A 72089-nucleotide genomic window follows, 5' to 3' on the forward strand; every position below is an offset into this window, starting at 1 on the left:
AAAGAATCAATAAATCCAGAAGTTGGTTCTTTGAAAAGATTAAAAAATTGATAAACCTTTAACCAAACTCATCAGGAAAAAAAATAAGACCCAAGTAAATAAAATCAGAAAAATAAAAGAGGAGAAGTTACAACTTATATACCACAGAAATACAGAGGATTGTAAGAAATTACTATGAACAACTATATGCCAAGAAATTGAACACCTGGGAGAAATGGACAAATTTCTAGAAACATATAATCTTCCAAAGCTGAATTGAGAAGAAGCTAAAGCCTGGACAAACAGTTAACCACTAGTGAAGTTGAAGCAGTAAATCAAAAACTCCTGGCACACAAAAGCCCTGGACTGAGTGGCTTCACTGGTAAATTTTACCAAACATTTAAGGAAGGACTAACACCTATCCTTCTCAAACTATTCCAAAAAGTCCGAGAATAGGGAAGACTTCCAAACTCTATTTACAAGGCCAATATCATACTAAATCCAAAACCAGACAAAGAAAGAAAAGTACAGGCCAACAACATCTCTGATGAACATAGATACTAAAATCCTCAACCTAATATTGGTGATCTGGATCCAGCAATACATTAAAAAGATCATATACTCTGATCAAGCAGGATTCATCTCAGGGATGCAAGCATGGTACCATATTCACAAATCAATAAAAATAATATACTACATAAAAATGAAGGACAAAAATCACATGATCATATTAATAGATGATAAAAAAAATTTTGATAAAATCCAGCACCCATTTATGGTAAAAAAAAAAACCCAGAAAAGTAGGACTAGAGGAAGTATACCTCAACATGATAAAGGCCATACACAGGAAACCTACAGCTAACATTATAATCAATGGACAAAAACTAAAATTTTTCCCGTTAAGATAAAGACTGTCTTTTCAATAAACGGTGTTTGCAAACTGCGGAGATACATGTAAGAAATTTAAACTAGACCACTTTTTTATACCATATACAAAAGTAAACCCAAAATAAATTAAAGACTTAAATGTAAAACCTTAGATCATAAAATTCACTGAAGAAAACACAAGTAATAAACTCTGATTCATTTTAGCAATTTTTTGGATATGTCTCCTAGAGCAAAAACAAAAAAGAAAAAAATAAAGAAATGGGACTACTGCAAACTAAATATATTTTTTTCAACATAGAGGAAGACATCAGAAGAACAGAAAGGCAACGTACAGAATAGGACAAGATATTTTCAAATTGTATACCCAGTATTGGGTTAATACTCAAAATACATAAAAACTTACAAAAATAACCAACAATCCCATTAAAAATAGGCAAAAGTCATGAATAGACATTTTTCCAAGATCGACATAGAGATGATAAACAGACATATGAAAAGATGTTAAGTATCACCAATCAAAAGGAAAGTGTAAATGTAAACCATAATAAAATATCACCTAACACCTGTCAAATAGCTATTATCAACAAATCAACAAACAACGAGTGTTGGTGAGGATGTGGAGCAAAGAAAACCCTGTGCATTCTTGGTGGGACTGTAAACTGTTTCAGGAACTCTGGAAAACAGTATGGAGGTTTCTTAGGAGATAAAAAATATAGAACTACCACATGACTCAACAATTCCACTTTTGGGTATTTATCCAAAAAAATCCAAAACATTAATTTGAAAAGATATATACACTTCTGTGTTTAGTGTAGCATTATTTGTAATAGCTAAGATATAGAAGCAACCAAAGTATGTTTCAGTAGATGAGTGGTATGTATATACAACGGAATATTGCTCAGTTATAAAAACAAATGGAAGATGGCCATTTGCAACAGAGCAGATGGACCTGGATGGTACGCTAAGTGAAACAAGTAAGACAGAAAAAGACAAATAGTGTATGATTTCACTTATACGTGGAATAGAAAAAATCATAATAAACAAAACATAGATACACAGAACAAAGTGATGGTCACTACGTGGAGGGGCATTAGGGTGTTGGTAAAAAACATGAAAAGGATCTAGAAGTTCATATGGGAAAATAGTCATGAGGATATAAATGACAGAATAGGGAATATAGTCAATAATATAATAACAACTATGTAGGGTGCTAGATTGGTACTAGACTTAACAGGGTAAAGTTAAGGTATATAAATGTGTAATTACTATGTAGTATACCTGAAACTAATATAATATTGTATGCCAATTAAAACAAAAAAAGTTTTAAATTCTGAATTTTGAATGTCTAACATCTAGAGTCTTATCTCTAAATATTATTTCTTAATAAAACAGACTAGAGAATTGGCTAATTCCAGGTCTGGAGCAGACCAGAATATTTTGTCATTAGGAAATCAAGAAAACTTTCAAAGTCTACTGGAATTGTGTCCAAAGGACTCAGGAACCAAAGTAAAGAGGCCACAGATGAAATAATTTGTAGATATTAAGGATAATAATCATAATATATTGAAACATATCAAATATTACCCAGTCACCTTCCCTGGTACCCTGGACTTCTTGTAAGTTCTTCCTGTTTGCTTAGCAACCGGAAATTCTTTCACAGCGTCTCTTGCCCCCTGCATCTTAAAATTAGCTCAGAGAACCCTAAAGCCCAGGAATACACCAGGCTTATCTATCACTGTATTCTACATCTTAACTCAATAAATATTGGTAAATAATAAATAAATAAATGTGAGACAGGCTGAGCCTCTTCTAGGTGCATGGGAATGCCCTTTAGTTACTTCTTCAGCCTCTCCATACATCAATTGGAGTGAATCAGTGCCAACCCATGGTGCGGATCTGAAGAGCAAAGAAATCCACTCTGCACCTGCAATGAAGAAACCAGCGCTATATAAGCCAGACCCCAGCAGCAGTTCGGGGAGCTATACTCTCTGTCAGTTTGTACTTCCCTTGATGCATCAAGCTCCCTCCCTCTCCCTTTTCCTCTCACCCTGTTTTTAGTAAACCTCTTTTCTTATGAGTCTGTTTCACCTTCTCTCTTGATTTTTATCCTGGGGGTGGGGAGCAAGAATCCCTTTGCAAGTGAGAAATGATCAAAATAAAAATACTCCCTGAAATGGCTACACTGAAAAGAAAGGGTTGAAGGGCTCTTACTCTTTTTTAAGGTCAGGTAACCACTGGATTTTATAAAGGATAAACAGTCTTTTCTCTGCAAAAAAATCACTGTATGCACATTTAAAACATAAACACAGTTTTCCCTAAAATAATGTAAGGTTTGGAGTTCACTGTTATCTGTCTATATCGTGGTTCCATGAACTCTGTTTTTGTAAAACATAATTTAATCTGTGGCAGGAACAAAGGGGTCTGAATAATTTATGGTATGATTAGAAATCATATCATAAACTGTTACACTTTATGTAGTCTATAACATTTATTGTACTTCAACGGATGGTTTAAAACTTGGACTCTATATAGGTACAAAACACCCAATTATCTAGTGTCTTTATTTTTTCAATAATATTTATGGTAATTAAGACTAAATTTAAAATCCGAATGATTGTCCAGGAAATTTTAGCAAGTTTCATAGAGATTTTTAGCTACAAAATAATCATATCTTATGTATATTTATAATCAACTTTTCAATAAACACTTAGAAAAAAAGTGTGGAATGATCCAATAAACAAAACCTACTCATTGATCAAAACACACCTCATTCCTATTATTTCCCTTACATCTTGCTCAGCTTATTTTTTCTTATCTTTTGCATTCTATGGTTTATTGCTTAATTTTGATTTTGAAATTTTAGCTATATCTGATAGCTGACTCTTTTCATATGCAAAACTGAAAGTGTGTCTCATTGCCAGGTTTGTACTCACATAATTTTATCTACATACTAGTGGCTGTTAACTGCTATGGAAATGACTTCAGAGAGAATGCACTTTTATTCACATCCCAAAGACTTAAAATAAGATGATTATATAAAGCTGGATGACCCTTTGGGTGTCTATACAATACCCCAGCAGCTGGCGCCCCTTGGGTTTACATTTCATTTACATCAAAGGAACATCAGAACACATAATAATGTTCTCTGGAGTAGACAGTTACCCTTTGATAAGTGCATGTGTGATGTGTCCTGAAGCTCCCTGGTCTAATGTCCCTGGCCATTATAAATATAACTTAGGATGACAATGTGGTTTTCTGTAAGGAAAATTATATTGGAACAGTATAGAAGTAATTCAAAATTACATTAGGATATAATGTTTTCCATGAAAACTGTTAAGTGCTTCAGAGTGGCCTTTCTCCAAGTAGAAGTGCTATTTCCGTAACTCTGATTTACTATGTAACAACATACCTTGATCTACTCATTGTTCAGTTTACTTTTGCTTATTTCTCTGTTACAGCATCAACTTACAAATACTCCCAGAAAGATACACACTTCAGACTTTCGATATGTTGAAGGAAATTTAGGAGCGAGTTGTATCAGGATAATAACTTTCAGTTGCTCTTCTTTTTTCTTCAGGAAGGGACTATTTAATTAGCAAAACAGACAACTGACTTATATGGTTGATTTTGGCTGTTAAGGATAAGGACAAAAGCCTATATGAGATATCTACATAATAGGGCATTTATTTAAATAACTGTTTTTTTGTTCCCTTGTCTAACAATGGGTCAGTTTCTGGGAAGGGTTTGAGCTGGCAGTTACACTGTTGATAAAGCTAACAATACCCATGAGTTGGTGATGAACTCTTGCCCTGTGATAGCCTCAGCATACACATCTTATTGCCTCATCAAACGTATAGTGACCCAGCTGGCTTTCATCACTTGAATAGTGCTCCTTTACAATCAACAAGACAGTTTTCAGCCAGAAAGCAATCAGTGGTTTTTCTAACAACAGCAAAAGGCAAAAGGAGAACATTCTATTGTTTCACTAATTGCTATAAATCAGGAACATTCCTGTGTCCTAGCAGGATATACAAAAAAAAAATACACACTGATGCCCAGCCTCGCTCCCCAAGGGATGGTCTCTGCATTGTGGAACATGGCCCTGTGCAATCCAGTGACCTCACACTTACTAGATTTCTTTGAAACAGAACATTTCATCTATAAATATGAAAATGATGATGCAGTTATTTCTGATCTTAAGTTATGAAAAAGAGAAAGGAAATAATTACAAATTTCAGAGCAGACACTAAAGGGTTTTTGTTAATGTTTTTCTCCTCAGCTGTGGGAGATGTTCCTCCTTCCATTTCTGATTTTGATGTGGTAAGAGAAGCAATGAGAAGCTGGAATAGGGATATTAGTTGGCTTCTGCTCTTTGTGTGTCCTCCTCTTTTCCTCACGCTTACATCCATGGACGCTATATTCACATCTATCTTTTTATTCTTAGAGAGAGAGGAAGGAAGGGAGAAAGAGAGGGACAGAAACATCAATGTTGGTTGCCTCTCATATGCCCCATACTGGGGACCTTGCCTGCAACCCAAGCATGTGCCCTGACTGGGAAATGAACCAGCAACCCTTTGGTTCGAAGGCTGGAGCTCAATCCACTGAGCCACACTAGCTAGGGCTTATATTCACATCTCTTTAGATATGGTCTTGGTCAACCATATTTGTGATTCAAGTTTTTCTCTTTTTACTTTTTCTTAAATAAAAGTCATAAATACATTGACGAAGTACTTTCAGACCCCTTTTTTGGGTTTTCTACTGAAATCCAGATGATACTTATTTGAAATAATATTCAGTGTTAGGCTCTTAAGCTGTTTTCTAACTCATAGTTTGGTTTCTATTATATCCGCCCCATAGTATCCATATTGCCCAATCTCTAACAAGCTTCCTGAAGTCCTTTTTGGCAAAGGAGGTAGGTTCTCATCTTCAATGCATCTCACAAATCTAACTGGACTTAGGAGTTTATTTTCTTTCCTTTCCCTCCACCTCCCACTAGTTCACTCAGGCTCTTAAAGACAAACTTTGAATGTGATTAATGATGGCAGAGATTAGGAACATAAAGTTCAAGCGCTGAATTGTTTATTTGTTTAAGAGAGTTGTTTTCTGGCCGTTTCTTGCTGCAGCCACATGCTCACTTAAGAGCCTTATTCTGTTGTCGGCTGGAAGGATACTTTCCAAGAGAGTGCTTATTCTAAAGAGAGGCAGGGGAGAAATTCACTTTTCTAAGTAATTCTTTTCCATCTTTCAGATAATTCTCCTTTCATCCTTCAGGGATGGGAAGTGCATATTTTGTGAGGTTTATATCAATTTCAGTAAGTCTTCCAGAGGCTGAAATCTGACTGCTAGGTGAAAACATGTAATTGGATCAGTGGGGGTTCTTTCAATGAAGCTAAAAGTGAATGCTTATCACACCACAAGATGTATTTGAAAAGGAAAGCCCTTAGAGCACTAAGGGTTTACATTCAAATTTCGTGTCTTAGTGGACACCTCATCCCCCAGATCAGAATTATGTAGTTCCCCCCAAAAGACCTGTTGCAATTCTCAAGAAAGAGATTTCAGGTTAGTAGGTCGAAGCTGTAATTTTCTCACAAAAGAAAAACATGACTTTCTCTAGGAGTGACTCACCAAATGCCACTTGTTTTTTGACATAAACCATGCAGCCACATTTCTAAGGCCCCAAGTTAAAGTTGGGAAAGACTGCACAGTGGGAAAGGCCAAACAGGTATACTAGCATTTCTTTCTGGATGTGGGACCTTTGTGCTAGGGTAACACACATTTCATTGTGGTCCTAGAAGGCAGAGAAGTTCCATTGTTTCAGCTAGATTTCCAGGCTGGAGTGGGCTCAGGTCACTACCTAAATTATGTACTTAGCTTCTGTATAAATAGACCTCATGTAATATGTGTTTGGAGTGAATATATCAAAATTTGAAATGAAAAGGATTTCATTTGAAGTTTCTTTCAGTTCACTACTATCATTTGCCTCATTCTCAGCTATGTCTTAGTTGACAATGTAGAATGGAATATTACCTATAGGGTGCTAAGTGGCTGACCTGGGGAACAAGCATAACTGTCTAATTCAGAAGTCTCCTTGATTACGAGGGGCAGTTCCTATAAAGAGCACCTCTGCACTTTATTACTTCCCTGTCATATTACGGCAACAGTTTCAGGGGGAAGGGAATAACATTCTCTACATTATTTTAATTTTTTCTTTTACGTTCAACATGAAACATATATTAGCTTTTGTTTTGCCTTTGCAAAGTGATCCTTTCTGTTTGTTTTCATTGAAAATGTGTTTCAGCTGGGTATAAAGTGATTCCTCTTCATGTCACCTTTCCCTTGAGAAGAGGGACTATGGAATTATACAATTATTTATTTACTCAGGCAACTGTAAATCTTTATTCTTCTCCTATGTCTTCCATAATTCATGCTGACAACTGCAGGAGAAAAAATGCAACTTTTAACATTAAATTTCTGAGTTTTTGTCCTAAACTTAAAAGTTGTAGGATTGTTATTTCTCATGGGTCGATTGCCAAGTAGTTATTTTAAATGATAGCATTTGCTTCCTGTTTTCAAGTGTTATCTGAAATCAACTACTCAAATATAGACTGGTTCAAAACATAGTGCTTAAATTAGACTTCACATGGGTCACAGTGACAGTTCTGTCCCAGGAAAGGTGTCATGGATCATTCAGGCAATGCAGCTGCCCTGACTGCAGTAGGTCCCAAGCACATACAAACATCCCTGCCGACAACCACAGATCCCAGCTGTACTTCAAGTTTGTGTCACTACTCCATGGCTCTGAAACCTGCAGGCTGCTTCCATCTGGTGAGGTCTGGGGTATTTCTGGAAGGTGGGTGATTTCCATACTTCCTTTATACTGTTGTCTTGCCCTGGTACAAAAAAAAGAAGGGAAATGGATATTTCTCCTGCATGTTTCTTTTGGTATAATCTGTTTGGACTGCAGGTATCTATGAGAATTTCCTTCATGCTGGATTTTCTGTAGAGCCACCCAATTGTATTACTGTATTTCATTTGCAGTGGCCAGGGCACATTTTGTTTTCATTAAGAGTGTCCTCACATACCAGTCTCAGTAATTGCTTCAAATATAATAGCAGAATGTATTTGTTGTGCTGAAAATGCCAGAGATTTGGGGTAAAAAGAAGCAGTGATACAAAGTGGATACTTGAGTGTATGGTTCTGTGAGCAATAATGAGTAGATGAAATTGTTGTATATTAAGTTCTCAATAGCCAAATAATGAAATACCATCCAGGTAGCTTTCCTTTGTTCAACAACGAGACATTAATGTGATAGTGACATTAATGATGTGCTCATTACTACAGGCAGTTAGTTTCCTTTTACTTGATCACAGAGCTGTGGGTCTTATGCTTGCCACAGTGTCAGCATACAGACCTCACTGATGATCGACTAGCATTACTAAAGTCTGTGAGCAGATGGAAATTCATGTACCATGGGTGAATCTGGCTGCTTCTTGTTGAATCAGTCCGGAAGCTCTGATGCTTTACTTCAAGGATGCTGCATGCTGTAGACTCTTCATATAAGATACCACCTTCCCTCCCATCACTGAAGTTAGGTGCTCAGCAGACGAATGTGCTTACTGATACCTTTTATGTTTTATAGTGATGGCATGTTCGCTGAGTCATTTTGCTTGAGTTAGCTACATGTTATCCAATTGGATGCCTTACTCTAGAAGAATGTTTGCGGAATAAGTCAGCCAGTATTCCTACGTACATTCCATGTGACTGCGTGTTGTAATGATGAGCCATCAACACTGGGGGATCTCATCTGACTTTGAGAGATGATATTTGGTTGAATGTTAGTGTGGTCATGTCTGGCAGCCCACCAGTCATGCCCCTTGGCTGTGAAAGGATTTGATGAGTCAGCTCAATGGTGCAAACTTCACTTGTTACCATGATCTTGAAATCTAGCAATGATATTTTTGGGTACAAAATTTTGATTCAAATTCCAGATTTATTTCTGGCTGAAGGTCTTAAGTCATGAGGCTACCACCAATACACTTGCACCAATATTCTGAGGGCTGGGCCCCAAAGCTGCCTGCAGGCTTTATGAGTTACAGAAGCACTGCTCTGTATTCCCGCCTATAGATGTGAATGTCCAGTGACCCAAGTCGTGATGAGGAGCTGCCTTCTACCACATATCTTTCCAGAAGGAAGATGCATTTCCTGTTTTTTGTGTTCCTACCTGCAGGCCATACGTGCTGTTACACAGATCAATATAGCTCAGCATGACTTTGTGCCCAGACATACAATTGCTGGGAGGTTTGCATAGAAGAGTTAGGAAATCCTTGTCATTACTCATCATTATTAAGCAATCAATTTCCCTGGAAACCTACTTATGTTGGAACAGATAAGCTGACAGCACTCTGAGTAGCTTTTCACTGATGTGCACTGTCCAGGCCCTTGTTTACTTAGGACCTGCCTAACGGTCAATAACTGTCAGACCCAGTGGATCCATAGGTTGTCTCCAACACAGCAGTTAGTTCTCCCTCAGGTAAATCACTGAAAAAAAATAGTTAAAAGAAAAAAACTAAAGGATGACCAACTCTGAGAGCCAAAAGTGGGAAAAGAAGTTTGTGCATTGTAGAGCACTGTAGTTGTGCAAAGCTTAGTGGGAGAGGCTTTGTGGCTTGGCCCCGGGGGCTGGCTTTCTTCTAACAGATAGAGGTGGAGAGCAATTAGAGTCTGAAAGTATAAGCAAGCCAATCTATTGTGTTTATACAGAGAGGTTCCCCTGAAGTGAGGCAAAAACAGAGACACAAGTAATGAGTACATGTGTTTGGAAGAAGTATAAGTTACTTATAAATATTATAGCGGCGTCGCTATAGTTAAAGGTCTGGCAGCATTTCCATTATAAACTCTCATTGTCAGGGGTTTAAAACTCTGCTGTAAAAATTCCAGGCTGCAACTTGGCATCCCAGGATATGCCTGGGAACAAAGCATTTATCCTTTGTTAGACCTCCTGCAGGTTTCTCATGGCCTTTCCCTTTAACCCTGCTTATGTCTCTGCCCCTGTAATTCTGTTTGCATCTACAAGTGGAGCAAAATGGCAGCTCTAGAACCCATCCGGCCCAGTGAATTCCCTTGATGGGAAGAGGGAGCTTCTGCTGGGAAGCACTCACGTAATTTCATTGATCTCTTTATAGGACATGAAGTTTTATTTGTATAACATGCTTTCTCAATTGTAAGTGGCTCCTGTGATCACAATGACTAAGGGCCAGATGGCACTGGACATGCAAATAAAGTTGTGAAAACACAATGAAATTAAAAATGCTAATATCTGAGAGTTAAACATTTTGTGTAGCTAGCTTCTTTAGGGTCCATCAGTGATTTGTAAGGAAATCTCTGCAAGGCTGCTGTCCTAAGAGACTATGCTCACCAAGGAAAGCCCTATGCTTTATATTTGATTCATAAAGTGAACAGTTTAAACGAAACTGTCCAGCCAATTTGACACAGGGTTACATGAACATAATTAATATACTGTTAAAGAGTTTTCTGGAGTTAATCTGCAAACAATCTTAGGCTAACAAAATAACTTTTGAGAGAAAAATTTTGTTTTCTCTCATTACATGTTAGCAGCATGTAGGGAATTTAACCAATAAATGCTCTGTCTCTGGTGAGCATTAGCTTAAACTGAATACAAATCTGACAAAAAGGATCACATTCGTCTGTCTCCAGTGACCAGCAGTTAGATGCTGTGCTCGTGTCTCGCCGCAGGTGATGTGGGTGGACTGCTGCACTTAGGGGCAGTGCATCTGGACTTGGCCAATGGTGAGCTTTCCATTCCAGTCTCATCTGGTCCTAGCAATTTCTGCTCTTTTATCGTTGCATTATCCCCATTTGTTATATTCCTGAAGCAGCTACAAATAAATACCTTTTTCTGCAGTACCAGACTGACAGGAGCTGTGTCACCAGAGACATCTTGAATAGTTAGAGGAAAAATGGTTTTTAAAACAATATGTCAGGAGGCTTAACTGAATATGTGCCAAGAAGTTTGTAGATTCCAGAACTTGCAAATTGAAAAAGAGAAGGAAAAGACCACAATAAGTTGAGGGCCATGGCAAGTCTGGATAGATGCTTTGTTGGGGAGCTGAGCATTTCTTCCAATAATTTATTGACCATCGAAGGTAGTCAAAAGCAAGTATGAAACTTAAGAAAAAACATTTTTTTCAGTTTTTGTTCATGAGCTTGTATTTGATCTTATTTTCATCTTTATCCCAGGACATAGCCATTGATTTGATATTTTTTATTAGAGAGAGAAAGGAGAAGAGTGGGAGAGTGAGGGAGAGAAGCATGAAAGCATGGACTGGCTACCTCCTTCACATGACCTGACTGGGAACTGAACCCATAAGCCAGGTGTGTGTGCCAGCTGGAATCAAACCTACAGCACTCTGCTTCACAGGTCAGTGCTCCAACCAACCAAGCCACACCAGTCAGGGGTGTATTTAATCCTAAACTCATGTTACTCTCTGAATCACCATATCATTTCTAAACTGGTAAAATCAATCTTTATCAAAAGGAGCATTACTAGCAATTGCCATTTGCTGTTTACTCCATTTTGTCAAAACGAGAGCTTAACTGATATATATTAGACTGACTTAACTACATTAAAAAAGTCACTGTTAAAACAGACACATCAATCTTAGTTGAGCCCATGGTATAAAAAAGTAAGAACAAAAAGTAAAACTACTTGAGTTACAGTGACACAGCTTGGATTTTCAAGCTTATTCTCAAATGCCTTGGCTTTAGGTTAGATCCTAGGATATAGAGACTGAGGACTGGAGATTCTGATTTAACTTCAGATTTATCTTTCTCTGATTGGCATGGGTGCGGGGCATATAAACTGGGCTGAATCCAAAACATCAGTATTAAACATCAAAGTTGCTCTGGAATAGTGTGGAATAGTCATATAAAGTAGAATATTTTAAAAGGAAATTAATGATTGAAACATGCTTCTAATCTAATCAGCACAATACTTTCTTGAACTATGAGTCACTGATTAATTGTATATTTTGCTTTGTTTTGGAGAAAAAGTGAAAAATCCATGGAGGTCTCAAGAGGCTTGCTGAGCTTCTTTTCCTTTTTTTCCTCTCTATTCTTTATTCCTTGTCTCATCAGTTCAAGGACCCCTAGGTGACAAGATGCATAAAAACATTTTAACTATTACTTACAAGTGAGAACAACAAGCACATAAAGGAGATGACAACCCCTTGCCAGGCTACATGGAGGGCTTTGGGTCTTGACAGTTTACACGTTGCCCTCTTCCACAGTGCTGTGGCCTTGGGACTTGAAGAGACCAAATAGTGTACGAAACCTAGACAAACCGCATTGATTTGAAGCACACAAATGGAAATATATGATTACTATGTTTATTTTACAATTAATAATTGGTTGAGACATTTGTTTCCCATTCTTAATGGCTTTTTTCAAGAGGGACATTTGAAATCTATTATTTCAACTTTAAGCTTTGCAAATTTATATCAGCTCCTTCCTGGCTGCCAGTAATAACTTTTCTCTCACGTTAAACAAACACACACATACACATTACTCAGCAGAGCAGCCATAAACCATATATAGTTCTTTTTATAATCCAAACTATTAACATAACTTTTCAAAACTACCTGCACTGTTTTTTTTCTTTCATTGAAGTTGCTAATTAAAACTGTTTTACTTCAGTCATTTTTTCTTCCTAGCTGAACTTAGTCCTGAAGTGCCCCAGGACCTCAGGCCATCAATAGTGGGGACGATCCACTTAGGGACATTTTAAAATAATTTTCATACTTCTTTTTTCATGGTAGTCAAGTTGGGGATAGGTGAGGGAGTTTTATCACAGTGTAGTTTTAGTTGTTCCATATGTGTTGATAGTCACCACTAATAATTTCACTCTTGCTGGGATTACATATGCTGAAGGAGAAAGTCTTCTTTCGTTCAAGTAGAACTGACTGCCTTCAGGACTACACAAGATTTTGTGCTTTCCATATAAGAGCTGAGAGGGTGAGGAGAGGGTGGGGCAGGACTTCAACACTTGACCTGAGGGGATTAGCCAGTGTCCAATTCCCACAGCGTTTTAAATTTAAACAGTCCTTACTTCTGCTATATATGTTAGCATTTTACTTTAATAAGAAATTGATCTATAATTCTGTAGTAAATCGGTGCTCTTGTTTCGGGAAGGTATGCCTTGCTTATCCTGAATCTTCACAAAGTTCCCAAGGGATGTATCGCCTGCTTGGGATGATGAAGGGCGAGCCTGGCTTGATAGGCACAGCTCCAGTGCAGTTCCTAGCTCCTTTTCATGAAACTGCTGTTACTGTTTCAGTGCAGTGTTGCCTGCCAGTGGCCCCTTAGCACCAAATGCAGTGCACAAGCCCTTGTACTAAGAAGCAGGACCTAGGAGAGCTAAGTTGATGGTTCCCTGTCCTGCATGTCCTGGAGGTAACTGTCTACCTATCTGCCCACATAATATGGTCACTCCCAGGTACTCAACTTTCCTCTGTCCTAGCAGTTACGCATGTCCTGGTGTTAACTGTACATCTGTCTCTCCACCTGACACAGGTACTCCTAGGTACTTGGCTATGTCTCCAGTAGTTATAAATCTCCTTGAGGTAAATTTTTTGCTGTTTGGCTTTATCATTGCAACATATAATACTTATTGGCAGTAATCCTGTTGCCCTTAATACCTTGTAGTCACTGTCATTTACATTATGCAATGCATATCTGTCACATAGGCAAGGAGAGAGACCTCTGGGCTGGAAATGATGGGAAGGGCTTCAGATGTTGTCAGTATTTGGGTCCGGGTACAGACCTGCCAGCAAAGGTTCAGGCATTCTTGCCCTGAGAAATCCTCATTCCCTTAGCTTCAGGCCCTGGCCACCAACCTGGACACGTGCTACAAGAAATGAAGGGGCACCTGGGCTGTGTTGTATACCTAGATGTTGTTTTTAAGTTTGTTAGGAGATTTAGAAATGGATCATGAACTTCATTTTGTTCTTTCTATGAACCCAGTGTTGGTGTTCATGGACCCAGGCCTAAAAAATGTAGGGGCTTGGTGGGTCCAGCTGCATCTCTGGAAAGAAATAATCCACACACTGCTGCATATAATTATAAAATAAATGCTGTATATTTCAGATATAAAATTTAAATAGCTTCTCTGTGAATGACAGATTGAATATTGCTAAAATACTGTGTTATAACATGAATATTTTTTTCTTTTTTTTAAATTTTTTTATTGATTATGCTGTTACAGTTGTTCTATTCCCCCTTTCATTCCCCTCCACCCTACCCCCCCATCCCCACCATTACCCGCCCTTTAGTTTATGTCCATGTGTCTCAAGTCCTTTAGATTCTATATTTCCCATGCTATTCTTGCCCCCCCCCTTCTATTTTCTATCTACTGTCTATGCTACTTATTTTCTATACCTTCTCCCCTCTTCTCCTCCTCCCACTCCCCTGTTGCTAACCCTCCTTGAGATCTTCATTTCTATGTTTCCACTCCTGATCTAGCTGTCCTTTTAGTTTGCTTTCGTTTTAGGTGTGGTTGTATATTTAATGAAGTAGTTATTTAATTCTCCCTTTATTTGTGAGGGGGGGGCAAATAATTTTTACAGGAGAAAACTGAGCTTTTTCTGTGTGAGAACAGTCTAATTGATCTCTTTACCAAGAATGGTACATGACATATAGTGGGTGCCCAATAAATTTTGTTAACCAAATAACACAATTTTTAAATCACGTTTTCATCCCTATGTACTATAAGAATTGAAATTTCTTTCCCTGGAAGTCTGCCTCTTTGTAATACTATAACTAAATATATTTCTCCAAATAAAATACTTATTTGTAAACTTCTTAGGCCCTGCCTAAAATAGAAATAAAGTATTAACTTTTAAGTATTATGAATAATATGTAAAAAGTAGAGACAATTACAGAAGAAAATCATAAAGTAATTTGAATATTGTAATTGGACATATATTAAACTAATTAGTTGTTTTAACCTAAAGAAGAAAAGACTAAGGTTACTTCCAGATGTATGGATGGCTGAATAATTTATAATTTTGCAGAACACAGACTAAAAGAAATAGAATAATTGATTAAAAATTTAAAAGATTGTTTAAAAATCTTGTAGATTTTTCAACATTGGAAATTAAAAACAATAAGATGTGCAATAGTTTTTCTTTACAGTGAAGTCTGCTGCAATGCTAGAATTTTAAGGTAGTTTTGCTTAAATATTTTTTCCAAGAGAAAAAAATATACAGTTTTCTTATGCTGGGGTCATGTGGGAGATCATAACTATTTGATGGTGTGAAGACATAATCATTGTTACATTACTTATGAAAAAGTACACTTTTCTTACAAAAATTATAAGAGATGGAAAATTGCCAAGTATCTTTTAACTGAGAAGGGAAGCTAATCCGCAAGGCTCACTTCCTTCCATTGCTGTTGTTTTCTATGGAAATAGAGAAAATCCTTCCCATACTGCCAATCCATTCTTGTCAGGGCAGGAGATGTTAATAGTCCAGGACAGAAAAAAGATGATGCACTATTTGTTGATTTCTCTTCCATCACCAGGGGCCAGAAGGAGGCCTTTGGCAACTAACAAGGAAATAGGAAATGGTCTGTGGTAAATATTCCCCTTCAATGACCTGTTCTGACAACAACACTATTGAGGTTTAAAATGAAGGAACTCAAATGAATAATGGGTGTGCTCTAAAATACTTTTAGTTTTTACAGGGAATGACATCAAGTAAATTTTTGTTTTCCTCACATTTAAGCAATTATAAAAATTAAAAACAAAATAACTATATTAACATAAACAAAAATCACCCACAATTTCAATATCCCATAAAATTTTCTGTTTAAAATTTTTCTTTAATATCAGATGTTAAATTTTGAAGACAAAAAATATGAAATAACTCAATATTGGGGAAAGATTGCATAAACAAGTGCTATTCAATATACGATGGATATGGAAGGTTTAGAATAAGATACAGCATCTTAGAAGTTAACATTAGCTTATGTGATTGTAATTTTAGGGTGCATATTATTTGGAGTCTGTGAGGAAGGTCAGCACAAAAGTAATAAAAAATAAAACAAATGTACAATATCTATCCTAATTTTTCTTTCATTGCAGTGTTCATGATCAGTAAATTACTAATTTACTTACTCAGGGTACAAAACCTTCCTAAGAGTCTTCACATTCCTATACTTATATTTAATATCCTTGTGTATTGGTATGCTTTTTTCTCTGTAACATATTATATCTTAAAGTAGTATTTATTGGCCATGGTACTTCTTTTCTGTATAATTTATATTTTTCACATGAAAAAAGCTCTTTGCCTTTTAAACATATCAGAAATATTAAAATATATTTATTATTTTATTGAATTTATTGGGGTGACATTGGTTTGCAAAACCATACCTGTTTCAAGTGCATAACTCGATAAAACATCCTCCGCACACTGCATCAGGCACCCATTACCCAAAGCAAAGTTTCTTTTCATTCCAATTTTCCCCTCTTTGACCACTTTCACCTACCCATCATTCCCCTCTGGCTATCACCACACTGTTGTCAGTGTCTATGTATTATATATATACATGTAAATGGTTTTTTCCTTACTTTTCACCTTCTTTGTTCTGGTCTCCAAACCGCCTTCACTGTCAACAAACAGCTGTCAGCCTGTTCCATGCGTCCATGCTTCAATTCTATTTTGTTTATCAGTTTAGTTTGTTCATTAGATTCCAATAAGAGTCTATGTGAGATTATATAATATTTGTCTTTCTCTGACTGGCAAATAGTAAGATTTCTTCTTCCATTTCTTTTCTTTTTTCTTTTCTTTCTTTCTGGCTGAGTAGCATTCCATTGTGTAAATGCACCACAGCTTTTTTATCCTCGTATTACTGTTGGGCCCTTGGGCTGTTTCCACATCTTAACTCTTGTAAATAATGCAGCAATGGACATAGGGGTGCATATATTCTTTTAAACTAGCATTTTGGATTTCTGAATATATTCTAAGAAATGGGATTGCTGGGTCGTAAGGCAGTCCCACTTTTAATTTTTTGAGGGAACTACACTCTTTTCCACAGTGGCTGTACCAATCTGCATTCTCACTAACAGTGTGTTGGGAACCACCCTGCCTGATTTCAGGAGCTATAAAACCCCATGGCAAGGCTGAGTGAATGACCTTCAGACTGTGAACCACTAAGGAGACAAAGCTTATCTCCCTGGCAGGAGTGCTGCTTCTGCTTCATCCATCTCTGGCCCCAGTGCTTGGCCGGTTAGTCAATAACAGGTAAGACCCCTCAGAGGGCAGGCAACCTAAGCCAGACATAATCACTTGGGAGGCCCTCAAGGAAGGACTTGAGGAGCTGCAGCAAAGAGGGGGTGATGAACCCTCACTCCCCAGATATTCTGACATAGCCTGAGTCCCCATTTCTGTCTGGGAGAAGCGCTTTCTGGCTCTAATCCACGTAAGCCTAAAAACCTATAATGGGGGAGACAGTGCAGCCCTTTGCTGGCTAGAGTAGGTTCTGGGGTGATCAGGCATAAGAAAGAGTTCCTAAAGTCCTGAGAAGCCTGCTCTGCTAAGAGTGCTTCCATTCATATGATAAGGGTCCAAGCAGGAAATGAGTATGTCTGCCAAAGTTTTTGCAACCCCCTTACCTGACAGACACTGACTCAGATTAAGCCCTCAGATTTCTTTGAAATGATATCTATTGTTTGATTCTTGCCACCTGATACTGACTGAGGAGCTTTACCTGTATTCCTGTGTGTTACAAACCTAATAAAAGCCATTGAGGAAGGGGCTCTTGGTCCTTCTCCTTTGAGAGATTGACCACCTCTCCTCCCCAGGCAGATCATGTCTTGGTAGTTTTATTTCCATCTGTGGCGGACTGGGGGACTTGCATGCAAAGTTTCCCCCACAACAGTGCACTAAGGTTCCCTTTTTTCCACAACCTCTCTAGCACTTGTTGTTTGTTGATTTATTGATGATGGTCATTCTGACAGTTGTGAGGTCCTTTCTCAATGTGGTTTTAAGTTGCATCTCTCTGATAATAAGGATGTTGAACATTTTTTATATGCTTATTGGTTATCTCTATGACTTCTTTTGAAAAGTGTCTGTTAAAGTCCTTTGCTCATTTTTTAATTGGGTCATCTGTCTTCCTGGCATTGAGTTGTATAAGTTCTTTATATATTTTGGAAATTGGCCTCTATCAGATGTATCATTGTCAAATATGTTCTCCCATACCATGGAGCCCCTTTTCATTTTGTTGATGGTTTCTGTTGCTATGCAAAAGCCTTGTATGTTGATGTAGTCCTCTGTGATTATTTTTCCTCTTGCCCCTTGCCTAAGAGATATATTGGCAAAAATATCACTACAAATGATATCTGACATTTTACTGTCTATATTTTTCTAAGATTTTTATGTAACTTATATGTAAGTCTCTTAACCATTTTGAGTTTATTCTTTGGTATGCTGTAAATTTGTGGTCTAATTTCATTTTTTTCATGTACCTGTCCAATTTTTCCAACACCATCTCAAAAGAGATTGTCTTTACTCAGTTGTATGCTTTTAATCTCCTTTGTCAAATATTAATTGACCATGTAGGCTTGGGCTGAATCTGGGCTCTCTGTTCTGTTCCATATCTATTCTAGTGCCAATACCTGGCTCTCATTGCAATGGCCTTGTAGTATTGTTTGTTATCAGGTAGCATGATACTTCCAATTTTGTTCTTCTTTGTCAAGATTACTGAGGAAACCTGGGGCCTTTTCTGGTTCTATATAAATTCTTGGATATTTGTTCTAGATATGTGAAATTTGCCATTGGTATTTTAATTTGAATTTCATTGAATCTATAGTTTCTGAATATTATTTTTATATCCTACTACTTCGATGAATTCATTTACTAGATCTAGTAGTTTTTTGGTGGAGTTGTTATGGCTTTCCATGTACAATATCATGTCATCTGTAAATAATGGCAGTTTACTTCCTCCTTTCTAATTTGGATGTACTTTATTTCTTTTTTTTTAAGCCCTTCTCCTCTTTATTTTAGCAATGGATTGTGGAAAATGAGAGAGTTTATCTTGACATGAAAATATTTCAACGCACAGCGATCTTGCCGGACGGGCTCATCAGCGTTTTCTGTACAACTGTTCCAGGAACTCGTATGCAACTGATCACCTCTTCCATCTGTTGAAAAGGTCAGAAAACAGCAGCAAACTGGGAGGGAAATGGCTTATCGCCAGAGCAATCATGTCTGAAGGTTTTCCAAGCGTATGGGTGTTTCCATCCTTCTGTCTCCATCTTCTTCCAGCAAAATGCAGGGTGTGTTGTACTTTATTTCTTAGTCTTGTCTGATGGCTGTGACTAGGATTTCTAGTACTACACTGAATAAGAGTGGTAAAAGCAAACATTCCTGTCTTGTTCCCAATCCTAAGGGAAATAATTTTTGTTTTTGTCCATCTAGTATGATGTTGGCTGTAGGCTTTTAATATATGACCATTACTATGTTGACATATGTTTCCTCTATTCCCACTTTGCTGAGAGTATTTGTCATAAATGGGTGCTGGATATTAACAAATGATTTTCTGCATCATTGATATGATCATGTAATTTGTATCCTTCATTTTGTTTCTGAAATGTATCATGTTTATTGATTGGCAAATATTGTATCAACCTTGTATGCCTTAAGTAAATCCCACTTGATCAATGTGTATGCCCTTTTTAATGTATTACTGGATCCGTTTTTGCTAATATTTTGTTTAGGATTTTAGCAGCCATGTTCACCAGGAATATTGTCCTATGATTTTCTTTTTTGTAATGTTTTTTATCTGGTTTTGGAATTAGGAAAATGCTGGCCTTGTAAAATGAGCTCTAAATCTTCCCTCCACTTGAATTTTTTGGAATAGTTTGAGAAGAATGGGTGTTATTTCTTTTTTGAATGTTTGGTAAAATTTGCCTCTGAAGTAATTTGGTCTAGGATTTTTGTTTGCTGAGAGTTTTCTGACTTCTGCTTCAATTTTATTACTTGTAATCAGTCTATTCAAGTTTATTGATTCTTCCTAATCCACTTTTGGAAAATCGTACATTTCTAGGACTTTATCTATTTTGCCCACATTGTCCAATGTGTTGGCATATTATTATTCATCATATTTTCTTACAATTCTTTGTGTTTCTGTGATGTCAGCTGTTACTTTTCATCTTTCATTTTTTTATTTCTTTATTTGGGTTTTCTCTCCTTTTAGATGGGTGCATTAATCTTTTGTTTGTTGTTGGTTTTTTGTCTCTATGTTATTTATTTCTTCTTCGATCTTTATTATTTCCTTCCTTCTACTCCCTCTGATCTTTTTTTTTTTTGCTGTTCTTTTTCTGTGTCTTTTATGTGTAGAATTGGATTGTTTACTAGAGATTTTTTTCTTCTTGACATAGGCCTGTAATGCTACAAACTTCCCTCTCAGGACTGCTTTTGCTGTGTCCTGTTGATTTTAGGTTGTTTTGTGCTTATTTTCATTTTTTCCTAGTAAATTTTTATTTCTTCTTTGATCTTATTGTTAATCTATTGGTTATTCAATAAAATGCTATTTAACTTCTATGTGTTTGAATGTTTTCCAGTTTTTTTTAAATTTGCAGTTAACTTCCAGTCATACCATTGTGTTCAAAGAATATTCTCATATAAATCAATCTTCTTAAATTTAATAAGACTTATTTTGTGTTCTAAAATGGGGTCTATCTTTGGGAATGTTCCATGTGCACTTAAGAGGAATGTATGTTCTGCTGCTTTCTGGGATTAAATATTTCATAAATATCAGTTAAATCCATCTGATCCAGGGTGTTGCTATTATCTTGTTGACTTTTTGTTTGGAAGATCTATCTATTGATGTCAATAGGGTGTTAAAATCCCCCACTATGACTATATTGCTGACAATCTCTCTTAATGTCCAAGACTTTGTATATTTATATGCTCCTGTATTGGTTTCATATAATTGGATTGATATTTTTAGTATTATGTCATGATCTGTGTCCTTTGTTTTGAACTCTATTTTTGTCTGATATATATTTTGATACCCAATTTTTTTGTTCCATGTGCATGGAATAGTTATTTTTCTATGCCTTCATTTCAGCCTGTGTCTACCTTTTGTTCTGGGGTGGATCTCTTGTAAACAGCCTATATATGGGTCATGTTTTCTTACCCATTCATCTACTCTATGTCTTTTGATTGGAGCATTTAATCTATTTACATTTAAGGTTATTATTGATAGATTTTAATTGTCATTTTATTGTTTATACCTGTGTTCCTCTCCATATATTTCTTTTTCTTTTTCTTTTCAAATGTTTCTTTAATATTTCTTGCAAGGCTGGTTTGGTAGTCATGAGCTCCTTTAACAGTTTTTGTTATTTTTATTTTGTTTGAGAAGCACTTTATTTCACCTTCCATCTTAAATGCTAAACTTGTTGAATAAAGTAGTCTAAGTTGTAGGTCCTTGCCTCCCATCACTTTGAATATTTCATGCCAATCTTTTCTTGCCTAAAGTGTTTCTGTTGACAAATCAGCTGACACACTTGTGGGAGCTCCTTGTAGGTATGTAATTGCTTTTCTTCTGCTGCTTCTGCTTTAAAGATTTCCTCTGTCTTTAACCTTTGCCATTTTAATCATGATGTATTTTGGTGTGGGCCTCTTTGGGTTCATCTTGATTGGGACTCTCTGTGATTCCGGAACTTGTGTAACTTTTTCCTTTACCAGGTTAGGGAAGTATTCAGTCCTAATGTTTTAAAGAATTTTATTTATTTATTTTTAGAGAGAGGAAAGAAGGAAGAAATATCAATTGGCTGCCTCTTGCATGCCCCTAACTGGGGACCTGGCCCTCAGCCCAGGCATGTATCTTGACTGAAAATTGAACTGGTGACCTTTTGACTTGGAGGACAATGCCCAACCCACTCAGACACACCAAACAGGGATCAGCTATTATTTCTTCAAACAGATTTTCTATTCCTTGCTTACACTGTTCTCCTTCTGGAACTCCTATGATGTGGATGTTATGTGTTTGATGTTGTCCCAGAGGTCCCTTAAATTTTCCTCATTTAAAAAAATTCCCTTTTCTTTTATTTTTCTCTTTTATTTTATTTTTTAAAATATATTTGATTGATTATGACATTACAGTTGTTCTATTCCCTCCTTCATTCCCCTCCACCCTGCACACCCCTCCCCCACCATTCCCCCCTTTAGTTTATGACCATGTGACTCAAGGTTTTTAGATTCTATATTTCCCATACTATTCTTGCCATCCCCCCATCTATTTTCTACCTACTGTCTATGCTACCTATTTTCTGTACCTTCTCCCCCCTTCTCCTTCTCCCACTCCCCTGTTGCTAACCCTCCATGTGATCTTCATTTCTATGGTTCTGCTCCTGATCTAGCTGTCCTCTTAGTTTGCTTTTGTTTTAGGTGTGGTTCTTAATAACTGTGAGTTTGCTGTCCTTTCACTGTTTATCTTTTTTATCTTCTTTTTTAAGGTGAGTCCCTTTAACATTTCATAAAGTAAGGGCTTGGTGATGATGAACTCCTTGAATTTGATCTTAACTGAGAAGCACTTTATCTATCCTTCCATTCTAAATGAAAACTTTGCTGGATAGATCAATCTTGGATGTAGGTCTTTGGATTTCATGACTTGGAATACTTCTTCCCAGCCCCTTCTTGCCTGTAAGGTCTCTTTTGAGAAATCTGCTGACAGTTTGATGGGAACTCCTTTGTAGGTGACTATCACCTTATCTCTTGCTGCTTCTAAGGCTCTGCTCCTCATACATAACAGGCACAAATAGAGAAAAACATTATTGCTCAAGAAGAACTCAAAGCCCCAGAGCCCATAACTCTAAGCAATGAAGAAATAGCAAAACTGTCAGATGCACAGTTCAAAACACTAGTGGTCAGGATGCTCACAGAACTGGTTGATTTTAGTCACAAATTAGAGGAACATATGAAGGCTAAACTAATTGAAATGAAGGGAAATGCACAGGAAACCAATAGTAATAGAAAGGAAACTGGGACTCAAATCAAGGGAGTGGACCAGAAGGAAGAAAAAAATGACCAAACAGAAAAGGATGAAGAAACAAGAATTCAAAAACATGAGGAGAGGCTTAGGGACCTCTAGGACATCTTTAAACGTTCCAACATCCGGATTATAGGGGGTCCCAGAAGGGGAAGAGGAACAGCCACGAGTGGAAAACTTATTTGAACAAATAATAAAGGAGAACTTCCCCAATCTGGCAAAGGCAATAGACTTCCAGGAAATCCAGGAAGCTCAGAGAGTCCCAAAGAAGTTGGACCCAAGAAGGAATACACCGAGGCACATCCCTTTTCTTTTAGATGCTCTGCTTGGGTCCTTACTGTTATCTTCTTTGAATTGCTAATTCGATCCTCTGCTTCATCTAACCTGCTGTTGATTCATTCTAGTGTATTCTTCATTTCAGCTTTTTCTTTATTTCTAACTGGACATTTTCATGGTTTATATATCCTTTTCAATTCTTGTCATCTCTTTGTTTAAGTTCTCACTGAGATCATCCATTGTTCTGCTAAGGTCCTTAAGCATCCTTAAAATTGTTGTTTTAAAATCTGCTTGTGTTGTTTTGGTTAGTTCTATTTCATTTAATTATTTTTCTGGGGATTACTCATTCTTCTTTTGGGGGCACTTTTCTTTGTCTCCCCGTTTTGTCTCTGTATATTGGGTAGGTCGGTTATGATCCCAAAACTTGTTATAATAGCTTTATGATGAGGGTGTCTTATTGGGCTCACTGGCACAATCTTTCAGATCATCTGAGCTCCATCCTCTATGTGCACCTACCTGTTATAGTGGAGTCGTAAATGCTTCTGGCCTTTTTGTGGGTGGAGTTAAATCTTCAGGCTGCCTGACTCTAAGGATAAACCTTGATCACTGTGTATGGATCACTGTGGAAAAGCTATTTCCCCAAGGTAGAGTTGTTTACAGTAGGGTCTGGTGCTTGCTGGAATCCCTCTTTGTGTGCTGTTTGTGTGTCTAGTTGGGTTGAGCTCATTTGTATTCCAAAATGTACAACTGGTTGTATTGGTTCTGGGAATACTAGGGTGGGTTTAGGTACAGGTCAGTGTCAGACATTTAGTGTAATCAGCCTTGGTTCTTTTTTTTTAAATTAATTTTATTTAGTTATTTTTCAAGTACAGTTTTTTGTCTATTTCTCCCATCCCAGCCTCCCCCGCCCCTTGCTCCCCACCTCCCTCCCATTTCCACCCCCCTTAGTTCTCGTCCCTGTGTCCTTCCTATTTGTTCCTCCAAATCCCTCCCCTTTTTTCCCCTTAACTTCCCTTCCTTCTCCCCCCGGTCACTGTCCCCTTGTTCTCTATTTCAGTGTCTTTGGGTTTTTTTTTTCTGCTTACTTGTTTGTTTTGTTGTTTAGCTTCCTGTTAAAGGTGAGATCATATGGTATTTGTCTTTCAGCACCTGGCCTATTTCACTCAGCATAATGCTTTCCAGTTCCATCCATGTTGTTGCAAAAGGTAGTAGCTCCTTCTTTCTCTCTGCAGCATAGAATTCCATTGTGTACAATCAGCCTTGGTTCTTTATAAAGATGCAACCCTTGTATAAAGATACAATCTTTATACAAGAATTGTTTTTCTCCAGCTTAGAGCTGCAGACACATCTGTAAAAGGTATAAGGCTCCCTGACATTTGCTTCCCACTATCAGCTACTCAACCTCCCCCTGAGGTTGCCTAATCTTCCTCCAGAGCCCTCTGAAGTTAGACTGTAGGGTGGACCCAAGCTGGCTAGGTTGATAGCTTGGTAGGGTGGGACAGGTGGGGTCAGAAGTATGTGGCTAGTGCATTCCCTACTTGGGGGCTGCATGGTTAGGCGCTAGTTGAGAGAAAAGTAGCCCTTTCTCCAGAGCCAAACCACTCAGTCTTGGCCAGAGTTTCCAACTCCAGTTCCCCGAGGAGCAGCACGCCACAGGTTCAGGTTGTGTGCAGCCAGCCAGCCCCTCTGCAGGAGCAAGCCCAGCAGGGTGAAACCACTGAGGCTCATCGGGAATAGATCCAATCTCACACTGGAGTTGATGCCTGTTGTTCCTGCAGGTGTGGGGAAAGCACTCTGAACTGGTCCTGGACAGTAGCCTCCAAGGGAGACACATCTGAATGTTCCTGCTCTAAATAGCTCTCCCTTCCTCCTGCACAACTGATCTCTGTGGGGGCCGGGCTACCAGGACTTGATGGCACAAATTCAAACATCTCCCATTAGGGGGGAGAGGACAAGCCTATAGGATGGGGTCAGGCACTTTTCCTCTCCTTGGGATAGAATGGGCTGAGCTCACAGGGGAGATTGAAGTGGCCCCCACCATCCTCTGTGATGTAGACACACTACCCAGCACCTGCTGTCTGATTCCTGGACAAAAGCCTCCCCAGAGAGGGCACTCTGAAAGTCCCAGTTCTGTACAGCACTCTGATTCCTCCTACTTGTCTGAACTCGGCAGGGTGGGGCCATAGAGTGGCAAGGCAGGCCACGTGATTCAGCAGGTAGGGTGGGGGGGCACTCATTGTTCACAGGTGGGGAAGAATGTCTCCCTTTCCAAAGCTACACAGTTCAATTGCTGTCTAAGTTTCCCTAAGAACTTCCCCAGAAAAGAATACCCAAAATTCCCTATTGGGTGTGGCCAGCAGACCCCTCTGCAGGACCCAAGTGCAGCAGAGTGGTGTTACCAGAAGATGGAAAACTAGGCAGTGCATTCACTAAGCTGGTGTTGTTACAATAGGAGTGCTTGTCTCTGGGAAGGTAGTTTCTGGGACTCTAGCAGAATCTCCTTTTTTGCAAGTGGACTGAATCCTCACTGATTTTTCACCATCAGATGTTATGCAAGCTCCTTTACCCACCTCTGTTTCTCTGGGTTGGGGGTCCCTGTATGGGGTTGAGACCCCACACTCTGGAGGAAGGGAGTTTTGCAGCTGAGATACAATCTCCAGCTTTTCAACCAAGCTTCTCAGTGGTTGCTGGGGCATGTTCTTTCTGCATTTCCTTCCACCCTTCTTAGCAATCTCTATATGGCTTCTTCTGTAAATCTTTGGTTGTAAAATTTCAGTTCGGCTAGGCTTCAGTTAGTTATTTGGGTTGCTCTATAATTTAGCTGTAAATTTGATTTGGTACTGGGAACAGGTGAGTGTAGCTTCCATCTTAGAAACTACTCTACTCTGCAACCATCTTAGAAACTCTCTATATTATATATTTAAGTATATGTTGAATTGAACGTAACTTCTTACATAGTGGACACACAAATATTGTGTTTTCTACTCAAAGACGTTGGAATCTACTTAGTGTTCTAAACTTTTGCACTATATTAATTTTTAACTACTATCATATACACAATGAGAAGAGTAATATATTGGCTATTAACATATTTTAAAGTAAGCATATTTTAGAGCAGCAGAGTATATTTTATAACTCTTAATCTTCTACCTACATGTTTTATCACCCTATGAATAATAAAATTGAAGAAATAAAAAAACAATTAATTGGCTTTTGTTCTTGCTGGCTAATACCTGTGCGTTTAGCTGTTCTCTGAAATTCTGTTTGAATTAATGTTGTTATTTTATCTGCGCAACTGATATCTAGTATAAAATCAATAAAAGTGTTAAAAGTGGTAGAGGTGCTAGACTCACATCTTATATCGTTTAAAGTTTTAAGAAAATCTTTCAAGTGTCCTAAAGCCACACATGGAAGAATAACTCATTGAACCTCTTTTCCTCTTTAGACTCAAGCCTCAACTTGGAAGGAGCTGGAGCTTCTGCCTCAGGATCTGAATTCATTCCCATTGTTTTACTCAACAGAGTTCTGGGATCCTGGCTCCCTTGTTGTTATGACTGAAAATACAGGTTTTTACCTGTTCCCATTTTTAGTAAGAGTACTTATTTTTCTTCCTGAATATTTAAAAAGTTTAGGCTTGCTTCATCTTGCAAATGTTAATCTAGAGCAAACAGGATTTGAATATAAAAACAGATTTATGATTTGGAGAGTGTGAGCTTGGTTTTGGTTATTCTGTAAGAAGAGTTAGAAGTCTTCTGATGTAAGGACATGAGTGTAAGTCATAAGGCAAGAGAGTGAATGAAAGGAGAAAAAAACAGCTTAAACCATCCCCACTCCAAATACTTTAAAGCACAGAGTTTAACAAGGTGGTGACTTAAAAATTAACATTTAACTTGTATAAAATTTTAGCTCTAAAATTGACTAATCAGTATAGTCAGGTATAAAATTTTATACTCTAAAATTAACTAACCAATATGGTTGGGTATTCTTAATGCTGATAAAAATAAAGATTCTGGGTTTTTAAAAACGGATGTGTCATGGAAGTGTGTGCTTGAAACCTATATGATCCTGTTGACTAGTGTCACCCCAATAAATTTAATTAAAAAGCAGATTTTCTTATTTTAATATGTGTTTCCCATGCTATAGAGAATATGATACAGCACTACTTAACTTTGAAAAAATTAGAGATAATAAAATAATGTTCCAATCTATAGCAGCCCAATTTTTGTAGGACCTGGATGTCTATAGAAACTAGAAGACAATACGGAGAGAGAGCTGGAGAGGCTGTTTTTATAACCACTCCCATTTTTGGCTCTCAAATTAAATCATAAGGATTGTTAGAAAAAATAAATATTTTTTGCAAAACTTTAACATGCATGTGTTTATATATATCACAAGATCAGAAAGTTACTATTGTCTTAATCAGTACTTAGGACTGAGACAACTGGGGTGGGCTTTATGGTTTCTGAAATTACCAGTTATTCTAGATAATAGGATAAATGCTGTAAAAAATGATGCCCTTCAACTGAACCATGCAAATGTATTAGTATTATTTGATACAAATTATTTTGGTCCCACTTACTTATGTATATGTTGATTAGTTTTCCATGGTAATTTCACATTATTTCTTAAGATATCTGAAAACTTTTTCTTTATGATCATGCTCTTATACTTCCGATTTGGTGACATTTTTATTTTAGCTAAAACATGGACATTTCCCTAATTTGAAATGAGTTAATGTGAGCACAGATCCTAATCAGATCCAAAATTTTAAGTGCTCATAAAAATCTGAAATTCTGCAACAACACTAAATACCCATATGCAGAAAAAAGAAAAACCAATTTACGTATTTGTGGCACTTGCAGTGAACTTTCACAGCCATTTCTGCCGGGATTGTTTGTTAAGCATTCTACCATATTAATGTAGTTTTGGAAGAAAATGAAAAAGTGAAGTTTAAATGTCACATTCAAAGTACTATGAGTATAAGAAACATAATCCCAGAGCCAAAAATCACCAATAAAAACAAATTATACTACTTATGTAAACACTGCCCCTTAGGACAAGGAGGTGATGGGTTTTGGTGCAAAGGAAAAATGTATGCCATTAGGAAGTGAAGGTTCCTAATAGTCTTATGGTAGGCATTTGAAGAGGTTTTAAGTCTTTATTCAGAATGAATTGGGAACATTCTAGAGATGTCCTTCATTTATTTATTCAACAAATGATGGTCTCTGTTGGAACACTGAGCTACTGGCAACTCCTGATACCAATTGTCTTATAAATAAGCCCTTATATATGCTACTATTTATCCTCCTTAGAAAGCTTTCTCTCCGATCTTTCTGTAGTAGACTAGCCAGTCCATCACAAATAAACTTGGAATCTCCTTTGGGTCTTTTCTGATCCTTCAATCCTGGGTCAGTTCGCTCTTTCATGAGCTCCCATAACACCTTATACCTAGTGTTAAAATACAGATACAAGGACATAGATCCCCTACATCACCAATATGAAATCTCCCAATATGACTGGGCCAGCTCTTGTGACTGCAGAGCTCTTCTCCATACAGGATTAATTGTTCCATTATGTTAGACCAGGGGTCATTCTTAAGCACACTTTAAGCATTCCTAGGAAAATTTTTCTGCCAGCTGTTTACAAACCAGCTGACAGCAATGAATTGATACTCCATACAGGAAGCGTATAGTTCGTTACAATCATGAGTAGATAAATAGATTAGAATTTAATATTAATATTCAAATTTGTTGCAAATTGTTGAGCAAAAATATGCAGTGTTCTCATTGTGAGTGGAGGCTATAAGGGAATAATAAAATGGAACTCTCTTACTAAGCCTGGCAGTGATCTCTGGTATCGAGCCGCTAGGCAGAGTAATTCCATAATTCTAAGACATTAAAAAAATGTAGTTGATATATATGTAAAGTCAGTAAATTATATCCATGACTCCCCTGAGCCTCCTGCTTCTAGAATGTTCTGGAAGGAAACACAAGTGAGGTGGAGCCCAGTGAATGCAGAAACAGAACACTGATCTATCTAGAGACAGAGTTTTATTTCTGAGGCTCTAATGACTGTCGATGCTCTTTCTCAGCCTTCTTAAGTTTGTAGCATGGTCAGTTCAACTATAGCAGGTGCTTTGTGGGCATTATTATGTAGTAGCCAGTGCAGTAATATAATGTAAATTAATGTTGAGTCCTCAGAGGATGAAAAGCTACAAAAATTCAAGGTATTTCTAGAATTACCTGGCCTAATGGTAAACTGAGACCATGCAGCTGTCTCTCAGTATTTATTCTCAGGGAATTAATATGCTATCTTAAACTAAAGAAACAGAGAAAAGGTAGAGCACTCAGCACATGTTTCTGGGGAGTGACTTAAAAAAAGAATATAATGAATTTAGAGAAAAATTCACTGTTTAATATAAATATTTTTATTTAAGCTCAGTTGTTTTACAAAATTACCTTTCTTGTTGAGGTCTGTGTAAAAATCCTTCTATTTTTCTTATTAATTAGCAGTCTAAAGTTAAAACGAGTGCATAGTTTTTTGGAGACAAGTATATTATTTTGTGCTTCCTCCACTTTATTCTTCTCTAAAAGCCAAAGTCCTTCAACAGATGTTATTCAGATTTCCCCAAAATGTAAATAAGTGACCCCTGGAGAAACAGAAAATTGTAACGTGGAAATTTTCAAGAAAAATACATTGTTTTTCAGAAATTTATACCTAGAGAAAAATGGGAGTTATAAAGAAAATATTTATGCAACCTTAACCACAACTTTCTCTTCCTAATAATACTTTAACCATTCTGCTTTATTCATTTGCAAATTTTGCTTTTGTAACTTTGGTCATCAGAAACCACAATATGTGCTCATTTGTTTCTGACTTGAAACTCTGCTTTACTTTGTATTTAAAAAAATGAAATCTCTTTCTTCACACTTTATTTCTAATATCAATATTTCTCAAAATTTTAAAGTGTTTTGCAACTACACACCTAGGGAACAATTATAATTATTGTTTCAAAAGATTATTTGAGCTCAAACTACTTTAATATTTGGCAGTGAATTTTAAAATCTATCAATTCCTTAAAAAAACTTATATTTTATTTTCTCAACTTTGAACATGTAATTTTAAACTTTAGTGCAAATGATATACTCTATAACCTGTGAAAGACAAAAGCTTGTAAAAGATTTTAAGGAAAATAGGAAGACAAGTAGTATTATACAGAAACAGAGTAGTACTGAGGAAACATTTGGCTAATTTGTACCAAAATGATTCAGATTTGAATTAACATGTGTCTGGCCTACCTATTATCACTGAATGTCAATTCATAAGGAAACAAAGGTAGTGGGTTATAATAAGAAACAGAAATTCAGAAAAACTAGCTCCTGAAATCATGAATTGGTCACTCTATTTTTCCTCTGCTTTCAAAATGTGTTCTGGGACAATTATAAAGTATGTGCTAGGGAGGTAAAGTTGGAGGGATGGTAGGGAAGTTAAAGAAAGAGGTAGATATACAAGAAAGGGAGGAACTAGCACAAATAAAAAACATGAGCAAACCAGTTTTAGATCAAACTGATTGTTCTGGGTCTCATTGACCTTGGCAATACTCAAAGGGTCATATTTTATATAGATGAACTGTCTTCAATTTCTTCTGCATCTCTGGAACATGCAAATGTTTTTTGTCGATGCTTTATTACTACATTCCTTATATTCCTCAAAGTTTTATTATATTAAAATGTTTCTTGGTATATTTATTTGAATCCATCTTGACATTGTATTTTTCATTCTTTAAAAAAACATTTTTTTTGTTTTCCCTGAACTTTTGAACCTCTGGTTTCTAGTATGATACTGAAGCTTTCCTGACATATCCCCCAACTCCACTATATTTTAGAAGTATAACAACATAATTAATTGAGTTTATGAGACATATGAAATCATTCTCTTTAAAAATCACTATTAACTATGATGAAGCACCCTCCATGCAATTTTATTGGTATATTCTAGTTTGGGGAGGTCATTCTGCTGGGTTAGTCCACATCTGTACCAGGAAAATATTGTAAGTGATGTCATTTTTTGACCCCATTTTCCCATTCTTTGAGAGTTTTCTTAGTTTAGAAAAATACTCTCAGATGTAGTTAAAGGTAAAGCAAGAAGATGGAAACACATTCTGCTTAGAACTTTTCTCAAGTAATTACAGATGAGAGATTAGTCAGCTCTTTAGCAAGTTCAAATGTCCATAAGCACTCTGACCACCAGCTGTGCTGTCCCAGGAGCTTTAAGTGACATCATTTTGGGTGAGAGATTCTACTTACTTAACCTTCATGCTGCATATGATGATAGCACTTTGTCTCACAGTAAATCCTCCAAGATGCAACATATGTTTTCTAATGAGCTTGGACAACTGCTTTTAATATAGTTAAGATCCTTGGCATGAAGACAAGAATTAGTCAAGACTCATTGAGCTGCAAGTAAGAGAAAACTCTAACAATTAAGAAATTTATTATTTCAGCTTTGGCTGGTGTAGCTCAGTGGATTGAGCATGGGCCTGCAAAGTAGATGATCGCAGTTTGATTCCCAGTCAGGGCACATGCCTGGGTTGGAGGCCAGTTCCCAGCAGGGGCCAGTTCCCAGCAGGGATGCACCAAACAAAAAAAAAGCAACCATACATTGATGTTTCTCTCCTTCTCTCCTTCCCTTCCCCTCTAAAAATAAATGAATAAAATAAAAAAAAAAGAAATTTTTGATTTCACACACACACAAAAAAACCTAAGTCCAGAAATAAACAGGTTTCAGGTTGGTTGATTTAACAGCTCTTGGGTGTCTTAAGAACTGAATTTATTTCATCCCTTTCTTCTGCTTTTTATGTTGGCCTCATCCTCAGGCTCTGAGAACAAGAAGGTTGCAGATCTTCCAGGTATTACTTCTAGACCAAGGTTGTCCAAAGGTGGGAAGTGGGCCATCTAGTTCCTGAGTCCATTTCCTAGAAGAATGAAAATATTTCTTAGAAGCCTCCCAGAAGGGTTCCTTTTACAGTATATTAGTCAAAAATGAGTCATTTGCCTAGCTGAACCACTGGCATGGTGAATATGACTGTTATTATCGACTTCAACCCATTACCATTTATACCTAGATTTAGGTAGAGGGTAAATAAACATACCCATATTGGTTATCATTTAAACTAAATATGGGTTCTGCCTTCTGAGAAGAAATGAAAAGTTAGACAACCAGAGGTGTCTGCTATACACTCAAACCATTTTGAGGAAAATTTCAAGGAGAAATTAGTTTTATAAATCCAAAAATTCAGTCCACAGGAGGAATATTGTATTCAAAGATAACAATTCAATCCTATTTTTGTCTATGTTACTTATTAGAATAATCATGTTTTACAAGTACCCATTGGGATTTTGGCATTATTGTATATGAAACAATTCAATGCCAATTAAAAATGACATATATGAATAGTAAAGAAGCTACGTGCCTGTCATTTATACAACCAGGCTTATTTCTCATAAAATTTCTATGGCATAGATATTAAGCTCTTTTCCATGCAGACAAATCAAGGCCTAGGGAAGATAAAGTCTTAAAGAAGGTCAAATGACAGGTAGGAATTCAGATTCCATTTCCAGGTATTTTGAAGGTCTTAATGGAAATGAGTTAATGATATCTGGAGTTCAAGTTTTTAATATAACATTTGGGGGGATACCCAAAACAGGATTTATTTATAAAAAAAACTGGGTATTGATTCTTACAGGTTTAAACTTCAGTTACCTTCAAAGTATTCTCCATTTGATGCAATACACCTATGGAAACATTTTTTCACTGCTCAAAGCAGTTTTTGAATTCATCAATTTTGATGCCTTTTAGTGCTTCTGCCATTTTTAATTTAACTTCTTCCATGTTGGCAAAACATTAATCCAGGGAAATAAAAAAAAAGTCACTTGGGGTGAGATTGGGTGAATAGGGAGGATGAAGCACAGTTGTCAAAAACTCAGTTTTCAAAGTGCAGTGTGGGCAGGTGCACTTGTAAATCACTAATCATGAAATGGGAAAACACATTGAAAGAGTCTTAAAAAATTCACTGAAGTTGAATGAAACCTCTCACAACAACACCAGCTAGGACACTGAAACAGATGGGTTTCTAGAGCACTCACCTAGTGGGGGAAGCCTGTACTACATGGGGCTGTCCCTCCAGAAGGTAATTCTCTTTTTAGGGGGTATCCCTCATATACTGTTCTTAAATTGAATTCTTAAAAAAAGATTTCTCTAATCTGCTTTATCAATCAGTTAAAATTAGTCAGCAATAGTTGCATCTTCTCATGGATCAGTATCTTTTATCCTAAGAGCTTATGAAGTTGGGCATCAGGCTTTCTCCTCCACCTGGTAGTATGGTGCTATCCTTTCGAAATGATTCTATAAATTTTAGAGGAGCTTGAGAGTAGTCCATAATTTGCTACAATAATTAGATTAGTGAATTATTTCAAATTTTACTAGTAAAAAATACTGATACAGATTAAGCTGGACACTCAATAGATACCTCTGCAGGGTCAGATGGAAGTTGTAGATTTCTTAGCACTCTAATCAAAGTCTGGACACTCAATAGATACCTCTGCAGGGTCAGATGGAAGTTGTAGATTTCTTAGCACTCTAATCAAAGTATGTTAAAATAAAGATATGTATAAGAATTTTCATGCTATGTGCTGAATGCTTTGGTAGTAGTAACTTATAATGGTATAGAACCTTAGAATTTAACGTGTCTCAATAAACTTCTTTCATCCTCATGGCCATCTAATGGAGGTTCCAGGACAGCTGTTATTACTCATTTTCCAGGTGAGAAACCTCAGCCTCCAAGAATGAGTGACTTACATGGCTTCATAGTTATTTGAAACTGGGACATGAACAACATCTTCCAGCAGCCTCTCCAGTGTTTTTTTCTTTTCCATTCTGCCATGCAGCTAAGCCTAGAGCAGTTAGAACTTACTGTTTCAGTGGTTGCTGGAGCCACTCGCCCCAGCTCTACAGAGCTCAGCTGGGGCTGTCTCTCAACTTTATGATCAGTGACTTCAGCCCCTGTGAGAATGTTTAAAGAAACCGGTGGATGCTTCAAACCTTTCCTTTGCTCCTCAAAAACTTATTGTTAAACATTACCAGAATATCACTAGTTAAAACTATGTTTATATATGTTAGCTGGTTTGGCTGTTTGGATACAAGTTACCCATTTCCTCTTTACTGATCAATGTTCCTCTGTAGGGTGAGCTTTGTATGTGCATAGAAAATAAAATTCCCAGTATTTTGAATTTATCTTTTTTGGAGGTTGGGCACATGTGATGTTCACAAAGCATTCATCTTCATATCATCAGTAAGTAGTCTAATCATGTTTTGTTTAAAGTGCATGTTTCCTCTGAGCAGATTCAAACAACCTTTGGATTTTATTCTTGTGAATACTTTTATGATAAATACTATTATCCTTTCCTTTTTTTGTTATAACAAATGAACTGAAACAGCACAAATGTATTGAGTTCTTTAGTAGTTAATCTTCTATGGGCCAGTAATGTAAAGGAAGCAGTGACCTGATGGTTCTCATGGAGCAACGTGCCAGTTGGGTTGGAATGAATGGAAACCATCTGGATTTAGAGTCTGAGTCACTCTAACACATCTGAGGCCTTCTTTGTCCGGTTAGCCTGGCTACACAACATAGGTGACCACCAAACTTGCCTTGTGTGTCCCCACTAGCTCTCTGCCTTATTGGCAATTCGTGCATTTGTTAGTGATGCGATTAAAGGCATCAACAATCTGTTTAAACATGTGCTTAAGAGAGCAACCTGTTCAGCTAGTGCTACCACTAGAACATGTGTACAAATTCTCAAGAGATGCATATTTTGGTGGGAGAGAGCTGCTGAGGATGCCCAACAGGGAGCTGTAGATGGCATCAGAGTGGGCCCTGCAGCCCCAGAAACACAAGGACTTGGAGAAGAGAATTAAGAAAGAACTGTGATAAGCATTACAGTCCTTTCCCTTTTGTAAACGATAAACTGATGCAACACAGATATGTTGAGTTCTTTAATATTTAACATTCTGTAGGCAGCTGAACTGAAGGAGGGATTCTGCTGCCTGTGTCTCCCTCCTACTACCTGTTGCTCTGTCAGTCTCCATGAAGTCCCTGTGGGCAGAGGCTGCAGCTTATTCATTCTTATATCTTGATTTCTTAGCATAGAACCTGACCCATTGTTAAAACCAATACAATATCATCAATCCTAATATGAGACACACAAAAACAATATTGATATATGCAAAAATACTATATTGTTTTATAATATGGCCTCATTTTATTATTACAACCCCCTGGGAATTAGGCTTTATTACCCCTGTTGTGTAGATTAGGAAACAGAATTTAAGAGAATATGAACTTGCTCAAGATGGGGGGTCTAGTTTAGCAGGTCCACTTAATTTTCTAGTTAGGAAATGGGCATTCTAAATATTGGGTTGGCCAAAAAGCCCATTTTTTCATAAAACGAAGGACATGTTTTTCATTTTCACCAATAACTTCATTGATCTGGATATTTTGAATATGTTGACTATCTCCCATGTGATACAATGTTGATTGTTTTCAATTAACATCTTAATGTGATTGCTATCAGATTCAACTGGTCTACTCAAATGTGGAGCATCATCCAACAAGAAATCTCCAGCACAGAACTCCACAAACCACTTTTGACACATTTGATTAGTCACTGCACATTTTCCATATACTGCACAAATCTGGTTTTGCATTTTTGCCTTTCAGTTGCATTTTTACCTTTCTTGATATAATAAGGCATACTATGCCAAAAATGCTGCTTATTTTCTTCCATCTTCAGTATTAACATGGCTATACAAAAATTCACCAATTTTGATAAATGTTTTTAATGCACACTGATATGACAGCTATCACAATACAATCTAACAAAATTGTTTTGAATGAAGTTAAAGATAATTAAGTGCTACTAGAGCCATTTCATGGAAAAACCAAACCAACTTTTTAGTCAACCAATAAATACATGGTTTTGATCTGTAAATATGCTCTTTGAATATCTTTGAGTGACTCTTTCTTTCTTAGATATTATCTTAACATATGAACTCTATTTTTGCAGGCTGTGCATTTTATGATTCTTTTTTTTTCCTTTAAGGTTGACCTTGACTCAGATAATAAGATAAACATAATCCAGAATGTCTACCCTCCAAACCACCTTATTGAAGGAACCATCAAGGGAAGAAAGTAAGGGTGTCTTTCCATGCTGAAAGTCACCAGCAATGGCAAACTTATGACATCCAGGGTCCACTGAGCACTCTTCTCCACCTTTTATGCTACAGTTGACTTCATCCACCACTCCCTCCTGCCTCAGGTTTCAGACTCTAGCCAAAGTCCTAACAGCTTGGCTTTGAAGTAAATCTGACTCTTTTCCCACTCCATTACCTGTTAGCAGTGGGATGCTTGGTATCTTTCCTACTCTGAGCCTCAGTCTCCCTACTCAGTGTGAGAAACCTTGCTGCATAGGTTTGATAATAGGGTTAGTTACATAAAATGATGCTCCTTAGTGTTTACCACAGTACGTGTTATATAGTGTAGCAACAGGTACCATTCCCTTCTTCCACACTCCAGGGAATGATATGGACCAAAGTCACTTGTCAAGTGAGAGACAAGACATGTTGCAGTCTTGGCTGGTGTCCTAATGTCTCCTCCTGCAGAGGCCCATCAGAGTCATCCTTAGTCTCTCACCCTAGTTCTGAAACAGCAGGAACCCTGTTGCGTTAAAGAAGCAAGGGATAAGTGACTGTTGTTCACTTGTGAAACCTGAGACCTCACCTGCTGCATACCGGGAGTGAGCATCTCCTTCAAATTTATGGTCAAGTCCCAGGACTGACATTAAGCATCTACCTTTCTGTGTTTCCAACTAGAACTCCTGGCCAGCCAGGGTGGGAGGATGTCTTATTTATTTCTAATGATATACAGTAGGCATTCAATCATTGTTAATTGAACAAATGAATTATTATGTAATCACTCTTTGGTTTTGTGGAACCATAAAAAAGGTAAAAACATAAGAATTTTACCTACTGTATTGACTCTTCTAAGGCAGGAATTGCCAAAGTTTTTCTTTAAAGGGCCAGCTAGTACATATTTAGGCTTTGCAGTCCATACTGTGCCTGTCACAGCTACTCAACTCTGCAATTACAGTGCAAAAGCAGCCATAGATACACAGAAATGCATGAGCATGGCTGTGTTCCAATAAAACTTCATTTACAAAAATAGGTGGTGAGCTGGATTGGATGAAGAAGTTGTAGTTTCCTACTTCTGCTTTTAGGGTTGGCAAAAATCTCACATTTTAAAAATTAAGTGTCATAACAAACTTCATAACACATGTTTTCAAAATATAAAGCCTTCAAACAACTATGCCTGCCCTGGTTGGCAGGCTCAGAATATCATTCATTCATCCTATGATTTTGGATCCTATTATGGTGCAGCACTTTTCTAGGGGCAAAAAAGGAAACAATTCCATAAATACAACTTTATTTTCATAGTTGATCCCGAGATGCTTGCCGCTAAAAGTATGTTGCTCATTACTTCCCTTTGTTTGTCTCTACTGGCTTCTGGGCATTTCTTGAATGGCTTTCAAGATATTCCTTGCCCACTTGGCATCATCTCTATCTTATCTCAATTTGGCATGCACTCAATAACTCTACTCATTGCAGCTTTGTCTCTTTGTTTTTGGAACATGCTATGGACTTTCTTGAACAATGCACTATGGCACTAGAGCCAGGGATGGGAGCTTGTACACTTTCACTGTTCCTTTGAGTTGACCTTCCAGTTTGAGCTCATGAAAAGAAGCAGCAGCTAAAGCTGTAGGTGTGTGTGTAATTTTAAAAAAATATAATTAAAATCTTAGAAAATCTTCATCTAAACACTTTAAATTATAAGGTATATACCATCATTATATATTTAGATGAGAATATAATTTAAATGGATACACTTGGACAATATTTTTTGATTGGCAGTCATACTGGAATGAGAGCATCCAAATCATCTTTGAGTATTATTAGCATTTTGGTAAATCACTCTTTGGTATTATCACCAAAGAACTTTATTTCTTAATTGGAATTATTTTTTTCAGTTAAAAAAAATCCCTTACTGCCTCCTTAGGAAATATATTTAGGCAATTATATCTCTTTACGTTGCCTATAATTTTTATACACATAGAGAAAAACTAATAAAGATACTTAGTGGTGTAATGGTAAATGTTTAGGAACAAGCATCCCAGAAAAAAATATAAACATATACATAATTTTATTGTCAATCATTCTATTATATATACATTGCAAAAATTATAAAAAGTAATAAAATATACATTACTCATTATCATAAATTTCATTTGATTCTCATATAATGCTCTTGGTGAGTTTTGCTGAAATCTTGTATCTGTAACCAACCTAGCACTTTAGTAGCTGTGCTTCTGACATGATTGTATTGTTATTGTCATAATTATGCAAGCAAGTGAAAATAAAACAACAAAAATGGATTTAAGGACTGTACTAGTTCTTCAGTGATGCCAGTGATATTTTTGCTAAATTGGATATTAGGTTTTGAAAACTATTGGGGAAGATTATTTCCTCAATTATTGCGCCATTTTATTATGTAACAACTATGTACACAAAACACTTTGAAGTATAATCTGTGTTACCAACATTTACTTCATCATTTTCTTAAGTGTGGCCAATCACCAAAACAAAAAGTCAAGCCCTAATTTGCTGCTGAAGTTTGTTGAGTTCTGTGGCATCAGTACTCCTGTTGTGGCCAATCTCATGCTGACAAAGAGATAATGATTAATCACAGAGTTAGGATGCATATTAGTTCACCATTACATAGTACTTCTGCCATGCCCATATCATAGATATAAAAATTCTCAAGAACATAGGCCAAAGCAAAATGGAGTAAAATATATAGGAAGTGATGATTTTTGAATTCTTATTAATTTTGCTTTTAATGTAACATTAATCTGTAATTTTATATATTGTTTAATAATGGTAAAGTTTAACAATTCCTGAAATTTTAACATGTATTTTGTAACCTCCTATAAAATTTCTGTAAATATAATGTGTTTATTTTGAGCCTTTATAAGGCTGTTCTGACTCTTGGAAAAACATGTGTTTTCCACTGATTTTGTTAATTACAGTTGAGTTTGGTGAATAACTCAACAATTAAAATTAAATAGAAGTACAGTTTTAGAAAAGCCTTTTAAGAAGTTTGTAAAACACATTAACAGTGACTCCTAACAAGATCAGTTATTTGTATCCCTTTCATGGAATTACCTTTGAAACTTGTAATGTATGTGGTGACTTTTATTGAAATGTATCAAAACAAACATGCATGTTGCAACTTGAGCAGGTTAATTGACCTAATTATCACTAGTAGATATTGTGAAATATATATTAACAATGAATGCGGAATTACATAAAACACAGATTGTAAATTTCATGGGTGTGGGTACTGGACCTAAATTCGTATTCAATAACATGGATTAATCTTGGCTAATTGTATCTATTTTTATGAGAATGTGTCATCCAGATTTAAACCACTTAATACATGTAAACTAATCATGAGGCTAATCTATAAAGAAGACCTTGGACACAAATAGCAATTATTGAGTAAATACCAAAGTCAATGGATAAACATAGATGTGAATATGATAAAGAAAATGTTTGGGAGTCTCTGAGCTTCCTGGATTTCCTGGAAGTCTTTTTGCTTGGCCAGATTGGGGAAATTCTCCTTTATTATTTGTTCAAATAAGTGTTCCACTCGTGGGTGTTCCTCTTCCCCTTCTGGTACCCCTATAATTTGAATGTTGGAACATTTAAAGATGTCCTAAAGAAGTTGGACCCAAGAAGGAACACACCAAGGCACATCATAATTACATCAGCCAAGATTAAAATGAAAGAGAATTCTAGAAGCAGCAAGAGATAAGGGGACAGTCACCTACAAAGGAGTGCCCATCAGACTGTCAGCGGATTTCTCAAAAGAGACATTACAGGCAAGAAGGGGCTGGAAAGAAGTATTCCAAGTCATGAAAACCAAAGACCTACAACCAAGATTGCTCTATCCAGCAAAGTTTTCATTTAGAATAGAAGGGCAGATAAAGTGCTTCTAAGATAAGATCAAATTCAAGGAGTTCATCATCACCAAGCCCTTACTTATATGAATGTTAAAGGGACTTACCTAAGAAAACGAAGATAAAAAAGATAAACGGTAAAAGGACAGCAAACTCACAGTTATTAACAACCGCACCTAAAACAAAAGCAAATTAAGAGGACAGCTAGATCAGGAGTGAACCATAGAAATGAAGATCACATGGAGGGTTAGCAACAGGGGAGTGGGAGGAGGAGAAGGGGGAAGAAGGTACAGAAAATAAGTAGCATAGACAGTAGATAGAAAATAGATATGGGGGAGGGTAAGAATAGTAGGGGAGATATAGAATCTAAAGAACTTGAGACACGTGTTCATGAACTAAAGTGGGGAGAATGGTGGGGGAGGGGTATGCAGGGTGAAGGAGAGCAGAGGGGGGAAATAAAACAAATGTAATGGCATAATCAATAAAAAAAAGTTAAAAAAAATAAAATAAAGAAAATGTCATCTTAATGTGAAGTCCTTGAGTATACACATTACTTTTAAATTTTTCTAGGGATTTCTTTAATTATTCAAGTGAAAATAACAGAAAATTCTTTATTAAATATCCACTTATTATTGTTCTACTCTCTCATAAGACATTTGCTACTTAATTATGAGTCAGGATGTCCGCGTGTAAAAGCCCTGGTGAATGGCATTGTTAGTTTGCCTGTAGATGCATGACTTTACAGAAACAGGACATGTAGAGTGAATAAAAATTAGTGTATGAAGAGGATGAACCCCAATCACTGCTGAGGGAAGAGAGCCAAAGAGGAAACCCATCTCTGGGGCATCTCTGCAGACTTCCCTGCAAATTGGATAGGCTCTTCACAAACTTCTGGGACCTGTCAAGGTATGGAAACCATTGGTAGCACTCAACACACTGGGGAGCAGCTCCTTAGCCTGTGTCTTGAGCAGGGATGGGGGCATAGCTGCTCATAACCTAGCCACAAGGTAATCTGTACAAGTACCCTCCACATTCAGACTTAAATGTGGCTCATTACATTGTAAGGCAAATATAAATATTTCTCTCCCTCATTTTATATTATTTATTTTTATAATTAAATATATTTTTAGTTTCATTGAATTTATTAGAGTACATTAGTTAATAAAATTATACAGGTTTCAGATATATAATTCTATAATACAGCAGCTATATATTGTATTGCATATTCACCATACAAGATCAAGTCTTCATCACTATTTATCACCCCTTTACCTACTTCTACCTCCTCCCAACACCTTCTCCGCTGGTTATCATCACTATTATCTTGTCTATGATGGTTTTTTTCTTTATTTAATCTCTTCACATTTTTAACCCAGCACTCAACTCACTTCTCTTCTGAATCTTGTCATCCTGTTCTATCTATTTATGAGTCTATGTTGTTTGTTAGTTTATTTTGTATGTTAGATTACAGATATAAGTGAAATCACATGGTATTTCTCTTTTTATGACTGGCTTACTTCACTTAGCACAATACTCTCTGGGTCCAGCCATGCTGCTATAAAAGGGAAGATTTCCTTTTTTTTTTTTTTTTTTTTTTTTTACAGCCAAGTAGTATTCCATTGTGTAAATGTACTACAGCTCAAATTTTGGCTATTTTAAATGACACTGCAGTGAACATAGAAGTGCATATATTCTTTCACATTGATGTTTCAAGATTCTTAGAATATTCTCATAAGCAGGATTTCCAGGTCATAAAACAGTTTCTTTTTTAAATTTTTTTGAGATAGCTCCATAGTGCTTTCCACAGTGGCTTTCCACCAACAATGTACAAGTGTTCCGTTTGCTCCACAGCCTGGTCAGCAATTCTTGTTTGTTGATTTATTGATGACAGCCATTCTGACAGGTGCTAGGTGATATCTCACTGTAATTTTAATTTGCATTTCTCTGATGATTAGTGGTGTTTAGCACTTTTTTATATGTCTATTAGCCATCCTTGGAGAAGTGTCTGTTCAGGTTCTTTGCCCATTTATTAATTGGATTATTTGTTTTGGTGGGTTTTTATTTGGTTTTATAAATTCCTTATACGTTTTGGTATTAAGCCCTTATCAGATGTATCATTGGTAAATATGTTTTCCCATTCAGTGGCTTGTCTTTTTATTTTGTTGATGGTTTCATTTGTTGTGCAAAACGTTTTTATTTTGCTGTAGTCTTATTTGTTTATTTTTTTCTTATATATGTTTCCCTTCCCTGGAGTGATATAACAGAAAAAATGTGCCACCTGAAATGCATGAGTTTTTACTGCCTATGTTTTCTTCTAGGATTTCTATGGTTTTGAGTCCAACACTTAAGTCTTTCATTCATTTGTGTTTATTCATGTGTATGGTGTACAGGTAAGAAGGTAGTCAAATTTTTTTTTTACACATATCTGTTCAATTTTCCCAACACAATTTATTGAGTAGACTGTTCTTACCCATTGTATGTTTTTGCCTCCTTTTTCATATCTTAGTAGGCATGGGTTTATTTCTGGGCTTTCTGCTTTGTCCTGTTAATCTATGTCTATTTTTATGCCAGTACCATGCTGTTCTCATTACTATGGCCTTGTAGTATAGTTTGATACCAGATAGCATGACTCCTCTAACTTTATTCTTTCTTATTTGCTGAAAGTAGTCAAGGTCCTTTGTGGTTCCATATAGATTTTTGGAATATTTCTTTAGTTTTGTGAACTATGCCATTGTTATCCTGGGAAGAATTGTGTTGAAAATACAGATTGCTTTGGGTACTATGGAAATTTTTAATGTTAATTCTTTCAATCCATGAACACAATATGTACTTCCACTTATTTGTATTTTCTCCAATGTCTTATAAATTTCTGAGTACAGATATTTTACATCCGTGCTTAAATTTATTCCTAGGTGTTTTTCTCTTTTTTAAGCAATTATGAATGATACTGTTTCTTAGTTTCTCTTTCTGAGAGTTCATTATTGGTGTATAAAAACACAACTGAATTCTGGATATTTACTTTGTATCCTTCTACTTTACTGAATTTATTTATTAGCTCAGTAGTGTGTTTTTGGTGAAATTTTTAGGGTTTACTATATACAGTATTATGTCATATGCAGATGAAGACAGTTTTACTTCTTTCTTTCCAATTTGGATTCCTTTTATTTTTTCTTCTTGTCTTATTGCTGTAGCTAAGGCTTCCAGTATTATGTTGAATAATAGTGGTGAAAGCAGACATTCCTCTTTTGTTCCTGATATTAACAGAAACCTTTTAGCTTTTTCTCATTTAGTATGATGTTGGCTGTGGATTTGTCATATCTGGCCTTTATTATGTTGATGTATATTTCCTCTATTCCCATTTTGCTCAGAGTTTTTTTTATCATAAATAAATGATGGATGTCATCAAATGCATTTACTGCACTATTGATATAATAATGTGTTTTTTATTCTCAATTTGCTTGTAAGATGTATCATGTTTGTTGATTTGTGGATATCATACCAACCTTACATCCCCAGAATAAATCCTACTTGATCATGGTGTATGCCCTTCTGAATGTATTGCAGAATCTGGTTTACTAATATTTTCTTGAGGATTTTAGCATCTACATTCATCATAGATACTGGCCTATAATTTTCTCTCTTTGTAGTGTTTTTAGCTGGTTTTAGAATTAGGATAATACTGGCCTTATAAAATGAGCTTAGAAGTGTTTCCTCCCCTTGAGTTTTTTGAAATAGTTTGAGAAGGATGGGTGTTATTTCTTCTTTGAGTTTTTGTTAAAAATTTACCTGTGAAGTCATTTGGTAAAGGATTTTGGTTTCTTGGAAGTTTTTAAATTACTGCTTTAATTTCTCAATTTAAAATCTATCTATTCAGATTCTCTGATTCTTTCTGATTTAATGTCAGAAGATGATACGTTTCTAGGAATTTATCCATTTCTTCCAGCTTGTCCAATTTGTTGGCATATAGTTGTTCATAATATTTTATTACACTCTTTGTATTTTTTGGTATCATTCATTACTTCTTTTTTATGTCTGATATTTATTTTTGGGGGTCCTCTTTCTTTCTTGATGAGTCTGGTTAAATGTTTGTTAATCATGTTTATTTTTTTGAATAATCATCTCTTGATTTCATTTATCTTTTATACTGTTTTTAGACTCTATTTTGTTTATTTCTGCTGTCATCTTTATTATTTCCTTCCTTCTACTCACTTTGGTCTTTTTTTCTCCCCATTTTATTTAGTCGATAATTTTCTTGTTTCTTGGTGTAGGCTTGTATGCTATGCATTACCCTCTTAGAAATTTTTTCACTGTGTCATAGATTTAGGATTGTTATTGTCTCGTTTTCATGTGCTTCAAGGTATCTTTTGATTTAATCCTGTATCTCATTTTTAACCCATTCAAGTTCAGTTACATGTTATTGAGCCTTCATGTCTTTGTGTATTTTTCCATTTTTTTCCTAGTTTGATAGCACTGTAATCAAAGATGTTTGATGTGATTTTAATCTTCTTAAATTTACTGAGACTTGTTTTGTTTCTTGAAATGAAGTCTTCCCTATATACTGTTACCTGTGTACTTGAAAACAATATATATTCTGCTGCTTTGAGATGAAATGCTCCTAAGATATCTGTAAAATCTCTCTGATCCAGTGTGTCACTTAAGGCCACCATTTTCTTATTGATTTTCTGTCTGGAAGATATATTCATTGATGCCAATGTGTGTTAAAATCTCCTACTATGACTGTATTACTGTCAATCTCATCCTTTATGTCCCTCAAAACTCTCTTTACATACTAAGTGCTCCTATGTTGGGTGCATAAATGTTTACAAAGGCCATATCCTCTTGTAGAATTGCTCCCTTCATCATTATGTTTTGTCCTTATTTATCTCTTACTATAGGGTTTGTTTTAAAGTTTATTTGGTCAGATATAAGTATTATTATCCCAGATTTTTAAATTTCAATTTGCGTGAAATATATTTATCCCTCCCTTTACTTTTAGCCTGTGTGCATTTTTCATTCCTAGGTGGGTCTGTTTTAGATTGCATATATGTTGACCTTGCTTTTTTATACATTCACTTAGCATATACCTTTTGATTGGAGCATTTAAGCTTTTTACATTTAAAGTGATTATTAATGGGTATGTATTTATTGTTATTTTATTCTTTTAACTAGATTCCTCTATTTTTTTCTTCTTCCCCATCTTAAAGCAATCTCTTTGACATTTTTTGTAATACTTTTTGGTGGTAACAAACTCCTTTAGCTTTTTCTTGTATGGGAAGTTATTTATTTCTCCTTCAATTTTAAATGATAAAAACTAGTCTTGGTTGGCTAAACTAGTCTTGCTGGGTAAATTAGTCTTGGTTATAGATTTTCTGCTTTTCATCACATTGAATATTTAATGCCAATCCCTCCTGGCCTGAAATGTTTCTTTTGGGAAGTCAGCTGACAGTCTCATGAGAGTTTCCTTGTAGGTAACTGTCTTTTTCCTTGTCTTTAACCTTTGGAATTTTAATTATGATGTGTCTTGGTGTGAGTCTCCTTGATTTCATACTGTTTGAGAGCATCTTGTTTGTGACTTTCATTGTTTTCTGGACATGGGTGTCTTTTTTCTTCACCAGGTTAAAAGTTTTCAGTCATTGTTTCCTCAGATAGATTCTCAACCTTTTGCTCTATTTCTTGTACTTCTGGTACCCCTATGATGTGGATGTTATGTTTCATGTTGTACAAAAGTTCTCTTGAACTATTCTAATTCTCTTTCATTTAAAAATTTTTTGTTGCTCTGCTTGGGTGCTTTTTTTTTCTACCTTGTCTTTCAAATTGCTGATTTGATCCTCTGCTTCATGCAGCCTACGTTAATTCCTTCCAATGTATTTTTGACGTCAGATATTGTATTCTTTTTAGTGATTCTTTCTATGGTTTCTATATTCTTTTTCATGCTATTATATTTCTCACTAAGTTCCTTGTGCATTCCATACCCATGACTTTGAACTCTATATCTGATAAATTGCTTGCCTACCTTTTATTTAGTTCTTTTTCTAGAGAGTTCTCGTGTTTTTTTCATTTGAGTCTTGTTTCTTTATGTCCCCATTTTAGCTAACTCTTTATGTTTGTTTTTAGGTATTAGATATATCTCCTATGACTTTCAGTCTCTGTAGGTTGGCCTCATGTAGGAGTTGTCCTCTGCTGCCTACTTCCCCAGTCTCTTTGATTACCTGAGCTGGCTGTTCTAGGAATGTGGGATCCTGTTTTGGTGTTGTATGAAGTGTGTTGTCACCGGGTATGTTAATCTTGGGTTTCTTGGGAGGGACACATAGTATGTCTAATACTATCTGTGCCTGGCCCTTGGCAATCTGTTTGGAGCTACAAGCTTTTTATAGTTCATAGCTGCCTCTCCTGGGTTTGAGTGTGCAGAGGAAGGACCAACGGTACACCATGGCCAGCTTTTTCCAGCACTGGGTCTCGGGGAAAGTCATCAAAGTCCTAAGTTACCTGAGATCTGTCTTAACCTACCTTAGCCTGTTGTCTGCTCATTAAACTCAGTCACTAAAAGAGCCTCTGCTGGAATTGGGAGAATGAGGCTAGTGGATCTCTGGTGAGGGAGAGATGCCATTTTGGCTTCAGAGATGGTGGTGGGTGTGGTCCCCTCACCAGAGCCACAGGACTCAATCTGTTTTAAATTTTGCAGGGTGGAGCCATTAGGAGTCAGGTGTACTGAGGCTTCAGAGCCCAAAAGTTGGTTCCACTGGAAGTTGGGAGTGTGTTTCTATTGGATCTCCCATGAGGGGGAAGCACCCGTTAGGTTCCCAGGAAAGTAAGAAAAGTGGGTTCTGCTTCGAGACAGACAACTTAGTCATTGATGCTCCCTGTGTCTGCCCAGACCTCTACACACTGAGCTAGGCAATTGTCTTCTCAGCAGGGACTAAACTCTGCATGATTGAGCCAGAGGGATGCCTGAGGGTGGGGCAAATGCTTTCCCCCAAACTGATGCTACACAGAAGTGAATGTTCCACCCACAAAAAATGGCATCTGTTTTGATATGTTTTTTTTCTATAAATCCTTGGTATAAGAGTCTCTTCAGCTAGTCTTCAGTTAGTTTTTCAGGATGATTGTTCTCTGATTTAGTTGTAACTCATGTTGAAGAGGAGATGAGTGTAGCTTCCCCCTACTTCACTGCCATCTTGGAATCTCTCTTTCTCCCTAATTTAAGTCATGTTTCTGCTAAGTGACCCATTGTATTTAACCTGTACCAGTAGGGTAGAATGTATGGCTTAAGTTTTCTCTGGGCTGGTTGGCCTGTTAGGAAGAGCCAGGACCCCAGTAGTGTGGTCTAACAGAGTTCTCTTTGAACCTGAATGAACAGAAACAACAGCTCTGTAGTTTAGGTGCAGTCATTCATATTTTATGATCCCAAGCCTCAAAGACACAGGTAGACTATATGTACAATAAACACAATTAATGAATTCATGGGGAGACTGGCCCATCCCTCCACCTTGGCATTGTTAAACCTGTAGCTTTAATCACTGTGAAAAGCTTGATTGCTCAGTTCCCATGCTATAAGAGTGGTTCCCAGATTGAGCCTACCATAGTGAATCCTGTAGTTTCCTTTAATTGGTCTGTATATGTAAAGAATACATATTCCAGTTATAATAAGAGGGTTGACACTTTGAACCTTTTGTAAGAACAGGGTCCAATTTCAGAAAAAAAACGACTCATAATTCTGATGGTGAACCTCTTCACCACCTCCTCCGCACCAGCCTGAAACAAAACACACCATAAAAACAACATAATCATGCACAAATATTGACACTGGGGATACATGCAGGGTACTGCAGTGGTGATACTGCTGTCTTGGAGTATCCATTCCACAGGGCACTTATCACATATCAACACATTTCATTCAATGACCAAAATAATTATTTTTATTAGTTAAAGTACAAATAATAGCTAATGCTAAATACTGTTCTAAGTACATACCATACTAATTTTAGTCGTTTACTCCTTCAAACAACCCTCATTCAGAGGCCTGAGTGCCTGTAACCACAGGGATATGGGATGTGTGCTGTGCTCCAGTGCATTGTGATACAGAGAGTCTTGGAGAAATAGCATCTGACATCTTCAGTTGCTTTCTACATATAACAGAGAAATGAGGGCCCATACCTCTCACACATGTAGGAACAGGAGTAAGGAGAAAAGGACCTTCTAGAGCGAACAGTGTGAGCAAAGGCTTCAAGTTCTGCAAGACCGCAGAAGGAATGCTAGTGTTTTTCACTCTTTATGTTTATCTCCTTTTTTAAAATTGCAATAAGGAAAATTACACAGGATCTACCCTCTTAACAAAATTTTAAGTGTTCAGTACAGTATTGTTAACTATAAGCACAATGTTGTACAACACAGCTCTAGAATTTCTTCATCTTGCACAACTAAAACTTGATATACAATAAACAACTCCTCATTTTTGATCCTCACAAACCAAGGTAATTACCATTCTATTTTTTGCTTCTATGAGTTTGACTACTTTAGACACCTTATATAAGTGGAACCATGCAATATTTTTCATCTTGTGACTGGCTTACTTAACTTAGCATAATGTACCCAAGATTCATCCATGTAGTTGCATATGCCAGGATCTTCTTTTTTGAGGGTGAGTAATGTTCCACTAGAAGTATACACCACAACTTCTCTATCTGTTGATGGATATTTGCTTGTTTCCACAATTAAAAATAGAATTATCATGTGACCCAGCAATTCCACTTCTGGGTCTTTATTCAAAAGAACTGATATCAGGATCTTGAAGGGCCACTTCATCCCCATGTTCACTGCAGCTTTTGCACATGCATTTTGGGAATGAAGATGAGTCTCTTCACTGTATTACAAAGTGCTCAGCCACAAGAGCTGCCACAAAGAGCTTGGAGTGTGTTACTTCAAAGCCCGGGCTAGAGCTTTGACACACAAAATATATTTGAAAGTCAAGTGGACTTTGCTAAGTTTTTGGAGCTGGAGTTTTAGGGAAGACTTATCTACGACATTACTCAAAGTCACCTCTGGCATCAGGCCTCATCTGAGGCCATGAGCCCTTCAGAACAACATCAGAAGCCAGCACTAAGTGTCTACTCTTGCTCTCACTAAGGGTTGCCTCAAATAAGTGTTTCTGCATTATAAAAATTAGTCATAGAAAAGTGAGATATCAACATTCTCCATAGGGCTCATCCCTTGAAGAGATGCAGGACATGACTGCATCTTGCAGAAGAATGAAATGCATAAGGTAAAACATCTCTGAGCTTACCTGGTCTTAGATTCCATTCTTTCTTTATTCTTTTTCTTTTCTTTGGAAACCTGATTTTCATAGAAATGAGAAATTTATTCATTTGCCTTTGGAGTTGTCAAATGAAATATTATTACCATTTGACAATTCCAAAAGAAAACAAGTGACATATTTGATATTAAAACACTGCTTAGACTTTATTATCTGGAGATTGTTTTTCTTCCAGGACTTCTTCCTCAGTTAAGTATATGAAGCCCCCAATACTTTGACTATGCACTGGAACAGATCTTACAAAGGGTTTGCTGGGGTGTACAAATCTTTGGGACTAACAAGAGGAACAGAGTAATCTTCATGCTATGACCCCCATAGAGCAGAAGTCACCATCTCTGAGAAGTCATGATAAAGAGAAAACTGGGCTTGTGCATGTTTAGAAAATTTGATATTATAATTTGGGCTGGCGGTGGGGAGTAGGGTAGGTGCTTCCCTGGGCTACAGGAGAGGTTCAGATGGCTGTGGGTCTTCCCTAGGTGCCACTAGGAAGTGAGTTCACTATGTGACTTCCCCTTGGACTTCAGGCTTTATGGTGATTAGAGCTGCCAGTTAGCCTGGGAAGAATTGACTGAATACAAATATGAGAAATATGAATGTAGACTGGAAAAGACTCATGTTAAAGAGCTGTTGGAAGTAAGTCATTGTGTGAGATCGCAGCTTCCCTCTTGCACATTAGATTGTGACTTATCCACAGTTCACTTTCTTTTATCTTCACATATTGTGGGCGGGGTGGAATGGTAGAAGGGTGTGCAGTCTACAGAGTGTGGGGGAGTGAAGACCAGGGCTGGGAGTCAGGGAGGGAGTTGTGCCTCCAGGCTGGCACTGGGACTAGACCCTATGGCTCAGGGAGAACATGGTGGTGGGGTAGGGTCGGCCAGGACATGCCTAGATCTTGATGGCAGTCGTGGGGGCCAAGTGTGGGTGGCAGCTGCCTCCTGGCTCCTCCAAACAGTCATGTGTCTGAGTCTCTGATTACTGAAGGCAACTAGCAGCAGGCCTAGACTCGCTTGTGTACTTAGCTCTGAGGATAATGACAGTGTTTCCAATTAGAGCCCTTCCCTGGACTCAGAACTTTGCAGAACAGGTGAGCAGGTGCATGGGGCTTGTGAATGTGCTTCCTTGTGACCCTGGGGGCTCAGGATTCATGTGACTGCTCTCAGCTTCCATTTCAAACTTCTAAATAACAGCCAGCATTTGTGATCAGACTCCACTCTAAAGATGTATGAAAGAACATGAAAATAGAGTCCTGCTTGTGCTGTTTATCTGTGTTTGAGAGAATATCCTTGGATTTATTGATTTGAGTGCTTCATAAAAAGTAATATAAAATAATAATGTGTTAATGTCCTATATACAAATGTATTAATTACAATTTATTAAAATATGATTCTGCATAAGTATTTTTGGTTTTGGCAATCATACTTTTGTTCTTAGCCTGTTCTTTGGTATTTCAGTATAATACAGAATCAAAGCAGCTCACAGCAGACACTCAAGGACTTTGGGAGCTTTAAATGGTTGTTCTAACTCTCGAATTCTGTTGGAGCCAGGTGTCCTTTATCAGAGTGGCAGATCAAATGACCTGTGACAGTCTGTGACAACAAAATCAGATAGTATAATGCAGTGCCATTTTTTACAGGTACTTTTCATGCTAAAACTTAGATCACTCAAGCTCCTTGAGGTTTTAACCAAAGGGTATACAGATACAACCTATTTCAATATAATTATTTTCTAAAATTTTATTTATCTTATTTTGTGTATTTATAACATTTTTATGAGAAGGAAGTTGATATGCCTCACAGAAGCCAAAGCGGTTCATGCACCAAGATAGGCTAAGAACCAGTATCCATGATGGTTCCCATATTGACACCAAGTACCAACATCCCCTAGGTCACTGCCTGTTCTCAGACTTCACTTCCTCCCCCACTCCAGGGAACCTCAGTTCTGACACCTCACTCCACAGAGGCGGACATGCTCTCCCACTCAACCCATCTGGAGAAAGGCCTCTTTCTTTATATATATTTGTGTGTGTGTATGTGTATTCATATATATATATACATATATAATTGATTATTTTATTACAGTTTTCCCATTTCTTTCTCCCCTTTATGCCGTGTACCCCTATGCCACCATCATTCTTTCACCTTAGTTCATGTCATTGGGTCATACATATAAGTTCTTCAACTTCTCCATTTCCCACACTATTCTTAACCAACTCCAGTCTATTTTGTACCTACCATTTATGCTGCATCTTTTTCCCCATTCTCCCCCCACCCCACTGATAACTCTCCTTGTGATCTCTATTTCTGCGAATCTGCTCCTTTTCTACTTGTTTAGTTCATTTTTGTTTTTGATTTTTATGTTTGGTTGTTAATAGTTGTGAGTTTGTTGTCATTTTACTGTTCATATTTTTATCTTCTTCTCTTTCTTAGATAAGTCCCTTTAACATTTCATATGATAAGACCTGAGTGATGATGAACTCCTTTAACTTAACATTATCTGGAAAGCACTTTATCTGCCCTTCCATTCTAAATGATAGCTTTGCAGGACAGAGTAATCTTGAATGTAAGTCCTGGCCTTTCATGACTTGGAATACTTTTTTCTATTCCCTTCTTGCCTGCAAGGTTTCTTCTGAGAAAAAGACTATGAACTGATAGTCTTATGGGAACTTCTTTGTAGGTAACTGTCTCCTTTTCTCTTTCTGCTTTTAAGATTCTCTTCTTATTTTTAATATTGAGTAATATGGTTATGATGTGCCTTGGTGTGTGCTTCCTTGGGTCCAAGTTTTTTGGGATTCTCTGAGTTTCCTGCACTTCCTGGAAGTCTATTTCCTTTGCCAGATTAGGGAAGTTATTCTTCATTATGTTTTCAAAAAAGTTTTCAATGTCTTGTTCTTCCTCTTCTCCTTTGGTACCCCTATGATTCAGACGTTGGAACATTTAAAGTTGTTCTGGAGATTCCTAAGCACCTCCTCATTTTTTTTTTGGAATTCTTATTTCTTCATTCTGTTCTGGTTGAATATTGATTTCTTCCTTCTGCTCTACACCATTGATTTGAGTCCTGTTTTTTTTCCATTCACTCTTTATTCTCTGTACATTTTCCTTTATTTCACTGGCCATAGCCTTCACCTTTTCCTCTATTTTGTGGCCATACTGAACCATTTCTGTCAGCATGCTGATTACCAGTGTTTTAAATTTTGCATCTTATAGGTTGGCTATCCCTTTATTGCTTAGTTGTATATTTTCTGGAGCTTTGACCTGTTCTTTCATTTGGGGCATATTTTTTCATCTCAGTGTGCCTGTTATGTAGTTAGGGATGGAGCCTTAAGTATTCTCCAGGGTAGGGCAACCCGTGTGGCTGTGGTGTGGTGTTGTCTGTAGGGGAGGATTCCAAGAAACAACAATGCTGCTTGCTCAGCTCTCAGTCAGATTTCAGTCATTTCCTCTGCTACCCACAAGCAAATCGGTGCTGATTTCAAATGGGTGGGTTTGTGTACATTCTAGGACCCCTTGTGTCTCTCCAGTGAATTCTCCTTTGAGGCTGGAAGTTCTCCTGACACCTCAATCCCAGGTTTTTTCTGTCAAAGATTTTGAGGCTTTATTTTCCTGTGCTGGAAACCTGGGTTGTGCAGTCTGTCTCACTCTCCAGTTGTTCCTTCTGGTTTATTCAAACACAAATGTGGGATTGTTTGGTCCTCTAGCCACCACCGCCTTGCCATGAATCCTTTATACCCCAGCTGCCCATCTCCATCCCTCCTACTAGTCTGGGTGAATGTTTCTTTAACTCTTGGTCATCAGACTTCCATACAGTTTAGTTTTCTGGCAGTTCTGGTTATTTTTTAAAATTTGTTGTTGTCCTTCTTTTGGTTGTGTGAGGAGGCAAACTGTATCACCTATGCCTCCATCTTTGCTTGAGGTCTGGCCTCTTTCTATGAAGACTGACAGTGGAAAATGTTCCTTTCTGTCAAGGAAATCCCATGTTCCATACAAGAGTGGGAATTGGTCTTTGGTCTTAATGAGTACTTGTATGTTTATCTGGGTCACACTTCTTATAGGCTGAGCACCTTTAAGAATAGTGCTTGTAACCCTGGATTGGTGGCTCACTTGGTTGGAGCATTGTCCTATACACAGAAAGGTTGTGGGTTCAATTCCTGGTTAGGGTGCATACTTGGATTATAGGTTTGATCCCCAGTCTGGGTATATATGGAACACAACCAATCAATATTTCTCTCTCACATGGATATTTTCTTTTCCTTTCTTTCTCTCTGAAATCAATAAACATATTCTCTGGTGAGGATTTAAAGAAGAAATACAAAAGGAATCACGCTGGTTGGGTTCACACAGTCTTGGTGGGCTGAGTCTGATGGTGCAGCCTCTTTTTCAGTCTTTTATTACTGAAATGTTAAAACATCTGTAGCCCAATCTTGTCCATCAATATATTGCTTCCCAAGGAAGTTAAAGTTGCCTTGTTTTTGCTTTAGTACTTCTTTATTTGGTATGTAAATTGGACAGACAAATGCAGAATACAGTATTTGTCCAGATTAAATGTGTTAGGGAAATTAAGTATTAACTTTGTACAGTGGATTTAAGGATTTGAGCTTTCTTTGTACATAGGCCATCACTCCTTCCCCCAAGATAGTGGTGTTTCCTACCCATCGCCCTGTACATTGGCTCCTGGCTATGCTGTAGGGCATAAACCTTGACTCGGGTGAGAGAGGGAGGCCACTTTGCTAGAAGGTGTTTGAAAATGTAGATTCAAGACTCACCTACATCTATTAGTCCATTTTTCATTTGTGTATCCAGACCTGAGACCATTGTTTTACGCAGTTTGAGTGATGAGACCGAGGACAGCAAATTCTAGGTAAAAGCTTTTTAATGCTATTTATGTGCTGAATTACTCTAAACCCATCATTTTGTCTGTAAAATGGGGGTAGTAACAAAATTTTTCTTCATTTTATTTGCAGCCCTACCCCGCGTCAGCTAGCTACAAGGCCTGAAAGTCATCTGGGTCTGGTTTTCCTGTCTCCAGGATGAGTCTTTGATCTACAAGTTCTCCACCGTCTCCACCCATCCTGATCTTCCAGGATGGCACTTAGCGATTTGTTGGTGTTTTAGTATTAAAATATAGACTTAATATTACTTCAAGATCCTTTTCATCTGTGTAAAATTCTGTTATTAGTAAAGGGGTGTGATTGACCTTCCTCTGCTCTGGCTGGTACAAAGCCAGTTATTTCGATGTGCCCAATGCTACTTCTCATTGTGAATACTTTGGCAGTTATTTAAATATTTTAAACCGCCTGTTATTTTTAATTGATATACTTCTAGAGCCCCTTTGAGTTATGTAGGTCTTTCTAAAGTTCATGTTCCTCTTCCTGAGCTAAGAAAGAAGTTCTTTGTCTTTTTTTATCTAGATTATCTTTTACATCTTCACATGGGAGCAAAGAACAATGCAATGATTATGGGAAATCCCTCACTGATAGAAATTTTTAACAACATGTTGCTGTGGAGGGGGCATCCCATAGGATCTTAGCATTTTTTATCTCCTCCTTCCACTCCCTGTGAAGTCTCCTCTTGACAGCAGATCTTGGCTTTGTTCAAACAGAGTCTGTACTAGTAGGAATGAAGTGTGTTTTCCCTCAATATTATAGGAGGGTTTTTTTAGTCTTTAAAAAAAATACTGAGAGTACTTCATCCTGCAAATATTATGGAAGGTAGTCTTTCTATGGCTTGGTGGAATTGATAAGAGAAGACAAAGAAAAATGTGATTATAGAACAAAGTGGCAGAAATATTTGTCAAGAGGAATATTTTCTCACTCCTCTTTTCTTTCCAGGTCTCTTGTTCCCAGGCAGGTCACCTTTTAAAGATACAACTGGGTGGTGTGTGTGTGTGTGCACCCATGCATGTGCATTCACACATGTGCGCATGTATGTGTAGAAAACAAAGAAACTAAGGCCTTGAAGGACTCTACTTTCAGGAAATCCCCTTGCTACGGTTGATGCAGAAAAAAAATAACTACTGATTGTCTCTCAACTTAACGTTTTGTTTTTTTTTTAGTTTACAGAAATCTAAATATTCAGCAGTTTGTTGGTGATAATGACACAGCCACTTAAAAAAAACTTTTTTTGAACTTTTTAAAGCCCTTTATGTTTTCCTAACCATAACTCATAAGGCTGAAATAGGAAAAATGCAGGCAGGCTGGTGCCTGCTTCTGGGCACTCAGGTTTGAGCAATAGTATACACACAAATTCAGTCAGTTTATATATATGTATGTGTATGTGTATAAGTGTACACATACAAATACATCTGTACACACACATACACACATGTTAAACGGGTTTCTAGGTACATTGTGTTCGCCAGTCAAATAAATGACTTCCTTTCAGCCTTGTAAGTTTGAAAGGAGTTCTTGACGCAGGCTCTGTGTCCTGACGGGGGCTGCTTGCCTGTGTGAACAGCCAGCAGGACACAGGGCTCCAGGCAGCCCAGATCACTCTGTTCTCACCAGGTCCAGCTGCCACCTGTTCTACCTGAGAGGTGTGAGGGAAAGGGCTATTACTGCCACATTGACTGACCCCTTTCTCCCTTGAGATGTTTAGTCAACTGAGGGCTCTAATGTCTTAGGACATGTGCTAGGATGTTCCAGGCAGGGGCTGCTGCCGCTTTTGAAGTGGCCCTGCGGCAGAGCCTTGTGGGCAAAGTGCCAAGAGATGCTATCTTTATAACATCTGCTATCATTTCTACTGTGTGAGAACTAATGGCTGTGTTTGAATAATCAGAACTTTGCGCTATAGTACAACAGAAGTACACATTGCTCCATTAAAACAAACATAGTTATTATACCGCACATATTCAAAGCCCCTTTTATCTCTTCAGAACATGCAGCATTTCTGGCAGTTTGTGTGCAAAATGATGCTCAATTCCCATAGAATCACCACTCTCTAAATGAGGGCCTCTCCTGGGGTGCAAAGAGCATGTCAGGGAATTTGGTCTTTGTATCTTTCTCTGTGTTTCATAACACTTTAATCAGACCTCTGTCTTAGCATTCATTACTCTTCTATTTGGTTGCATGTGAATTTTGTTTAAAATTGCTGAATTTTTCTGGTCCAGTATTGTAACCTTGTTCATTGTCATCTCTCTCATGCAGACTTCAGAGCTAAAGTCTCCTGATGTCTCTGTGCCTCAGTTTATTCATCCATTAACTATCACATTTATCCCATTCACTTCTCGGATGGTTGTAAAGATCAAATGAAGTCATTAATATAAAAATGATTGTAATGTATTAACAATACACAGATTAAAAAAATCCTTCAGTTACCTGAGTTAGGGCATGGATAACATTTAGCCATGTCTACCAACCATTAGACTTTATATGTGGCTCTTTATAAAAAAATATTGCATTGTCATCACCGCCAAACTTTTGAATATTTAGACTTCTGTAAACTACAACTACTTTGAAGAAATGGGTTTTGTTTTCATGGTGGCAAGAATAGCTCTAAAGAATGACAGTCTTGCTTAGTAGAAGCTCTGGTTTTCAGCTTTCTGGGAGAATTTTCCTTTAGATCAGTGATCAGTGTGTTCTTTTTATCAGTCAAATAGTCAAAACTTATGGAATACCTATAACATGCCAGTTGATGCCAAAATATGAGTATGTATGGGAAGAATGGTGAATACAAGTCTTTCAAGTCTCTTAAGTCTATAAAGCTGTGCCAAATTGATAGCAAAAACAAAGACAGCACCAGGGATTCAAAAGTTGGAGAAAGGAATTTTTGAATATCTATCTTGTTTTCAATTTTTGAATTTTTTTAATGAATTGAGGGTTGGAGAGACACCATGAAAGTATAATTTGATTTAAACCTTCAAGAATGAATAGACTCTTAGCTGACAAAGATGCAGGAACTCATACGATAATTCACTGAGAGTACTGATGTGAATCATATTTACTATTGGCCTAAGATACCCAGCCAACCATTGCTTTCCTCTGTGGCTGTGCAGCCCACAGTACATGTGAAAAGTATTTGTGTTGACTGTCACTTGTAGGAATACCCAAGATTAACCTAAGATTAATCTTAGGAGCTGGTGGGGCTGCATTGCACTGTGGGTGAAAGGGGCAATGGGAAGTAAATTCTTCACGTGTGTCAGCTCCTCAATGAAGAACTTTTTGTTTTCCCATTTCTATTTTTAAGCTTGAAGAGAAGGACCTGAATAGGTTTGGTTTTATTTAGATCTTAACAGTACTCCCGGGATGCCCTATCTTCCCAAGGATCCAGACAACTTATATCCTCTGAAAATCCCTCAGCTTTAAAGACCCTGCCCAGGCTGTTTATAGAATCTTCACACAAGGTAAGAGTTTAACAGTCATTTACTGACACAGAATTGCAGATGAATAAAGTATATATATTTTGTCCCTTGAGTTCATCTTTTGAAGAGTAGAAAGATTTGCTAACAGGAAATTGTACTATAAAGGCTGTATACAACAATGAAATGATAGGAGGGTGTGCTAACATCTCACTAAGAACCACCAGAGAGAGTTTCTTGGAAGATGCAAGGCCAGAAGAAATTCTGGTGTATGAGTAGGAGTTAGTCAGTTGAAACAATAGAACAGGAAATGCAAGGAAAAGGGAATAAAGTATGGTCAGTGCAAGTTGATAATTTGGGTGAAAATGTAGGGATTTAAGTAGTGGAAGCATTTATTACATGAAAGATAAAGTTAAATAAAACGGGTTTGAGAAGCTGAAATTTACAAAATTGTGCTAGAAGTTTAAAATAATCAGAATGGGTCAAAAAACTGGTACATTTACACAATGGAATGCTATACAGCAGAAAGAAGGAACTCCTACCTTTCATGACACCATGGATGGAACTGGAGAATATTATGCCGAGTGAAGTGAGCCAGGCAGCGAAAGACAAGTACTATGTGATCTCACCTAAAAGAAGAACCTAATGAACAAAACAAACAAATGGACAAAATAGAACTAGAAGCATAGAAACAGGGAATAGACTGAGAGTGACTAGAGGGGCGCATAGAGAGGGATAATCATGGAAAGAAGGGGAAGGGACTAATCAAAGAACATGAATGAATAACCCATGGGCATGAACAACAGAGTGGGGGATGTCTGTGGGAGCAGGTGACTGGGAGGGATGGGTGGTGCAGTGGAGAACAACAGGGGGAAATTGGGACAACATTAAAAGAACAAAGATATACAATAATAAAAAAATAAAGTTTGAGTAATTTCAAATTTTTTTTTAATAATAAAGCTAAAGATTTTGGTGGAAAATGTGTTCCTATAGTGGCCAGATCTGTGGTGTGGCATGCTTGTTAAGAGGGTCAGATACCATGGATTATATACATAAACATTTGTTATTCATGAGGGTAGAAGATCTTAATTCTAAAAATGTTTGGGAAATTTTTAGAGTCCATTAGTTTGGTCTGAGAACTTCATGTACCTGTCACTTTAATGGGGAATTATTATATGCCAGACAAGGCACTGAAATGAATTATAGTCCCTGGTCTCAATGAAATCAAAATTTATAAATGAGGGCAATGCTATATGATGCTGTGAGAGGTCTGGACAATGGGCCTGGGGCCAGATTTCTTGGCAGAGAATGGGAAGGTTGAGAGTGGAGGTGAAATTTGATGTGAAGGGAGAGTAAGAAGTTTGTCAGGCAGGAAAATGTGGAAGGAAGGCTGAAAGAAGTGTGGAGGTGTGAGAGGACTTGGGCTGGTCAGGTATGTGAGCCCTAATGTCAAAAGTGACTAGAAGACACTCCAGAAGTCCTTTCTCTTATTAAGATGATCTAGTATGTGCTGAGAATGCAGGCAACCTTTCAGAAGCACTAAAAGTGCCATAACTTCTAACTGGCATAGACATTGCCCATTTCTAAGAATGTAACAAATATCTGCAGGAAGGAAAGACTTTTCTCAGTCACCATAACTTTTAACATATAATTTCTTATCCTGCTGACTTGCACAACCACTGCTCTTAAAAGTTAGGACTTTGTGGCTAGCAAAGTGCTAATAAGCCCATGAATTTTGAAACCTCTCAGCATTATAACTTTACCTAGCACCTGAAGATCAACAGAAGCATTATCCTTATGTAATTCGTCAGGTGCCTACCCTTGTGGGAGAACATCTTCGAAAATAAAAAATATCTATAATAGTTATTTTTCTTTTTAAGGTTTTATTTTTTACTTTTATTTTTATTGATTTATTTTTATTGTTGTTTAAGTACAATTATTTCTATTTTCCACCCACCAATCCCCACCCCCAGCCATCCCCACTCCCTACCCTGGATCCTACCCCTCTTTGTCCATGTGTCCTTTATGCATGTTCCTGAAAACACTTCCCCCTTTAATTTTTAAGCTTCATAACAAAATTAGTTGCTTAACGGATTGTCATAACTAATTCTAGCTTTATCAATAGAATAATCCCTATTTAAGTAAAACCAAAAGTACTATAAACGTCAATGGGAGTCACTTTTGTTCCATCTTTGAAAGTATATTCTATGTAATACACTTACATGTGTAGAATTGAAGAAAAGACATTGAATCAGCTCTCACTCTTCTATAAGCAAGAAATAGTTATGTCAGTAACTATTCCAGGTTACAAGTCTCCGTGGGTAACTCCTTTTTTCCCCCAAGGGGCCATTTTCAAGTTTGGCAATCAAAACAAACAGGAGAAAGCCTATGAAAGGATGGGTAGAGTAAAAACATTGACTCCTATACTTGATTTCATATAATGTTATAGGCCTTTAGGGCTGCATTAGACCTTGAATAAGTAATACAGGCCCTCACTGTTTATTATTGGGTACAAATGATGTCACAATAACTTTCTCAACAGCAGCTACACCCTGAGCGCACACACTGTTTTGACCCCCAACATAGAAAGAGGTTTTCCAATAATGCGTTGGGATTCCATCATTCACTCATTCAGAAAATATGTATTAAGTGTCTACTGTGTGCGAGGCCAGTGAAAATGTTAGTGAATAAAACTGGCAAGACCTTATGTATTCATAGATTTCCATTCTAGTAGAAGAAAAAAAAGCATTAAACCAGTAGCAATTTAAAAAAAAGCATCATGGCAACAGGGTAATGTGAGATTGACAACCACATTATGTGAGAGCCACAGCCAACCCTTTTCTGTGGATGGACATTGAAAGCCCCATCCTCCCTTCATCAGCGCTGAGACGTTTTAGTAGAATAAATTGCAGTGATGGTGTTGTTGAATTTTATATTTATCTCCTACAGTTTTGATAGCTTAACCGAGTGCTATGTCTCTCATTTTCTAACAGAAAAACTGACAGAAATATTAAATCCTGTTTGAGGATTGAAACCTTTTTGAGAAAGCAGAAGTTGGTAATAAAATGTGTGCTTGAAGCCAGGGTCTCAGTCTAAGTTGTTGACGTCGCATAGACATCAGGAATGAGGAGAAACCTCCCACAGGGACTGAAGGGTACATTAGCAAAAACCACTGAGCAATGGCAGTGTGTGTGAAACCATGTTGGTTCCTGGGATGTGTCAAGAGAATTCCAGTAGCATTTGGAAGTTCTGGGCTTTTGAGCACTGAGGTGGGATGCTTAGGTAAGCATTCTGCCCAAGGATGGCCAGAGTAGAAGGAAGGAAAAGCATGTCCAGAGTGGAGGGCAGGGGGGCAGTTCTGGGTTGCAACCAGCAGGCTCCCCGAATCCACCAGAGCCTCTGGAGAGTGGATGGCCCTCCTAGGGACCCAGGGGCTGCAGGGGGCTGGCGTGGCAAGTCCCCACCACCACCACCGCTGCCTTTGGACAGTCTCACCTCCTCTGACTGCACCTCACTTCTGGAGCAGCTTGCGTGTGTCATCAAAGCCCCAGAACTGGAGACTCCACCAAACCACTCCCTCTTTCTTCCCCTCCCTCTGAAAACCATAATCTTGCCGGCAGACAATGAAGATAGGACAACTATTCAGAAAAACGCGTGGCTTTGGAGACTCAGGACATGTCTCGACTGCACCTGCAGGTTTTCCTTTCCTGGGGCCGAGGGCACTGGCTGCGCTGCACCTGCCGCAGGCCAGCTCCTTGCCTTTCAGTCACATACCTTGTGCTGGGTGTGCAGGCCCTGGCCTGCTCCACATCCTGCTCTGCCCGTGATGATATCTCCTGCACTCCACTGACTTCTCAACGGGCCTTGCAAAATGAGTCTGTTGCTCTTATAGTCGCCGTTTGATTTTCCGTAATAACATGGGTATGAAAAAGAAAGAAACTCCGCCTTCTTTGCCTCTGGCTTCCTGCCAGTCCATAGTGAGACCCTGCTTGCCTTTGACCAGTCTGTTACTTGTCAATTTCTATCCTTATTTTCCTCATTACATTTTTAAACAAGCTGGTCTGATATATCTGGTTTCAAGTTGTGTGTGATCTTGAGTGAGAAACAAAACCAATCATTCATGGAAATAGGAATTTGTTCGGATTAGAGGGCTCCTTTGAGGGAGTGGCTAGATTTTTTCAATCAGAAGCAATACTGGCTTTTTGTAAAAACAAATGCTTTACCTTGAACATTTTAATATTTTTTCCAAGCTCTAAAAGACATCTACAGGATTAGGTTCTCTCTGAAAGACAGGAAGACATACAGGAAGAAGTAAGTAGCAGCACCAACCCCACAAACAGTGAGCATGGATTAGAGAAACAGCTGGAAATATCTTCTAATGCACAGATAGTCCACCCCCTTCGAGCTCTATTAACTGTGTGACCCACTGTCAAGGGTGCAACCTGATGGTTTTCAATTGTATTGCTACTATGATTTGTTGCTTGGTGATGGAACAATGAGAAGATACTGCTATTAATGATCAAACATTTTAATGCCACTCACTTTGTGACCAAAACAGTGATTAAAGTACTAAAAATATTCTTCAATGACAGGGCTTTAAAATCTTGTTTTCTATTTTACCGGTATTTTTTACGTGGGCATTTTTATTTCCTTCAAACTCCATTTTATATAGGACTGGAAGAAAACTGTCCCCTGCAGGGATAATTGGCAGTTGGGGACTGTCAGTGGAGGCTGGTGATGCAGGGAGGGGGAGGTTGTAAAAGTGCACCTCAGGTTAAGGGGGAGGAAGGAAAACCCATATTTTACCCATTTATTCAAATGTCTTTTCTCCTGACAACCTCTCACCCAGGGAACTGTGTGTGTGTGTGTGTGTGTGTGTGTGTGTGTGTGTGTGTGTGGCTGGGCCCCATAACAGGGGCAGTGTAGGCTGACCGGGCAAAAGGAGGTGAAAATAAACAAGAGAATGTGTGTCTTAAAGGGAGGGATATTTTCTTTAGGGATTAAATCAAGGCATGAGTACACAGCAAGCCACCAATTACTGAGGATGAGGGCCACACTGTTCAGCACCCAAAGGATGTCAGTGATGGAGTGGATATAATGACATGCCAGTGGGATATCTGGCATATCTTCAGTACTCCCCACGTTGCTCTCGAAATTTCCATAACTGTGTCCGTGTAAGTGAATTCATGTGTGAATGAAAGGCAGCTAGGAACACCTCATCCTTTTGATGTACCTATTGGGGTAAATTCTCCTTTGAATATTAGATTTACTGACAGACCCTTATAGTATTATTAGTTCTATTTCTTCCTAGTCTGTAAGCCCATGATCTCCTCAGCCATCCAGGACTGCTGCTTTCTTAGGCTGTTTTCACATAATCCAGTGAGAAAAATGATGCATCCTATTGGTGGACTCGCCGTCCAGCAAGACCTTTTCCTTATTATGTTTTATCAAGTTACTTCTGGATGCAATAAAGTCCATTTCCATTAAAAATGTTTTTCTTCTTTGGGTATGGGTAAAATTAGGTTAACATTTAAGTTAAAGCAGCTTCCCATTTTTGTTGTTATTGTTATTTTTTAGGGGGCGTGGATTCAGAGCAATTAAATCAAACCTCAGTTTTCATTTCTCTAGGTCCATTAAGTGATTCCTTTTGCAATATGTGATGCATTTGTAAAGTTTTTGCTACACGCTGACAGCCATGGTTGGTAAGTCTCCAGGGCATCCAGAGCTGAGTTTCTGCCATGTACCTGTGTCACTGTAGGATCCAGTGAAATGAGGGTCCTGATTAAGTGGGCTGGTTGCATTCCAGACTCTGCATTCTAACCAGCTCCCAGTGGGCTGCTGCTCTCTGGGCAGTGCAGGACTACAGCTTCTCTGCAGCCAAATGAGACCAGATTCACCCTCCAGAGAGAAGGAGTTCTCCATTAAGGCATGGACCCTGCACACCGTGGCACCCCCCCCAGAGTGCACACCCCAATCTAGCACATTTGCTCACCTCCACCAGCTACTTGTCTGTCATTCATGTTACAACAAGAAGTAAGGTTGAGCCCAAACCAGGTAATCCATTCCTAACAGCTGTTTCTTATTTTCCCCCTGCTCCAGGATTTTCAACCTGGGCCATGTGCCATAAGCATGAGATGCACTGGGACACCACTGTGAGCAGGGCAGCCCCTTCCTGCTCCCTACAGAGCCCTAAGTCTGGCTTGTTTATTATTCCTGGAGCCTTTGCTTAGCTGTTTCCCACTACTATCCATCAGAAGTGGCATTTTCCTCATGCAAAGGTAAAACACATCTCATTTTTGTTTTGTCATACAATGCATGTAGCAATTCCTAAATAAGGGTGAGATTCATGCTGTTTTTCCTCTTTTCTCACCATTTAATTTTCCCGTCTTGCCTCTCCTTTTCTTTCTTTTTTTAAATTTCCCTACCTCTCCCCATATTTCCCTCACATTCATCTACCTTATGTTATCTGTGAAGGGATGCCTGTATGTGCTTATATATGGACTCCTAGAGTGATTATAATTGTAGTACACATTACAGCAGAACTTTCACTGTTTATTTTTCAAGGTAATTGTTTTCTTCTAAGCAGAGATATGTAAGGAACAGACTTAGTATGACCATGTTGAGTTTCCATGGCCTAGTTGACTCCGGTTTCACTTTTCCATCCTCTCAGCTGTTGGCATTAGCCAGCCAGTTAACTCAGGTGCACCTGCAGCCTTCATTAATGGAAGCAGAGCTGCTATGCAGATTGGCCTTCAGGACAGTGTTCAGGGGTAGCCTTTGGCCTAAAAGTTATAATCGATGTCCCAGAGGCAAATATATCTCTGTTGCCTGTGATCCCAAGACTGTGTCTAGCTCACCTTTTTATCTGAGTCCCACATAGGGTCTATAAGCTTCTGTGAGGTGATTAGAAATGGTCAATAATGCAAGACACCATCTCCTTGGGGCAGAATGGGATACCATATGCGAACATCTGGAGACTCGGAGGCAAAACCTGCAAGTAAGTGTGAAAAAAGGTGGGGCTGAGGAGTGAAAACAAGATATTCAGAGTAAGAAAGTGCCACTGAATGTAAGTTTTGGTTCACAAGTGTGTACACACATGTGCAGGCACACAGAACTTCAGTTTAAATTAAAACCTGATAAAACAGTGCTGTAAAACTCACATAACAGATTGTAATTTGGCGGTTAGGTAAAATATAGGAAAGGATTCCTTCAAAGTGAGGGAATCCTTTTCTATATTTTTATAAGGAGAAGGCCCCTAGATTAGATGCTTAACCAATTGGGATTTCAATTTGACCAAAGGTCAACAGCCTGTGACAATAAACCACTTTATTCTTAGCTGAGCAGTTTTACAAGGAAGTCATTTTTGCTTCATATAATAAGGGCTCTCTTAATCATCTCCTCACAGCAGCTGAACTGTACCTGTCTTGGCTCCTTCCAGGTACACCCGCCTAGGATGCCAATTCTTGGAGCAGATTGGTAGTCAGTAGCACTGAGGGTCATCTGAATGCTTTAAAGGGTAATCAAGGGAATATGATATCACAGCTCTTTTTGAGAAGGTAACACTGAATGAAAAGACTAGTCCAAAATCCAGAAATGTAGCCAGAGTACACAAATCTTTACATAAGAGCTGTGTGTAATGACTAGAAGAGTTAATATTTGTCAAGCATCTATTATATGCTCGGCACCATTCTAAGTGCTTTTGATCTACTCATTTAAATCCTCACAACCTTATGTGGTAGATATTCTGAAGACTTCCACATGGCAGTTGTGTAAAGTGAGACACACAGTGGCCAAGGCACCTACCTGTCTGTGGCCACACAGGAAGGTGGTGAGACCAGAGTGCCAGTCTCGCCTGTTGCAGAGCCTACCTCTAACCCTGGCTATGCCAGCCCTCCAGTGCAAAGGTTCATGGGGGTGCTACGTGACCATGGGTTCTGAAGATGGGCATCCCTTTTCTGGCATGGTGATGAGGACTTCTTGCTCAATGGGTTTACCAGAATATACATGTGCTTGGCTCTGATGAATGCAGCTGTGAGTGCTGGGTTTGGGCAAAGCAAAGGTACTGGGGTCTCCCAGCTCAGAAAGGCAGCCACAGCTCTGCTGGTGACGGCAGGGGCAAGGGTGGGAAGGGGTACCACCAGGGGGTGCTCCTACCCACCTGGAGCTGGAGACAAAAGAATTCCACCACCCCTGGTTTCTTGCAGTCAAGGAACAAAAAGACTCACCAATCCCCACTGTCTCTGGGTTCTGGGGTTCGGTCTTAAAGTGTTTTATATTATGATTTTGTACTGTACTCACATCCCCAAACCCCGACACCCGACAAAGCAGAGCTCTCCCCTTTCAGTATTTGAAAGGATTTGATATTCTTGCATTCTTCCCCGTGAAGCAACAGGTCCTGACAGGGCATGTGGTTGGAGCAGCTGCCTGCATGCCTCAGGCAGACTGAGGCAGGCCAAGAATGAAAGGGGGAGGTGTAGGGCGGCCAGAATCCAGTCACCTGAGAAAGAAGGAATTCAACCTGGAATAATCCCTCACCCTTTTCACATGGGTGCATCTCTCCCCACCGCCCAGATGCTGTCTGCCCTCCAGGAGCTCCAAAGGCCTGAGTGTCAGAGGGAAGATCCAAGCAAATATGCGGAGCCTTCCCCAGTATGTGGCTTCACAGGACATCTGGACCTGGTGATAAGCTTGGGCTGCCCCATCTCCTCTTGCCCTGGCGGCTTCCTCTGTCCAGCCCTCCAGCCGTCCCTCCGCACACCCTCGTCCTCCTTTCTCTCTGACCTGTCTCCAGATGTAGCGCTCTGGGCTGTGCCATTGCCTTACCGTCTCTGGGCACTGTTTCTGAAAGGATCAGATTGTTCTCCCTGCCTGCTCTCATTTTTGTTTTGGAGCCTTCTTCATGCCCCAGAACTTCCTTTCTGGCTCACTAGATCTTTCCCTTGGTTCGCCATCCAGTCACCTCACCCTTCTGTCCATTCCCCCTTGTTCCTTTGTTGACAGTCATTACTATAGCAAATACTATAACCTTGAGTTGGATTTATAAAATAGAAAATATAATCATAGTTTCCAAATCCTGATCCCTCCATTCTCAGCCTTTTTTTGAATGGGAGGTTCCCCTTTACCAATATTGGGAACTTGCAAAAGACACATGGACCCATTTCTTTACCATTTCTAGTTGAACACAATAGCTCTTATGTGCAAAACTTTTCCTGATTACAGGCTATGAGAGGGACTAAGATGTCCTTTAGTAAACAACCATTAAGCACCAACAGTATGGATAAAACTATGTTGGTTTTGGGATGTGTGGAGAGAATTTGAGTAGTTTTGGGCTTTTGAGCACTGAGGTGGGATGCTTAGGTAAGCATTCCACCCAAGGATGACCAGAGTAAAAGGAAGGAAAAGCATGTCCAGAGTGGAGGGCAGGGGGGCAGTCCTGGGTTGCAACCAGCAGGCTCCCCGAATCCACCAGGGCCTCTGGACAGTGGATGGCCCTCCCAGGGACCCAGGGGCTGCAGGGGGCTGGCGTGGGAAGTCCCCACCACCACCACCACTGCCCTCGCACAGTCCCACCTCCTCTGACTGCACCTCACTTCTGGAGCAGCTTGCGTGTGTCATCAAAGCCCCAGAACTGGAGACTCCACCAAACCACTCCCTCTTTCTTCCCCTCCCTCTGAAAACCATAATCTTGCCGGCAGACAATGAAGATAGGACAACTATTCAGAAAAACGCGTGGCTTTGGAGACTCAGGACATGTCTCGACTGCACCTGCAGGTTTTCCTTTCCTGGGGCCGAGGGCACTGGCTGCGCTGCACCTGCCGCAGGCCAGCTCCTTGCCTTTCAGTCACATACCTTGTGCTGGGTGTGCAGGCCCTGGCCTGCTCCACATCCTGCTCTGCCCGTGATGATATCTCCTGCACTCCACTAACTTCTCAACAAGCCCGGCAAAGCGAGGTGGTCGCTTTTATATCTACCATTTGATTTTTTGTACTAATATGTAAGGAGAGAAAAGCATCTCCCCCTTAACTTTCCTGTTTTCTTTAAAAAATCCATGCCATAAAACATTTGCTTTCACACAGTTAATCTTTTTATTTTTCCATATCCTCCTGGCCTTCTTTTCTCTCCTGGTTCTTCTTTCCCTCCTCCTCTTCCCCATCTAATACAACAGTAAATCTGATGCCTAGATTGTGTGCTCCTTGCATGTAGGGACCATGTCCTCTTTTGCATATTGCTTTTGTCATCTGGTATGCAGTCTGCAGCCGTTGGATGCAATGGCAAGAGCACATCATGCATCAGTACCAACAGGATGATTTTCAGAGTCCTTGGATACAAAAAGGGTGCACCCCCTTCTTAATGACTTTAATTCCTAGGGTGGCTATGTTCTTTTCTGTATTTATATAAATCAAAATAAACAAAACTAAGCAATATTTAGAAACTCACAGAGGCCGGCAGCCTGTTTTGTAATTAGTCAAGTTTACACGATCCAGTTTAAGAATGAAACAGGTAGAGAAATGTATGAATTTGGCTGGATGGAGCTAATATGATTTGGATTCAAGTTTCTCTTTCCTAGTGGGATTTTAGACCTTTATACTGTTATAAAAACCATACATTTTATCAATTTATCTTCATTTCTTCAGTACCTTAGAAACAGCACAACAAACACATTAAGTTTTGACTGTGGTTAATCAGGACCATAGTCATTAGTCCTATGGGCCAATGGCTGTAGAATGAGTGGGATATTCATGAAGAGAAATTAAAAGAGCTGTTAAGTGGGATAAACTACCATGTGTATCTGTGAGTTTGAAATGACAGAGATGGTGTGTGTGTGCACATACGTGTGTTAATAGGATGGGTCGCTTCACAAGTACTAAAACTGTAATATTCACAAAAATTCTGGGTGATATTTACATTGGAATTTTGTCTTAGTTTCAAGGCATTCATTTCTCTAAGTAAGCTACATTACTAAAGGTATCTTCCAGATATCCTTTAACTTCCTTTAACTGGCTAAGTAACTTAAGCAATATCATACATTTGATCCCATGAAATTTCCCAGAAGCCAGGAATTTTTATTTCCAGGTTTTAGGTGCTCTTATTTAATAATTACATATGAGCTCCTATTGAGAACATAAGCATCCACTAATACAGGGCACATCTTCCCCTGTCTAATGCATATCTATGTTAATTTGTGTATTGTATCATAGTTTACAAAATGGTATCATAGACATTATCTCATTAAATTTTTACAAAAACCCTGTGAAATAAAAGTAGAGAGTAGGTATTATTTCCATTTTATATGAAGTGCAGTTTTTGGAGTATTTTATAGACTATAAATAGGGTGACCATACATTCTGCTTTGTCTGGGACAACCCCAAATTATGCTGTCCTGATGTAATTATTAGCATCTCCTTTCTCTCTCAATATTACCCCAGTTTGGGTGATAAATACTATGATCTCGAAATTGTTTTTATTTACGTTAGGCTTTCAAAGTGCATGTGGTCTGTGCAAGGCAAGGTGAGAGCTCATGACAGTCAGAAGCAGGCCAGGTGAGAGCTATGGGCAGCTTGGGGGCCTGTGCTGCAAATCCAAGGTACAAGTCTCCTAGTGGTATATCCTTGGGCTAAGTACTGCCACCTAATAAGCGCTCTATAATCATTTCTTGTATTTGCTGCTTGATAACATGGTTTCTCCTCATGGGCATCTTTTTCTTGTCCAGATAGAAGTCTTTCTCTGATACCACCCAAGATGGCTCAAAAAAAAAAAAAAAAAACCCAAATCATTCTTTGTCCTTGTCCATTTGAGGAATTCAGCTCTTTTCCCTCCCTCCAGAAGGACTTCTGCTATTCTCTTCATAAACCAGCAGTGATCTCAGCTTCTGTGGTTCACTGACACAGGTCTCACTTTTGCCCCCATGCTGACCTTGGAGTCATAGAGTCTGAAGCCTCATTACTTACTATTCCCTCTTGGCAAGGACAGGTTCCAACCTGAGGTTAAGATTGACATTGGTACCAAACATGGACGCTTTACTTCCAAACTGGAAACTTCAGCTAAGGAAAGAAAATTCCAAAATCCCAAGGTGTTTCAGATGAAAAGAGAGTCCTGGACAGAGTCGTCAATGGCCTCACTCACAAACATAGGTATTACATAGCACCACCAGGCAGTCTTAAAGGGGCAATTTGAAGATTCTTCAGGATCCTGGAGTTCTCAATTACTCCAAGCCTCAGGGGGTTATCTGTGGCAAGAAGAATAAATGTTTCTTTAGAAAAAGGGTCTCAACATTAGAACTAGATGAGTTCTGAATCTTGGCTTTGCTATTTACCAGTGTGGGACATTGAGACATTTTCTCCATTTCCCTAAACTCCAATTCTCTCAATCTGTAGGATGAAACTATTAAGTAACAGATGAAACTGTTTACATTTCCCTCTTACAATAGTTGTAAGAAATGAGTGAGACGATGAATGTGGTATTTAGCATAATGCTTGGAATAAAAGTGTTCATTGGATTTTTGTATGATGTATTATAGAGATTATGGGGATTGTTTTATTCTACTTTATGACTCTGCTGTATGTCAGCAGGATTCATTAAGGAGGACCTGACCAAATGGTTTTAATTAATCTCCTGGACTGCCCTGTGCTGTGAGGCTAATGGCTTCTACCAGGAAGTAGCGACTGTAGTTCTAGAAGCCACTGGCAGAGAGAACTTGTGACTCCCTCTGCCAACCTGCATGCCATTCTCCATCTTCAGGCTCGCTGTTGCCTGGCTCTAAGCCGTGTGTACCCTCAGTTCACACAAAGACTTTGGAGATGCAGACAGGAGACAGGAAGGAGCAACTCAGGTTAAGGGGAAGACAGCCTGTGTTTCACCGTATTTATTCAAATGCCCTTTAAGTTGACAAACTTCTTACCCAGGGCACTCTCTGTAAGGCTGGTTGGGCCATAAAATAGGGGCAGTGTGGGCTAATGGGCAGAAGGAGGTGAAATAAACAAAATGATGTGTGTCTTAGGAGGAGAAATATATTCTTGACAGATTAGGTAGAAGGTGTGAGGTACACAGAAAGCCACAAATTGCCAGTGATGGAACTGGAAGCAGTTAACTGCTGCATAAGGTAACGACCCTCTGATAAAGACATTTCAAACACAGAAGCATGCTTTACTTCACTCAGAATGTTTCACTGTTAGACTTGATTCCTTTTTTTGCTCCCCATGTGAAACTGGGCAAGTCTCCTTCAGATACATCTCATGAGAAGGAGGCTTTGATTTGCTTGGCTGTATTCAGGAGGCTCCTCCTTCAGTGGCAACTGAGACTGAAAGCACTTCAAGAAATCATCTCCTTTACTCTAACAGAAAAGGTAGCTGCAATAGTAAAGAAAACAAATACAGTATTTCTACTTCTTCTGACTATCGCCAACCCTTACAATATGATAAATTGTAATTAACATACGTATGGGTTAAAGTTTTATTTTGGTATGTATCTTTTGTAGTCTCTTCATGTCAAATGCAAATCCCAGCCTTTCTTTGCCATAGTTGGTGGGAATTAGTCATCAGCTCTGGATGCTACAGGGGAATTAGGGGATGATTCTATGAGGAAATGGATGCAGTCAGATAAAATGTGGCGGGGGAAAAGGGACAATCTGAGGAGCAGCTCAGAGAAACCTTTTCCAGATATGACAACTGTCTTTCTAGTTTCACACTATATTCTATTTCAATTTCCTTTAACATATTCTTTAATTAAAGATAATGTAACTTTTGGGGGGCAGGGGAGAATAAGGGTGGGAGAAAGGCTGTCACAGTGACTCTGAACAGTGATCAGTGATGACAGCACTATCACATGGCATAGAATCCTCATTGTACAACACAAACAAGGTGAGGGAAGGGCAGCTGACCTGGAATACGTTAAGTCTCAAGGCTTAGCACAAAGTAGGAACTTAGTGAATGTTTTGGATGATTTTATAACGCCAGCAATTGCTGGCTTGGCTTCTTACAAGTGCAATCTTGTATCCAAAGATATGTGCAGGTTAAGAATGCAGGACTGCCAGTTTGCAGTGGCAGTTTTTAAATCCTGGAGTTAAAAAAAAAGAAGTTGATTGTTTCCCAAACAGAATACCTCCATGCTGCTTGCAGGGTGGTGCTCCCCGCTCCCACAGGAGCCTGACCTGC

At 38.2% G+C, this 72089-nt stretch overlaps 1 protein-coding gene and 1 long non-coding RNA gene across 5 annotated transcripts in view; one reads left to right on the top strand and one right to left on the bottom strand.

Annotated features, from left to right (window-relative positions):
* Window positions 1–7548: 7548 nt before the first annotated feature.
* LOC119062757 (uncharacterized) lies at window positions 7549–38224 on the top strand. Of its 4 annotated transcripts, none has more exons than XR_005085044.2 (5): window positions 7549–7717; window positions 11157–11305; window positions 18945–19092; window positions 26657–26800; window positions 36369–38224. It is a non-coding gene; the product is annotated as an uncharacterized LOC119062757 (long non-coding RNA). The 4 variants fall into 4 exon arrangements; XR_008390746.1 differs by lacking the exon at window positions 36369–38224 and adding an exon at window positions 17039–17183 and having other exon boundaries at window positions 18924–19092; window positions 26657–28509; XR_008390747.1 differs by lacking the exon at window positions 36369–38224 and adding an exon at window positions 17039–17183 and having other exon boundaries at window positions 26657–28509.
* A 31017-nt stretch (window positions 38225–69241) lies between these two features.
* CLXN (calaxin) overlaps window positions 69242–72089 on the bottom strand; it is a 13411-nt gene continuing 10563 nt past the window's right edge. Inside the window, exon 7 of the mRNA XM_037163825.2 lies at window positions 69242–70165. The gene's annotated coding sequence lies outside the window, so the exon portion shown is untranslated. The remainder of the gene's footprint in view (window positions 70166–72089) is intronic.

Source organism: Artibeus jamaicensis, unplaced genomic scaffold, assembly GCF_021234435.1.
Source record: "Artibeus jamaicensis isolate MK-2021 breed Jamaican fruit bat unplaced genomic scaffold, CSHL_Jam_final scaffold_916, whole genome shotgun sequence".
Classification (NCBI taxonomy): Eukaryota; Metazoa; Chordata; class Mammalia; order Chiroptera; family Phyllostomidae; genus Artibeus; species Artibeus jamaicensis.